The sequence below is a fragment of the Pelophylax lessonae genome (genome assembly GCF_965119305.1).
Source record: "Pelophylax lessonae genome assembly, chromosome: 4".
NCBI lineage: Eukaryota > Metazoa > Chordata > Amphibia > Anura > Ranidae > Pelophylax > Pelophylax lessonae.
The window spans coordinates 169,532,958-169,605,046 of record NC_138771.1 but is presented as its reverse complement, the minus strand read 5'-3'; positions in this window follow the sequence as shown (position 1 = coordinate 169,605,046).

Sequence of the window (72,089 nt, the reverse complement as noted above, 5' to 3'; positions counted from 1 at the left end):
GCAGATCTCTTTGATGGTGGCACAAACACTCTGTCTGGGTAACTCCACTCAGCATACGACATCTCTACCAAGAAGGATGAAAGAAAAAAGCCTGAGAATTCTGTGGAAGATGCAACAATCCTAGAAAAAAATACTTAGCAGACGAAGGAAGGTGGCAATTTGAAATCAGACCAAACTATCTCAGTCAGGGAATTTACAAACATCCTCTGTGTTTGAGAGACAGACCCCTGAAATCCTTCTCAGGCTCAGATTCTTCAGATGTGAAATCCACTACCTGACAATCTAGTCTATGTCCACCCATTTCTACTCTTTACCATGAGAGAGAGGACAAGTGAGGGGTATTTCTCCCATTTCTTGCTGTCCTGCCCTATGGAGGCTAACATACCAGCAATCATTCCCTCCAAATCAGCCAAAACCTCTATTGTGACAGAAGCTGAATTTGATGCCCCTGCAGTAGCCACAATACTGTAGTAGACAGACGTAATGGCTCAGATGTACCTGGTCCCTCAGGAGACACAAAATCAGTGGGATTACATTCAGTTTCTTTTGGTGGATCTGACAGTGGTGCCACTGCACCCTTCCCAGTTGTGGTCCCTCCTCCCTACTTTCTGGAAGACATCCCAAGCTTGCTAAAAGCTAACAGGGTCTGAGCCAGCCAGGCAACTTCCCTCAGCTGAGAGGACACACAGCACAAAATTGTAGTGTACAGAGAAAACCCTTTAGTGGACCACCCTGCTGCCAGTACCCACCTCCAGTGGTGTACTCGAGTGCCCAGACAAAAAAGTGAGCTTGCCCTGTGCAGCAGCCAGACCGAATGAGAAGTCTATGGGAGAATGTCAGCTTCATTCCTTTACTAAGATGGCCGCTGGATCCACCATGTGACATGTTTCCACTTCCGCCCATGCACACTTCCCTTGTTCATGCACCCACACATGTGCACCATGTGCATACGTGCACCCACCAATAGCATGTCAGTGAGGAAAAATGTTACTCTCATTAAAAAATCAACCATGGAAATTAGGGGAAACACAGAGGAACAACAAAGCCACTGAATCTCTCCAACTCCCTTACAGGAACACAGGGACCAGAAAACTGCACACCATTGCTCCTAGTGGAAAACCCCACCTTAAAGGTCATCAGCCAGCAATGTCAAGCTGCAGCTGCCAAAGCCGGCAAAATATTGGCATACATAAGGAAGGGGATGTTTTCCAGAGACAAAGCTATAATTCTGCCACTTTATAAAACTCTGGTCCGACCGCATCTGGAGTATTCTGTCCAGTTCTGTTCGCCAGTCCTCATAAGGGATGTGTTGGAGCTGGAATAGAGTCCAGAGAAGGGCAACTAAAATGATTAGGGGATTGGAGGACCTAAATTATGAAGAGCGCTTACAAGAACTTGATTTATTCTCTGGAGAAGAGACGCCTGAGAGGGGACATGATAGCAATTTATAAATACCTCAATGGTGATATCAACATAGAAAAAAAACGATTCAGTCGCAAAGAATGTATGATGACACGAGGACATACAATGCGATTAGAGGAGAAGCGATTTAACCTCAGACTATGCAGGGGGTTCTTTAAAGTAAGGGCTACAATACTGTGGAATTCCCTACCACAAATGGTAGTTACTGCAGTGAGTATGGCTACTTTTAAAAGACTCTTGGACGTACACCTCAAGGATAAAAACATTTGGGGGTATGAAATGAATATGTCCACACACGCCGACACAGGTTGAACTGGATGGACTATTGTCTTTATTCAACCTTAACTACTATGTAACTATGTACTGCAATGACACTCACCATTACTCACTACAGGATCCTGTCCACAGAACAAGGACCCAATCTTCATCTATCATGGTGGGCTATGTAACACCAGGCCCTCAGCCACTCATCCCCCCCTTTTTTGGGGATTCACTGCCCTCGACCTTTACAGGATCCTACGGGAGATTTAACCTCAGACTATGCAGGGGGTTCTTCAAAGTAAGGGCTACAAGACTGTGGAATTCCCTACCACAAATGGTAGTTACTGCAGGGAGTATGGCTACTTTTAAAAGACTCTTGGACGTACATCTCAAGGATAAAAACATTTGGGGGTATGAAATAAATACGTCCACGCACGCCGACACAGGTTGAACTGGATGGACTATTGTCTTTATTCAACCTTAACTACTATGTAACTATGTACTGCAATGACACTCACCATTACTCACTGCAGGATCCTGTCCACAGAACAAGGACCCAATCTTCATCTATCATGGTGGGCTATGTAACACCAGGCCCTCAGCCACTCATCCCCCCTTTTTTGGGGATTCACTGCCCTCGACCTTTACAGGACCCTACGGGAGACATCTTGGTCAGTAAAAAACTGTGCAGGGTCCAGCACCAACTAGCTGCATTGCAGGCAATCACTGCCTAAACATCCAATTGTAGAGGGGTCCGGGTGCCATCCATCTTAGTGACACAGCTATAGGAATGTATCCAGATTACTAAACTGCTAAAGTGTCTACACTGGAAATATTGCCAAATAGTCAGTGTTTTCCTCTAGCTATTAAAAGAAAGCTCTAGGTGTAATCCAGGGGAAATTCAAGGTTGAATAAAACAAAATCAGAGAACTTCCCTGCTCAACTTACCAACCAGTCTGCGACCAACCAAATTATCCTGTGTAACAGTATGCATTAAAAACAGGTTTAGGGGGGCGTGGCCGGCAGCCGTGGTAGATGGCCACGTGAGAGTTGAGCTCCGTCTCCTTCGATCCTTCTCCTGCTTGCAAAAGCGACGAGGGTAAGCGACACCAGCTCCTTTACCTACCCACACCCTCTCTCCATGACCTGTGACCATGGGAAAGCGGAAAAACCACGGGGGACTTCGCAAATTGATGGACTTTTTTGCAGCAACCAGCATGCCGTGCTCTCAAAATGGTGCGGCAGCCTGCAGGCAGCGGAGCAAGGCCTCCGCGCCTCAAGGAGGAAGCTTGGATCGATCACCATCCCAGGCTCCCCTCTCCCCAGGATCCGGTAATTGCTCATCCCTGGGTCCTTCCCCGCGGAAGGCGGCTCCACGGCGCTCTTCTGAGCACCACTGTGTGGGTGATACCCTGGCGGGAGACATCTCCCAGGACAGTACTTTGGAGTTCTACGATTATATAAGAGACTTCCCTACTACAGGGCAGCCCCTCAACGATACTAGAATGAAGGAAATGCTGCTCACACTAACGGGTTCATTGTACAGGTATCTTATGGCCTGTGTTACTCATCTCAGGACTGATGTGAATGTTTTAGGTGATCGGGTGGACCATGTTGAGGCGAAAATGGCCAACTTCTCTGTAGCTCATAATGAGTTAGTGGACGCTCATAATGACAACTCTGATGAGATGGAAGCCCTTAAAGCTAAACTGGCCGACTTGGAAGATAGGAATCGGCGGAACAACATTAAATTGAGGGGGGTGGCGGAGACAGTCCCTCCTGCTGAGCTGCGCTCCTATGTCCAAGCTTTTATTATGGCACTGCTACCTGATACCCTGGCTGGAGAAGTTATAGTGGATAGGGCTCATCGCCTGCCCAAGCCCCAACATCTACCGAAAAGGTGCCCAGGGATGTAATAGCACAAATCCATTTCTTTCACGTGAAAGATGAACTCATGAGATTTGCTAGGAAGACTTCTCCCCTCCCAGAACCCTATCATGGGATCACTGTGTATGCGGACCTCTCTCAATACACTATGGCCGCCCGCAAGAAGTTGGTGCCTCTAATGAAATTGATCAGGAACAACAAGGTGGTCTACTCTTAGGGATACCCCACTAAATTGCTCATCGTCAGAGAAGGGCGCACACTTGTTATCCGCACAGAGGAGGAGGGATTTCGTCTGGCCAAGACCTGGGGCCTGCTGCCCGATTCGGATGCATCTCCGCCTGTGTCTAAATCTCCCCCATACCTGGATCCGGAATGGACACTGGTGAAGAAGTCCTAACTCGACCCCTTTGCCTGTTTACATCGGGAATAATGAGGGTGATACTTCTCGGCTCTCACATGGGCTGGTGACCTGGAGGGGATCGGAGGGAGGGAGTTGTTCCCCCCCTACCCTCTACTTGCGATTGATTTCGCATGATGGGGTTTACCCCATGCTCTACCTTTGTTAAGTCTTGTGTTTTCTTTGGACTTTTGTTTCTGTTTTACTTTGTTTTTTCAGCCTCCTCACAAGCTACGATCTGATTGGAGAATATAGACTCATTCCACCTGCTCAACTTCCTTCCCTTTTTGGGATCTTCCATGGACCCACTCCTGTGGACATACTCTCTGGGTGCGGTGAGGGTATACTTCATAAACCTCTCTCTTTCATTTGTTTGTTTTATTTTTAACGAATCCTGCCTCATCTTCGTGATGAGCTTTGATCATTTGTTTTTTGATAAATTATGACTATATGGTTTGTGACCTTAAATGCCCATGGCTTGAACAGCCCTTTAAAGCGACTATCTCTCTGGAGAGAGGCCCGTAGTCTTAAAGGGGATGTTATTTGTGTACAGGAGACCCACTTTGGGAGATCTAGACAACCTAAATGTTCGGATAGGCGCTACCCCCATGTATTTACTTCCTCTGGTACATGCAAAAAAAAAGGGTTCTTATAGCTATTGCCCAGTCTGTGGCATTTCAGTTGCACGATACGTTAGTTGACAAAGCGGGACGTTATTTAGTGCTGATCTGTGACATTAATAATGTCACATATACCATCGTCAACGTCTATGCCCCTAACCAGCGCCAACTTCGATTTTTAAGATCACTGACCAAAAAAGTGGATTGAGTCAAAAAGGGTCTCCTCCTGTATTGTGGGGATTTCAACTGTATTACTGATGCATCTATGGACTGTTCTCCCCCTCAGAAGCATGCACGCACCACACTGCAGAGGTTCTTGCATTCTTCTAATCTTTATGATTTGTGGAGGTGTGTAAATTCCACGGAGAGGGACTACACTTATTATTCGGCTCCCCACCAGTCGTACTCTAGGTTGGATCTTTTTATAGCAGACCTATCTGTGCTGCGCTTGGTGGAGTCAGCCACTATACACACTATTTCTTGTTCTGATCATGCCCCGGTCTCGATGGTGGTCACGGAGAATCATAATGTTGCACCTGTGAATCTGTGGCGCAATAACATCTCTCTTCTCCGGGACCAAGGCCATGGGGAGCGGTTGCGGGGTCAGATTCAGGACTTCTTCCAATGTAACGATAGGACTGACACTGACATTTTTACCTTGTGGTGTGCTCATAAGGCTTATGCTAGGGGCCTACTTCTTCAGTTGGAGTTAAAAGAGAATGAACAAGGGCTATGTCATTTCTTATGTCTAAACTTAGGGGTCTAGAGGCTCAGCATAAATCCAACCCTACTACTGCACTGCTGCAGGAACTGAATGAGTGCAGAACATTAGTTAGGACTAAATTGTTGGAGGAACATCAATCTTTGCTTTTTTGCTCTAAATCGCAGTTTTATGCCCAGGGAAATCGAGCAGGTAAAATGTTGGCCAATTATCTTAGGAAGAGACAACAGCAATCTAAATTGTCATCTATACGGGACCCTCATACCTCTTGCACTGTCCATCATCCATCTGAAATAGCCAATGCCTTTGCTAAGTATTATGCTGATCTTTATAACTTAAAGGACGATAACGCTACACAACAGCCGTCAGTGGAGGGTATCCAACAGTTCCTCGGTGGGTTCTGATTACCAACGGTCTCGGAGGAAATGTTGGCTCACTTAAATGCCCCCATAACGGAGCAGGAAATAGAGCTGGCTATTGGATCTCTCCCTTCTAATAAGTTGCCAGGGGTGGATGGCTTTTATGCTGAATACTTTAAAACCTTTAGTTCTGTTGTGACACCATACCTAGGTCGAGTATTTAATGCTGCTATGACTAGATCCTTTTTCCCCGCAGAGATGCTTCAGGCTATTATAGTAGCGCTGCCCAAACCGGGGAAAGCCCCTGATGTTCCGCAGAATTTCCGCCCCATATCCTTGCTGAATTCAGATTTGAAGTTATACGCAAAGATATGGGCGCAGAGACTAGCAAAGGTCACCCCTTCTCTGGTGTGCAATGACCAGGTTGGATTTGTTACGGGCAGGCAGGCCCCCGACGGCACCAGACGGATGTTCAACCTCCTGTCAGTGGTAGAGGGCTGCAGGGTGCCCTCTGTGTTCCTGACGCTTGATGCGGAAAAGCGTTTGACAGGGTTCACTGGGGGTACCTAAGTGTGATGCTCTCAAAATTTGGGCTTCGGGATCCTGTCTGCTCGGCCATATCGGCCTTGTATACCATCCCCTCTGCAAAAGTTTACACCAGCGCTGCCATGTCCGACTCATTTACTATCACGAATGGCACCCGCCAGGGATGCCCCTTGTCTCCTCTGATCTTTTCCCTTGTTATGGAGCCGCTGGCGGAGGCCATTCAAAGTGATCCTTCTTTCTCAGGCATTAAAGTGGGAGACAGGGAGCATAAAATAGGATTATTTTCAGATGATGTAATCCTTACACTTACTTCCCCAATCACATCCTTGCGGAACCTTACTAAGGTCCTGGATGCGTTTAGTGCTGTTTATTATTACAAGTTGAACACTACCAAATCCCGATGTTTGCCAATTTATGTGTCCTCTGGAGCCCTGGGTGCGTTGAGGAAGGATCATCCCTTTCAATGGGCCTCTAAGTCCCTTCTATATTTGGGCATACATTTGTCTTTTCCAACCGCTTCAACTTACTCGATTAACTACTCCGAACTTACTAAGATGGTGCACCAAGACTTGTCTCACATTGCCCAGCATGAACTCTCGTGGGTGGGCAAAGTTGCGGCGCTTAAAATGATTGTCCTACCTAAAATTTTATACTACTTTAGAACAATACACTAGGCCCTTCCACATTCCTTTTTTACCGATATGGACAAACACTTTAGGAGATTTCTGTGGAATGGGAAAGTGCCCAAAATTTCCTACTCTACCCTTCTTAGGCCCAAATGCTGGGGCGGAGTGGGATTACCGGACCTTCATAATTATCATGCAGCGGCTCTTTTAGATCAGGCGAGAGAGTGGTTTAATCCCACCTCTGATAAGTTGTGGGTTCTCATGGAAAGGGCCTTGGTAGCAAATAGAGACCTTCCCTCCTTGCTGTTGGCGGCTCAGACTGGTCAGGATCTCCAGCTCCCTGGAATCCCATCCATACAGGCTACTGTGACTGGGTGGGGGTCCTTGCGATTGGTATCTGGGATCCCAACCTTACCTAAGGAACTTACGTTTGCATCATATGAATTCCTCCTCCCCTCGTTACATTGTCCCCGTCGCAATATCCCGCGCTCCTTTACATACTCCCAAATTCTATCTTCCACACAAATTCTTTTTTTTGGCACAACTGCATCATTACCACATTAAATTTCCTGACACGCGAATATCTGTGTCTCAGGAGGTTTGGGAATATCTTACTTCAGGGGCCTCGAAGTCTAGGGGATTGTCATGGCTCTATAGACTTCTGACGCACCCTAGAGACCAGCCCAAATCGAAATGTATGCTAAAATGGGAAAGAGATCTCAATTCGGAATATTCTAATATTGATTGGCAGGCTGCTATCAAATCCTATTTTCAATATACGCATTGCACTAATCATTGGGAGGGGGCGCTTAAACTTCTTAATAGGAGCTACCTCACCCCATCAAGTTTAGTGAACATGTTTAAGGATTCTTCAGATTCCTGTTGGCAGGAATGTGGGGCCAGAGGTACTATAATTCACATATTTTGGGAGTGTAGACGATTGAGGAGCTACTGGGTGGCAATCTACGCTTCAGTGGCCTCAGTTACGGGACTGACACTTCCGCTGTCACCTTCATTGGCATTGCTAAATTTGGGTATTCGTGCTATTCCGAAAGAGCATAGATGTATTATTTCACATATCTTAATGGCGGCCAGGGTGAATGTGGCGGCAGCGTGGAGATCTACCAAAATCCCTACTGTTTATGATGTCAACCGAGTGAGGGTAATCCACTCATAGGAAAAACTTTGCTAGTTATGGAGATACTCTCCAAGCCTTCCAGCAGCAGTGGAGGGGGTGGCAGACGAAATACCCTGTATTTGCTGATTGTTGACTAAACACCGGATGCATTGTTTGTTTGGACTGTCCAGTTGATAGTCTATTAGTTTTAAATTTGATTGTTATCATTTTTCTTATTATTATAATGTACCTCAAGTGCCTGATCTGTCTTATATTCTTTGGACTGTGAGGATTGGGAGAGAAACATGTTGATCTATGGTTTGAGGGGGGACTGCTGAAGATCTGACAGGGGATCGGTTAGGGGGGGTGGACCGGGGGGCAACGGCACAGTATGCTCCCAGTGGGGTGCCGGGCCTCTTGATTGGCGCCCTAGCCATGGAATCTTGGTGTAATCTTGGAGCCCCCCACTGCGCTCCACTAGTGTCTTGAGGTACTCTGTACAATTTACGGTATATGCTATCACTTACCATGTTTCACTGTTTTGATCTTTGTACATACTGATGGAATATATTTGTTGTATGTTGAAAAACTTTAATAAAAAACTATTGAAATGATAAAAACAGGTTTAGTCTGAAGATATGCAAATACATGCGTAAGCTACAGAGCCCCATAAAGGCACCCCATTTTCTGTAGCTCTAAATTTTGAGAGCCTCCACAGTGGTAATGTATATTTTGACTGGTCCTTTGTTAAAAAAAAAAGGCCCATGATTATAAACTCTAAGTTTTGAAAGCCTCCACCATGGAAGCATATGCATTATAATTGATAGACAGAGCGCAGGTGAGCCCTCCTTAAAGGAACAGGTGTTTACTGGACACCCACTACATAGCACTACGGCAGCAAAGGTGTCCAGTGCGTTCCCTCACAAATATTTTAACAGTACAAACAAATGGCCCCTTCCCCTACCTATACCTGGCTTTTGCAGCAAGGAGCACAGGGAAGGGCAACGCATGCAAAACAAAACCAGAGAAATCCCCTGCTCAACTTACTGACCAGCCTGCGACCAATCAAATTATCCTGTCTAACAGTATGCGTTAAAAAGTCTGCACACATTTGAAAATACATGTGTAAGCTACATAACCCTGTCAAGGCACCCGTTTTCTGTAGTCCTAACTCTAAATTTGCTGCCATAGTGCTATGTCCTGGGTGCCCAGTGCGCCCCTGTGCCTTTAGGGGAGGTGGGCTTCCTCCAGGCTCACCAGCCCTCTGCTTATCCATTATAATGCATGTGCTTCCACTGTGGAGGCTCTCAAAACTTCTTACAGTTTATAATCATGGGACTTTTTTTTTTTAACAAAGCACCTGTCAAAATATACATGCCTTTATTAACACTTTTAACTTGGGAATTATATAGTTCCTATTCCTTCACTTGGTGGGGGGGTTGAATGATTTCTATTATATACACTTATATTATCAAAAGTATTGGGTCACCTGCCTTTACACACACATGAACTTTAATGGCATCCCAGTTTTAGTCCGTAGTGTTCAGTATTGAGTTGGCCTACCTTTTGCAGTAACAGCTTCAATTCTTCTGGGAAGGCTGTCCACAAGGTTTAGGAGTGCGTCTATGGGAATGTTTGGCCATTCTTCCAGAAGCGCATTTGAGAGGTCAGACACTTTTATGTTAGAGAGGCCTGGCTTGCAGTCTCTGCACTAATTTATCACAAAGGTGTCCTTTTGGGTTAAGTTTAGGACTCTGTGCAGACTAGTCAAGATCCCCTACCCCAAACTCGCTAATCCATGTCTTTATGCAACTTGCTTTGTGCACTGGTCCAAATCAATTAGTGCAGGAGGGATTATGGTGTGAGTTTTTTTTCAGGAGTTGAGCTTGGCTCCTTAGTACCAGTGAAGTGAACTCTTAAGGCATCAGCATACCAAGACATATTGGAGAATTTAATGCTCCCAACTTTGTGGGAACAGTTTGGGGATATCCCATTCCTGTTCCAACATGACTGAGCACCAATACACAAAGCAAGGTCCATAAAGACATGGATGAGGAAGTTTGGGGTGGAGGAACTTCATTGGCCTGCACAGAGTCCTGACCTCAACCTGATAGAACACCTGCAAGTCAGACCTTCTCGTTCACATCAGTGTCTGACCTCACAAATGCGCTTCTGGACGAATGGTCAAACATTCCCATAGACTCATTCCTAAACTATGTGGACAGCCTATCCAGAAGAGTTGAAGTTGTTATGACAGGGCTACTATGTACCCCCTAAATAATTAATGTTCCAGAAACGGATAAGACCCTAGTCCCCAGACCCCCACATCAATGGGTTAGAGTTGTTGGCAAGAAATTTTTGTCCTCATAAACATAGGGACAAAGTGTTTTACCAAAGTGCACTCCCTATGTTGAGGGCATGTGACTTGATATGTTTTGGGAAGGTGGGGTACATGCAATTCCTCCCATTAACTAGTCAGCAATGCTGCATCCTCCAATGAGGGTTTACTATAGATTTTAAGGGGTTCCCATGAAAGTGGGTTTAGAAAGAAAAAGAAAAAACTTTGCTGGTAAAAAATGTCACTAAGACCCCCAAACATTCCCCAAAAATAACATATTAGACCCTTAAGGATCTGGTATGTATGTTGAGGGTCCCCATGCGTTTTTTTTTATAAAGAAAACCAAACTGGGAAAGAAAAAATTTCATTTAATAGCAAGTTAAATAGCATTTTATTTTGTAAATGTGATTCTTGCTTTATTACATTGTATATATTGTACAGGGTCACCATTTCATAGGCAGGTTTCAGGTTTAACACATCCCCATAGATTGTTTTTAAAGCATTTGAACATTTAAAGGCTGAGTTCACACTATTGCAAATTGAATGCAGAGAAATCCGCATCCAATTTGCATGACAGGAGAGTGTGCCCGGCAATTGGATCCATTTCAGGTCAAAATTCAGGAAAAATCTGGGCCCAATTCGTCCCTGAAATGGAGAACAGGGATGCACCAGACATCTGCTGTGAGCCAACATCCGATTTAGGTGTGAACCCAGCCAAATATTTTATTTTAAATATTATTCTATTAGCCTCGAAAATGGTTAGAATAGATTTTAAAAATTTGGCTTTCCTTAATATCAATGGAGTTTGGATTAACATCCAAACCCTGTGAGCTATTCAACAAATCTTCCCTTAACCAAACCTGTTCTGCTCATCTCTAGTATCAGCATTTGATCTGGAATCAAATCACTAGCTGCACAGGTGCAGGTTGATTACCTAAAGCAGCATGATAAAAGGCTGGTATCCACTGCACTCTGTGTATGGAGTGGTGATGCTCTGTGTGGAGACTAGAGATGAGCTTTAAGCCTCGTACACACGCAACGATTATCGGCCGACCGATCGGCCGTCTTTTGTCCAGTGTTGTTGTGTTGGTTGAAATGTGCTCTAGACTGCATGCAAATTTTCTCGACCAAAAACAACCAACTTCAGAAGTGATGTCATGTGCTGGTTTACTTTCCGTGTGTTTTTTCTTCTCTGAGCATGCCCAGTCTTGCTCATCTGATTTTTGTCTGCCGAAATCTGCACGGAAAATCGGCCGTTGTTTTTGACGGCCAACAAAAATTTTATAGCATGCACACCAGATTTTGTTCGGCCGAAAAGTCGCAGTCGGTTGTCGGAAGCATCATACTAACAAGCCGAAAATCGGCCGATCGGACGTTGGCCGAAAATTCACGTTGCGTGTGTACGAGGCATAAGCATCCTCTGAACTCATTTCTAGCTGGACTCCCAATTTCCACTCTTTTTTTTTTTTTCTTTTGTTCCAAAACGTTTTATTGAAAAAAGTACAAGGGAACATAATATGGAAGTATTACATTAACAAGATCAATGTGATACTTAAACCTATCAACTGAACAGGCAGTAGTAGGTAATAAACAATGGTATATAATGTCAAAAACAATTGATCTATGGATTCAGATGTTACTAGGATTACATTGCTGTTTCTGTTAGAAGTAGTATAATAAACCATGAGTAAAAGAATAAAGCTGCCATAGGCAATGAGCTAGATGGTCTAAATTGGTTATGCTTTATCTTAGATTTGTTACATAGTAGAAATTATGTCAGATACATATTTTAGTGTGTAAGATATACCTTGAAGGAATGATCCTGTTATGTAACATTCAACATCTGAGTGTGTGTGTCCAGCGCAGGCACTACAGTGCGATCTGATCTTGAATTTGAGGATAATGGGGGAGGAGAAGAAAGGGAGGGGAGGGTAAAAATCAAGCAGTAGAAGGGGGGGGGGGGATTGTGTTGATTATAAATGAGGCAAACCTATATGGAAAAGCGCTGAAGCATAATTGTGGGCACACGTGCATAAGTGTAAAGAAATGGTTCAACTAAGGTAATATAGAGTCTTTGACATAGCCATATATTAGAGTGGAAAAAATAAGGCTTAGTGACTGCCAGTCTAAGCTGTGTCTAGTGTTGAGAAGCTTGTAAAGGATACGTTTGAGTCTGTTATGAGATAAAACGAAGTTTTGATGCTTTGTAGATATTCATTGGAGGACTTGAAGTGGGTCCAACAGAGTTCATAGTTGAGCTGGAGATGAGTTCAAAGAACACCAACCAAGCTCATCTCTAGAGGAGAGCAGTGTCTCTTGGGTTAAATGGCTCTTTTATGTTTGCAGTGGGATGTATTATAAATGGAGGTGTCTTAAGAGTGAAGATAGCTTACGTGGCCAGTGATCTCTGTTAATGATTGCTGGTAATGACTCAGGACCCTGAACATAACTAAGCATTCAAGTAAGTAACAGTGATTTTATTTTTTTTATTTTTTTCATTTCAATAGTTTTTGTGGTCAATACTAAAAGACGTCACCCCCTGGTAAGGACAGTCGGTGTGGTGTGCCTGAACCGACGTAAGGGGGGTAGCCTGTAAATAAAGAGGGCACCCCCAAGGGAAAGAGGTAGAGAAAAAAGGGTGAAGGAGGGTGGGGTGACGATCCGAGGCAGCAGGCCGGTCAAGGGGAGGGGCGGCGCTATAAAGCCCGCTAGCTCCTCCCACAAATACCGGCCTGCGGCCGCATACTTGTGGTCAATACTAAAAGACGTCACCCCCTGGTAAGGACAGTCGGTGTGGTGTGCCTGAACGGACGTAAGGGGGGTAGCCTGTAAATAAAGAGGGCAAAAGAGTAAGCAAAACAACACACTTTATTCAAAATATCTAGGACACAAGCTTGCGAAAAGCCAATCTCAATTCCCTCTCTGGGTGCGGTATATACACTTGGAAGGCGTCCGACTCCCACCTACCAAGCCTTTTAATGATATGGCCTGGCGTATTATTCCCTGAAGCAGCCGTAGCCGCTCCTATCCGGAAGGAATGGCCAGAGTGCGCTGCCGGGTCCCACCCCAGTCTGATGCAAAGAGAACGTATGTAAAAAATGAATTTGGACGTAGTGAGGGGAACGTCCAGGAGCGCAAAGAGCGGTGCATGGCTGGGACTGCTCAGGGTCTGAGCCACGAAAACATCCAACACTCTGACCGGGCACCAAAGATTCCCAGATGGGTAAAACGGGATGGTAACGGGGTGGCCCACCTGCCTGGTCTTGGTGCTCTGCAGAGTCAAAACATAATGATCCCCCCATTTGACGAGATCTCGCTTGAGGAGACACAACCGCCCCTCAGCTGCGGAAGCTACCGAAAACTCCCCGGGTCTGAGAAAACCATAGAAAGCCAGATACATTGCCGCTTTGACCACAGCATTCGTGTATGGCTCAAAGGGCGACGTGTCCAGTAAGTTGGAGAGGGCCCTAAATTTCACCCCATCTATCGGCAGCCGCCTGATGGGGGAACGGTGATCCAACCTGCCAATGCCCTTCAGGAGGCTCTTCAGAGGATATGCCCGGAGGAAAGGCAAGGAGTTTGGATGGTGCGTCAGAACGTGGTGTTGAACACCCGCCAGATATAGTTTAATAGTACTGACAGATAGCTTGAGTTGGAGGTGGCAAAAAGCAGCTAAGGCGACCATGGTCTGCACTGACTGGTCAACCAACCCAAATTCCACTAAAAACCTTTGGAAGATGGTCAAGGCTCGGTCATAAGCCTTCCTGGTGTTGGATGACAGAGCCATACGGGCCAACTCCCGTCCATGCGCCAAGATGCGGGCTAGTCCAGGAGCAGATCCTTGAACTCCGGGGTCCGCGTGGGACATCTGTCGGCCGTCGGGTGGAGAGTGAAGAAAACCTGCAATTTGGAGCGGGAAAGAGCGTCAGCGGCTAAGTTGGTATGACCCGGAATGTGCTCACAGAAAAGAAAAAACTGGTAAGTGGCAGCTACCAAGGTCAGCCTGCGGACCAGCCTCATAATAGTCAGGGACGATGAACGGCCTTTGTTGATGATATCACAAGCAGCCATGTTATCACTGAAACATTTGACTGCCTTCCCTGACCAGTACCTACCCCAGGTGACAGCAGCTGCCACAATAGGTTATAATTCAAACAGCGCTGAGGTCTCCCGGAAAGCAGGTAAGGCTAGAGACTCAGCCGGCCAACTATCCCTGAACCATGAATCCCCGAAGATGGCTGCGAACCCGGTACTGGCGGCCGCATCCGTCCAAAACACAGGGGACTGGGCAGAGATGGGCGGGATGAACATCGAGATACCGTTCCAGCTTTCCAGGAACTCAACCCACATACCCAGGTCCGCCCTGGCAGGGGGATCCAAGTGGGATATGACACCCTCCGGAAGACCTGGCAACAGCCGCAGCAACCGAGAGATAAAGGACCTGCCCTGGGGGATGATGCGCATGGCAAAGTTTAATGACCCGATCAAGGACTGCAACTCCTTCCTGGAAAAAGTCCCTAGTTCCAGGAACCTGCCTACCACCCCACGAATACGTTCGAGTTTGTCCACAGGGAGGCTGGACTGCATGGAGACAGAATCCAGGGTAATCCCCAAGAAATCCAGCCTGGTGACCGGACCGACCGTTTTGCCTGGTGACAGGGGAACCCCTAAGGTGGAAAATAAGGCCAAGGTACTATTAAGACTGACCGGCGTGCAGTTGCTATCCTCGACCAACAAAAAATCATCAAGGTAGTGCAACACCGAGGGGCACCTGGAGACATTCAGAAGGAGCCAGCAGAGCGTCTCAGCAAAGGTATCAAAAATCTTGGGGCTGCTTTTAGACCCAAAAGTCAGCCTGCAAGCGAAATAATATTTCTCCCTCCACTTTACACCGTGGATGTGCCATAAGGAGGGGTGAATAGGCAGCAGTTTGAAGGCATTGGCAATATCCGTTTTACTGAGCCAGGCAGCCCTGCCAGCCCCTAAAATGGCCTGGATGGCATTGTCCACGGTAGCATAGTGGAGTGAGAACTCGGCCGAAGGAATAAGGGAATTAAGGCTGGGGTTGATGGAAGAATGAGGAGCCGACATGTCGATAATCAAGCGTTTTTTATTGGTGAATTTGCTTGTGGCAATACCGATCGGGTTGGTACGCCAAGAGGAGAAGGGGGGGGCCGGGAAGGGGCCTAACATGAACCCCTCCTGCACTTCCTTCTCAAGTAGTAGATCTACCGACTCCGGGTCCTCCGTGGCCGACAGTAAATTGGGACATTCCAGAGTCCCCGTGGGAAGAGACACCAGCCCCGTGTGGAACCCACCCAAGAACCCCTGAATCAGATACTCCACCAGGTGTGGAGACGGATGAGCCTGCAGGTAAAACTCCAGCACCTCGACCTTGACCCCGGTTAGTCATTGTTTAGGGTACATCTTGGATGGACACATGGATTTCGTGTGAGCCCTGAAACAGATGGAGCAGACATGGAGCAGCCTGCAAGCACTGAAGCTGCACGCCCCCCCATTGAAATTATTGCAAACCTGGGCTTTACCTAAGAACACTATGGGACGACCCAGCTTATCCCTAAGGCCACGCTGCTCTGACCTGCCAGCCCCCCCCCCTGGGACCCCGGCCGGGGAGGATACAGCCTCCATGGGGCAAAGGCTAGCAGAATGTGAAGTGGAGGAGCATGTGGCACAGGAGGGAGGTGCCAAGCCTGCGAAGTGCCTGCAGAAGAGCTCGGTATCCAGTAGACTCCAATCCACACGAACATTGAATTGAGCCAAGGCTGCCGCCGCCTTGGCCGAGACTGACTTATGAAAGTCGAAGAAGGTAAAACCCCCGTATTTGTGCCCTAAATCCACTATCTTATGCAAGTAGAGATCTAACTCTTCCCGCCGCTGCGGGTAAACGGAACACAAAACGTCCCTGTAGATGCCGAAGGCCAGGACAAACTCGGGGATAGTGAGCTTCTTATTAAGCCGGGGGTCCCTGGCCTTCATGACTACGGACAAATCACCGTAATTGTAGACCTTACTTTCGACCATGTCCTGGGAGGCAATGAGGAGAGCCACTAGGTTGACATCCTTCCCCTCCAAGATATCCTTGCGGAGAGCCGCGGGGACCAAGTGGGCCGGGGTGATAATAGGAGAAACCGTGGAAGAAGGCAAGATGGGAACTGGGGGCCTACCCTGATCACTAGCAGGAACTGGGGTTGGGACCGGCAAGGAAGGAGGGGGGCCCCCTTGGGCCGGACTGGCGTCCTCCAGCTTAGTCAGTCTATCGCCGATGGACTGTAGGGAAGATAGGATGGAGTCCAGGGTTCCCTGTATGGCAGATGAACAGCCCTGAGAACTGGTGCCCAGTCCCGGATCTTCTGGATGTTCCATCATCAATCTGAACAGCTCCGCTTTTCTTGCAGTGGCCGGGAACGAGATACCCTTCTGGCGTAGGACCGCCGAGATTTTCGGAATAGTCCAAGACCCGTAAGAGCCCAGCGGAGAAGGAACCCGACGACCCCTGGGGGTACCGGACCTGACAGGGGTGCTGATCCTGGCTGGCGTGGAGGGGGAGGAAAATCCATCTTCCAGGGTGGCTCCTTGAGGCCCGCTGTAGAAGGAAACAGAAAAAAGTAGAACGCCCAAGACCGATTAACGACCGTAACGTATAGGAGAACCACTGGCTGGCTAGCTAGAGCCCAGAGGCGAAAAACTTAACTACCCCGTGACAGGTGAGGCCCTGCTAGATGCCAAGCGGCCGGTGAGAGGCTCTACCTATGATTTGGGCGAGGGGCGTGAGCCACAGACGTGGTGGCGGGAAAGATGGCCTCTCGGTGACAGTAAAAGAATCAAAACGTGTGGCCGTGACAGGTGAGGCCCTAACTATAAACCCCATGAGAAGAGTGGAGCGAGGCGCTAGCTTTGGTTTGGCCCGTGGGGCGAAATAATCTCCGACGAGATTGGGAGGTTGGCCTCGCGGGACCGGCTACGAAGGGGGGGGCCTAAGGCCAGCGCCTGAACCCTAACAGCCAGTTGACTTGCCCTACAAGGGGGGGGGGCAATACATGACAGAACCGTACAGCTGAAGTGTCGCAGAAAATGACAGTGACGACAAGAAAGACGGACAACATGAAAATGTGGTATGTGCGTGGAGGTGATGAAGCCGTGACGGAGCACGGGAACCAAAGCAACCGCAGGTGAAGCACATGAGGAGTGTAAGAGCCTGAAGAACCTGGAAGGGGCTGACCACCGGGCAACCAGACAAAGATGACTAAGTGTGGTGGGGGCAAATGACAGAATGCCTACCAGTGTCTATGGGCGACGCCAGAGTAGCGTCTGTGAAGACTAAAAATGAGTGGAGCCGTGAGGTACACAAGGAACCTGAACCTGAAGTAGTACCTGATGCCGGTATTGAAGGACATGGTGAGAACCTGAAGGAAAAAGGAAAATGGTCAACAAATAGGGGGGGGTCACCCAGACCCCCCACTGGAGAACATCATAAGGAACCTAACAGAACATGCACACCCTGCGAGCCATGAGACCCCCCGCCCCCCCCCTCCCACCAACCCTCACAAACCAACCCCCCCCCCCCTCCCTCTGGTAAGACCGGGCCACCCCCCCCAAAGCAATGACAGCCGTGACAACCAGGAACAAGGCAGGGGACATGATATGGGGGAGACAAGCTGACGGAGGCTGAAATGAGAGTAGAGACACATAAATGTGAAGTAGCCGTGGCCTAGTGGAAAGGCAGGCAGTGTGTGCATGAGTCTGTGTATGGAGGTAGCCGTGGCCTTGCAGGAAGGCAGGCAGTGTGTGCAGGACCGTATGTGGAGAAAAAATAGCCGTGGCCTACAGGGAGGCAGGCAGTGTGTGCAGGAAGATGCCAACCCCCCCCCCCCTCCCCCCCATACCCTGCCGTACCTGACCTCCTGCTGAACAGCGGGGAGAAAGCAGCGGAGTGGCCGACAGAAGCAGCAGAGCAGATGGTGGCCAAACGCAGGGGAGCCGGACAGGATATCAGCGGAGGGAGAGCCAGGCAACTTGTCAGAGGCTGCGCTGTGGAAGAGGAGCTCGGCGAGCAGCGCTTCCTGCTGCACGACCCGACCGGACGTCCGGTCCACGAGGAGGAACAGCGAGATCCGACGTCAGGTGATCACTGGAAACACCTGACCAGTGACGATCCGAGGCAGCAGGCCGGTCAAGGGGAGGGGCGGCGCTATAAAGCCCGCTAGCTCCTCCCACAAATACCGGCCGCATACTTATTAAACTTTTCAATATCACAAACAGTAGTCAAATAACACTCATACATGAAACCCAGGTATGTAGTCCATGACAATAAGAACATGTACAACATATTCGAAAACAAACATATACCCTACAATATATTATCGCGACCCCCGAGGAGGCCAGGCCCACCAACTAGGCAACCCACCCAGAGCCGAGGGAACAGGGCCACACCCCCAACCACCCCAATGGGAACAACACTGCGGCCAGGGATGCACCCCCCCCGCTCCCCATGGGCACCCGGAGCCAAGCCCCCCGGCATCCACTTCCTAGCAGAATACTATGCAAGGGCAGACAAAGGTGAAACTACACCCGAACAGTAACAATTAGTAGATCATACATTCAAAAACAAATCATTTCAACGGGACAGTCAACAACAAAGCCTCATATTTGTTTACTAGTCATCATTCACAAGTTGTCAAAAGTAAGAACCCGAAAATAACTTTCTTATTCAGTTCGGATACTTTCTTAACCAAGGTTCCCAATTCTGGGAGAATTTCAGGGAATTGTCCCCTGAATTAGCAAAGAGCCGTTCATAGGAGTAATATGTGCGTACTCTGTTCATAACGTCGGAGATCGTGGGTACAATGGTAGTTCTCCATGCTGCGGTAACAGTGAGCCTGGCCGCTGTCAGAATATGAGTAACCAAGCAGTGAAATTTTAATGGGATTTTATGGATACCCAAGTTTAAGAGAGCAAGGCCCGGAGACCAGGACAGTGGCATCCCAATTATTGAGATAAGTAGGGCGTATACTGGCGCCCAATAACTATGAATTTTCTTGCATTGCCATAATAAGTGGAATATGTTACCGTTGTCCCCACAGCCCTGCCAGCACCGGGCAGAAGTGTCCTTAAACATCCTTGCGAGTTTTATTGGAGTCAAGTAACTGTGATGCAGGATTTTGAGAGCCACCTCCCAATGGTTGGTACAATGCGCGAATTGGTAGTAAGAACGCATGGCCAAAAACCATTCACGCTCTGGGTATTCCACAGAGAGGTCACTCTCCCAAGCCAACATAGGCGCAGACTTTCCTTTTCCATATTGGGGTTGCAGTTTACGATAAAACCAAGACAAACCCTTCATTTAACGATACTCTGTATCTAGGTAGTCCCAAATCTCAGTGGGCACTTCAACTATTGGGCAAGGATACTTAACATGGTAATGATGTAATTGTGCACGGAAGAAGGACCAGGGAGCAGTCACTCTGGACCGTACTTCGTGATAAGTAGAGGACTTTGGGAGCTCTTGATTTGGGATTTTCAAAGAGGCAAAATAAATTTATATGCTGCTAAGGTTAGTTCTATTTTGCTCTGTGGGGTACTTCCCAAGTTCTGCACCCCTCTCCATGCCTCAAAAGTGGCCAGCAGGGAGGGTAAATGGGGAATATGCACCTCTCTCTTGGTTAACGCCGACAAGAGGAGAGATGGGAGCTCCCTCTGTGCTACAAGTGCCCTTTTCCAGCAGCACCCATAGCTTGTCCGTATCTGGATCAAACCAAGCTTTCATTTGGTCCAGCAAGGCGGCAGAGTGATATCTCTTAAGGTGTGGAAAGCCCGTACCTCCCTCTGATCTAGGTTTAAGTAATGTTGAGTATGGAACTTTTGGTACTTTGCCTCCCCACAAAAACTGTCTAAATAGTTTGTCCGTTGTACGGAAGAAAGACTCAAGTATTGTGATGGTATAGTCCTAAAATAACACAGGATCTTTGGGAGAACCAACATCTTTAGGGCTGCAATACGACCCAAACATGAGAGTTCATAGGAGGCAATGTGCAGCAAATCTGCTTTAATGGTAGATTGTAGTTTTGAGTAGTTAGTTTGATATGTGACCGATGTTGGCGCTACCAAAGCAATCCCTAGATACGGTAGTGATTTGGTAGTCCATTGGAATGGATATGTCTGTTTCAGGGTGGACAGTGTATGAGCAGGTATATAAACCGGTAGGGATAGGGATTTAGTTACATTAAGTTTATAATATGATATCGCTCCAAAATTCTCTAGTTGGCGTTGCAAATAGTGCAGGGAAACTGTGGGGGAAGTCAGCGTGAGTATCACATCGTCGGCAAAAAGGCCAATTTTGTGATCTCGGCCTCCCACTCTAATGCCGGAGATATTAGGGTCGGACCGAATGGCCTCGGCTAGGGGTTCCATGATGAAGGAAAGATCAGGGGAGATAGTGGGCATCCCTGGTGGGTGCCATTAGTGATAGTAAAACTATCAGAGAGAGCATTACTCGTAAACATCCTAGCAGAGCGAAAAGTGTACAAGGCGGAGATAGCCGAGAATATCGATCCCTGCAGTCCAAATCTGGTTAGCGTTGCTCTAAGGTACCCCCAGTGGACCCGATCAAACGCTTTTTCAGCGTCTAGTTCCGTCCGGTGCTTGCCTCCCCTTCACAAAGCGGACTTGGTCGGCCTTGACCAGATAGGGCGTAACTTCTACTAGTTTCGAAGCCAAAATCTTGGCATACAACTTAAGGTCGGTGTTTAAAAGCGAGATTGGGCGAACATTTTGAGGTGCGTCCGGTGCCTTGCCAGGTTTGGGAAGTGCCACAATCACTTCTTGTAGCATCTCCTCCGGGAAGGAAGCACGATGGGCTGCCTCATTAAACACTTTACAGAGATAAGGAGATAGGATCTGCGGGAAGGCTTTATAATATTCAGCCGAAAAGCCATCAGGGCCAGGAGTCTTATTAAAAGGAAGGGAATTTATAGCCTGTGTTAATTCTGCCTCAGAAATGGGTGCATTAAGAAACGTTAACATATGGTCCTCAAGAGTGGGTAGATGTAGGGAGTCTAGAAACTCTTTAATGAGAAGGTCGGTCGGTTGCGGAGTGGCACCATCCTCCCTTAGGTTGTACAGCGCCTTGTAATATTTAGCAAAAGCATTAGCAATATCATTGGGATGATGCACTAGGGCACTAGTATGTGGGTCTTTAATAGAGGATAATTTGGCTTTTTGTTGTCTCTTCTGCAGGTAATCAGCCAGCATTTTCCCTGATTTATTGCCTTGGGCATAATATTTCGCCTTGGATAGGTATAGGAGATGCTGGTGCTCCTCTAGCAATTTATGTCTTACTTTCTGTCTACACTTTCCAGCAGAGATATATTGGGATCCACTTTATGGGCTGATTCCAAAGATTTAAGTTGTTGTAAAAGGGTGGTCAAGGCCAAGGTTCTTTCTCTCTTTACTCTAGATGCTAACTGGAGAAGAATTCCCCTAGAGTACGCTTTATGAGCACACCACAATTGAAAAATGTCAGTCTCAGGGATGTCGTTGTGTTCAAAGTATTCCCGGAGTTGACCACCCACCCGCTCCCGATGGCCCGGGTCCCGGAGCAGAGATACATTATTGCACCACAAGTGCACAGGTGAGATGGTATGAGGCTCCGAAACCACTGACCAGGGCATGGTCAGACCAGGAAATCGAATGTATAGCAGCCGATTCGACCAATCTTAAAAATTGCAAGTCAGCCACAAACAGATCCAGTCTAGAGTAGGATCCGTGGGGGGCCGAGTAATACGTGAAGTCCTTTTCCGTAGAGTTTAAACAACGCCACACATCATATAGTTCAGAGGTGTGCAAGAACTGTTGTAAAGTAGCTCTTGCATGTCCATGAGCTGATGAGCAATCCAAAGTTGTATCTGTGACACAATCTGTGACACAATTACAGTCACCACAGTATACCGTGAGACCTTTCTTAACGCGATCCACTTTCTTTTTCAATGCTCTCAAAAATCGGATTTGGCCCTTGTTAGGGGCATATAAATGTACTATTGTATATGTGATATTGTTGATATCGCAGATCAGTATGAAGTACCGCCCTGCTTCATCAGGTATAGAATCATGCAGCTGGAATGCCACAGAGTTTTTAATAGCAGTGAGCACTCCTCTTTTTTTAGAGGCCCCAGAGGATAAGAATATATGAGGGTAAGTTTTATCTGAGCATCGAGGTGAATTGGATCGCGCAAAGTGGGTCTCCTGGACACAAAGTATATAACCCTGAAGGGCTTGTGCCTCTCTCCAGAGGGATCTACGCTTAAACGGGCTATTAAGGCCATGAGCGTTAATAGTAACTATTTTAACAGTCATTTACATATGAAGAATGATCTCTATATCGCCGGGCAGTCCATAGAAATTTCCATAGCAGAAAGAGCTCATGGATTAGTAAAAAAAGAAACCGTACCTGCTGCCAAGACAAGGCAGGACAACCATGTACTAGTGTTCCCCACTTATGGTAAATGGCATGGAGCCAATAACAACCTTGATCGTGATCTTGATGGTTTCCAGTGTATAGGTAGCAAATAGTGAGGCTATAACAAAATAAAACAAAACAGAAGATAGCGTGGAAAAAACACAAAACAGTTAAACAGGGGTGTGGGGAAAACCCCATCATGCGATCAATATCGCAGGTAGTGGTAAAGGGGGTAATAGCACCGGTCACCCGGTCAGCTCCTCAAATCCAGCTAAGCTGAAATAACAAAAAATCAAATTGAGAACCCTCAGCTAGCCAGCTGAGAAACCAATGTGGGTATATATTCCGGAATTGAAGGGATCATCTGTTGACACGTCGCCATTCTGGTTCCAGATGGGTTGGAGGATCCGAGGGAGGTGAAGACACATGCGATTCAGGGAGAAGACCTCACTGTTTGGTCAGCGAGAATCCATCTTCCACTGAGCGGATAACATGCGTGCGGCCATCTCTCAATATAAGTAGCTTGGTAGGGAATCCCCAGGAGTAGATGACCCGATTGTTCCGGAGCAACTTAGTCAATGGTATCAATTTTTTCCTTGCATTCATGGCGTACTGAGACAGATCAGCATAAACAGAGATCCCATGATATGTTTCCTAGCATACCGCATGAGATCATCTTTAACATGAAAAAAGTGTATAAGGGCAATGACATCCCTTGGCACCTTATCTGGTAAATGTTGTGGTTTAGAAACGGTGGGCCCTGTCCACCACCACCTCAGCCGCTGGAGTTTCAGGCAGTAGGGCCAAGAGCAATGCCTGCACATATGACCTCAAGTCCGAAGGAGAGATCGACTCTGGGACTCCGCGTAGCTTAACATTGTTGCGGCGGGCCCTATCCTCTAGGTCCGCCATTTTGCTCTTTAAGGCCTCCAGGTCCTCACCCCTGTCATTATGTGCGTCCACCAGCTCATTGTGTGCTATGGAGAAGTCCTCCATCTTGGATTCTATATGATCCACCCTGCCCCCCAGTTCTGCCAGCTCAGTTTTGATGCCACTAACACAGGCCACGATTTCTCTATGAAAGGAGCCATTGGTGGATAAAAGCATCTCTTTTATGGTGACATCCGTCAGAGGTTGTCCCGTGGTAGGGAAGTCCTTGATGCTGTCATAGAACTCCAATGTGCTGTTTTGTGACATATCCCTCACATGGTCATCCCCTGCACACCGGTGATCCACTGACCTCTTCGGCGCATGTTTCTGCGGGCTCTGGGAAGGGGTAGCACCCTGAGATGAGCGACTGCTAGCAGAGGAAGAGATGGCACTTTCAGTCTGCCTGAGTCCCCCAGTGTGCGCGCCTGACGTCCTGGCGCGGTTGACCTGCGAGAAGGCCTCAGCGCCATCTTGGTAGTGCGAGGTGCTTGTGGAGGCGAAAAAGTCAGTTAGTTTACTGGGTGCCCCGTTGTTTTTCTGCTTCCCCATGGTGTCCTATAGGATCCCTGGGCTGGGTGCAGGAAGTGGGAGCTGGATTAGCTTACCCTCGTCGCTGAAGTATCGTTGGAGAGACCGGGTGAGATGGAGCTCTGCTCTCACGTGGCCATCTCTCCCGGCTGCCAGCCACGCCCCCTTTATTTTTTTCTTACTTTATCCTAGCGATTAGTTAGAGGGGCAAGGGACAGTGAGAATGCAGCTGGAGATTGGCATTGATGCATGCTGTATAATAAATGAAAATTATTGCTGACACTGATCACAGTAAGGATGTGCAATGAGCAATTAATTAGACATTGATGAATATGTTATTTTACCAATAGTGCTCCAATATCTGTAAAAAAGCTATGTTAATGATGATGGCAACCAGACAGAAGTGACCAGCACCTATGCATGACAAAAATGATCACTTCTGTGCTCTTAAAGTGCATGACATCAGAGAAGACCATACTGAAGGGCACCAGGAGCTGAAAATGACACAAAAATGTTAGTTAGCAACCCCCAAATGTTTTTGCGCATCCACATCATATAGAATCTTGGTTTGCACCATCCCATCCACACATCTATTTAAATAAAATACATTTTATTATTTGTAATGCATTGCATTTTTCACACCCATTAGCAGTGAATTGGTGAATTGAAATATGTATATATAGTGAGCCTAAAAATAATGTTAAAACTACAGATTTACGTGCAGGTGTCTATTTGAGGGATCAATATACTAGTGCAATAAATGGTTTATAAAAAAAAAAAAACTTTTGCTTTTAATAAAATGTTTAACCATAAAATGGAGGTCTGGGTTTTCTGAGAAAATGTCAATCCACAAAACACTTCTGGTTGTGAATTAGAAGTGATATTTAAATAACACCACAGACTCTTGTGAGCATTTTGTTTTTATAGACACTTAAATAGAATTATTAAAGGTTTCATTGGAGAACAGCTGCCTGGCTTTCTCAAAGATCATTATTGTAAACATGTTTCTAAAGGCTCACAAAAATATTCTTTTTATTCATGTCATTCTGATGAAATAAAGGGAACTTTTGCAATTAAAGTATATTAGCTTTGCACGATGCATTATATCAGTATATCAATATAGGGCATTCAGTATTTTAAGCAAACTAAAAATGTGTTGAACATTTTCTAAGTATATTTTTTCACTGTTCTTTTATTTTAATAATGTGTGCATGTTCTATAGAATGCTTATTTTGTGTACAGTTCTTTTGGGCTCATACTGGATGAATAGTTTTAATCTTCTGGAACACTTAGCCCTCATCAGCAGAAGGAATATTGTCAATATCTTAAATTATGTCTATTACTCGTAAAATCTGTTCCTCGTGGATTCACTGCTCTGATGTATGTACAGTATGTATTCACTGCTCTGATGTTTGTTTTGGGATTATTGCTAGTACCTATACATACTTTCTATGCATTCTACTTGCTTAACATGTAGGATGTAAAACAAACTACAGAGGAAACAATTAAACATCTAGTCACCTGATCAGGTTTGACATGCAAATTATGAATTTTGAAGTTAATATTTGTGGGCTATAATTTGTTCTTTGTGTTGAAAAATAACATAGAAAATAACCAGGCTTCCTTCAGCTAGGCGTATTATCAAATCAGCCAACATAACAAACTCAGTTCCCTCACTAAATCAAAAAAAAAAAAAAAATATTCAGCAAACTGCCTGAAAACTGGGAAAAATACTTTTCCCATTCTAGCCAAAAACAGTAGCTTTTATTTGGCTTGCTGTCACATTTCTTGTTTCAATCTTGGGGTTGGAGCATAGTGTGATGTGTGATGTTCTACCATAAAGCTGAAATCTTGGAGACCTATTAGTCTTCTTATTTGCATGTATTATTATATTATCTAGGTAAACAGCATAAGTGTCTTCTTTAAGATGTTGAAGGAGCATTCTGTAACCAAAAGGGTCTACGTTAGTGAAAGGCCACTTTGTGAGTTACACATTTCATCCTTGACCTTGACTGTTCTTTTATAGGGATCTGACGTCACAAGCCATCCCACAATGCACTGCTCAGGTGCAGCGAATAAATTACTGACGTCATGTAATTTATTCACTGTACCTGAGCAGTGCATTGTGGGGTGGCTCGTGACTTCAGGTCCCTATAAAAGAGCTGTCAAATTTAAAACAGCTTATAGCGCGGGAAGCGTCCATAGAAGCAGGAGCTTCTTTTTTTTTTCTATTTTTCGGGTGGGTGGGTGGGCGACTGATCATCGGGGGACACAGTTTTTTTATTTCTTAATAAAGGACTTTTCCAAAACTGGCTTTTGTCTTTATTTTTTTTGCACACTTTTTTAGTCAATGGGTAGGGATACGATGCACCTGATATTCATTCACTTGGGGGGGCCAGGATCTGGGGGCCCCCTTGTTAGATTCCGATAAGCCTCCCCCCCATAGACCTCCACAATCACAGCCCACAGTTGTCAGCAAGAGACCCCTGTCCCCTTTAACATGGGGGCAAGGTGCTTTGGGGTGGGGGGGCAGAGCCCCTCTGCCCCAAAGCACACCTCCATGTTGAGGCCATGTGGCCTGGTGTGGTTCAGGGGGGGGGGCGCTCACTTGCCCCCACCCCTACCCTGGCCAGCCAGGCTGTGTGCTCGGATAAGGGTCTGGTAAGGATTTTAGGGGGAACCCCATGCCATTTTTTTTTTCATTTTTTTAATCTATATTGCCGGGAGCCGACAATACATTACAGCCGCAAGCAAGTTTAAATGACATTTTTTCCTTTAGATATGTCAGTTTTGCTGCAGCAGGCTACAAACATCGCACAAATGTGCCACTTTACAGGCACATTAAGGGGGCCCCCCAGGCACAATATTTAAAGGAATTTTTCATTTTTATTGTTTCACTTTAAGCATTATTAACCACTTAAGCCCCGGAAGATTTTACCCCCATTCCGACCAGGGGGTATTTTGCGATTCGGCACTGCGTGACTTTAACGGACAATTGCGCGGTCGTGCGACGCTGTACCTAAACGAATTTGGCGTCCTTTTTTCCCCACAAACAGAGCTTTCTTTTGGTGGTATTTGATCACCTGTGCGATTTTTTGATCACGCGCTATAAACAAAAAAAGAGCGTCAATTTTGCAAAAATAGCAATATTTTTCACATTTTTTTATATGAAATTCCCCAAAAAAAAAATTTAAAAATCAAAATTTTTTTACTTTTTCGGCCAATTTGTTTTATGCTACCTATGTTTGGTAAAAAAAATCGCAAAAAGCGTATTTTGATTGGTTTGCGCAAAAGTTATCGCGTTTACTAACAAAGGGAAAGATTTCTGTCATTTTTGTTGTTTTTTTTTTTAACGTGTAATGGCGGCGATCTGCGATTTTTTTTTGCGGTACTGCGACATTGGGGCGGACAGATCGGACCCTTGACTGACATTTTTGACACTTTTGGGGTTACCAGTGACATTTCTACAGTAATCAGTGCTATATATATGCACTGTTACTGTAAAAATACACTGGTAGTGAAGGGGTTAACTTTATTTGGGAGGGAGGGGCTGTGTGTATCCCTAGGGGCGTGCTTTCTACTGTGATTGGCTGGGGCTTGAGCTGTATGGACACTGATCAACGGATCTACATACTAGATCCGAGTGATCAGTATCCTAACAGCAAGGAGAATGACAGGTGGCTTGTTTACACAAGCTGCCTGACATTCTCCCTCTCCCCCGCTGATCGCCGAGTGACCGGCGGACATCGGGTCCGCCGGTCACACGCGCGGGGGGGTCCGTGACCACGCGGGAGCGGGAGCGCGCCTCCGGGGGCGCGCGCTCGCTCCCTAGACCCTCACAAGCTAGTGACGTAGCCCTACGTCACTTTGCCTGTGAGGGGCTGACTGCCGACGTAGATCGGCGTTAGGCAGTCGGCAAGTGGTTAAAATCACTGCTCCTGTAAAAACTAGTTTTTAAATATTTTTTTTGCATTGATTCATGTCCCCCAGGACAGTACCCAGGTCCCCATACACTTTTTTGGGCCAATAACTTGCATTTAAGCCTTTAAAATTAGGACTTTTGATTTTTCATGTTCGTGTCCCATAGACTGTCAGGTTATCGATATATGAAAATTTTAAATGATGAAATATACTTGCGACACTTACACTGACCTCAGCCTGACACATCAACCTCTGTAAAAAAAAAAAAAAAAAAAAAACTGGCCGCACACACACAATAGTATTGACCAAACCTTCAACAGTGCAAATTAAGACAGGTTTGTGTAATTAGTCAGAGACAATTGGCCATACAAAAACGTCCCCAATTCTCAAGGTTTTGTACAAAGAAAGGTGATAAAAACCTGAAAATCAAAGTTTGAAGAAGAAACTTATTCAACAGAAGAAACAAAGCAATAGACGGTCCCCATTGTTCTAGGGTGAAAACTAACTCTTCTTAAGACGCAATAGTATTGACTCAGCTGAATACATAAGCCTCTTCAACAAAATGGTGACTAGGATGTGTACATCTGTGTATGTAGATATGTTTATATATATATATATATATATATATATATGTATACACATGTATGTATATATGTGCGTGTAGGTGTGTAGGTATATGCATGTATATGTGTATGGTACATATGTACATGTGCGTGTGTGGATATGTGTGTGTACATGTATGGGTATGTGTGTACACGCACGTGTATTAATATATCTGTGTGTGTATGTGCATGTGGGTGTGTGTATCCAGTTATCACCATATATTGAACTTTGTTGTTATATGTAGGGGATAGTGTTTCACAAGAATAATTCATCAATAGAGATGGCTCACCCACCAAATCACAAATAATGTTCAATGATGATATAAACTACACTAGCATGAGATATCCCTATAAATCTCTTGTACTTAAAGAATATTACACAAGGATTATGGAATTATTCCTACAGGAAATGAATACAGCTATTAATAATGACACTACCAGCAGAAAACATAATCTTGAATCAAAATATTGAAATGTTATAAAAAGCAGAAATCACCAAATCCCCAAAAATATAATTCATATATGGTTTATAGCAACTCCCACATCACATTATAGGACAATCCCATTTGCAATGATGCAACTAACTGTTAACCAATGGGCAGGTGACAATCGACCAGTCACTGCCCACTTCTGAAAACCACCACTGAAGAAACAGTCAATATTGGTTGGGGAGTGGTCACTTCAATCAATAGTTTCTGATCATATAAATAAGGACCGCGGGAAAAACAAGGGACTCTGAAAAAAAAAAAAAATCCTAAAAAACACGCCTAAGGACGGACACAGGAAAAGACTGCTGCCATTTTGACCACTGCCCATTGGCTGATCTCCTGCTGAGAGACGAACTACTTTACTTTGAACATTTTCCTTGGAAGGAGTGGTGAGAGATAGACTTAATAATTTAACCCATTTACTCCCAAGATAATAGGAATTGTATGACATTGTCTGAAATTATACATATATGGTCATTTACATCGGGTAGAGCAACTCTACATGTTAATTTTTCTTTTCACTGAATCAATTGATTTTCTGAATTTCTAGTGTTTGTCTAGAGTTAAGGCTGAATTTAAGTGTGTTGGGTATAATAGGGTGTGACTCTTTAAGATAAGTTCCTTTCTTTCCTACGGCCGCGGAAAGTCAGAAACTGCCTTAAGAGTGGTCAGGCATTTTGTTTTTAATATTTTAATTCACAGTTAATTTTACTTTTATCGGGTTATATTTAATTCTGTGTCTGGTTTAAAAAAAAAAAAATTTAATTCTAATCATATTGTATCTGTGCAACGTATTTTGATATTGTGTGTGGAATATTAATCACCAGTAAATTTAGTTTTGTATGTAAATATATAATTATACTCGTATCTTAATAAATTATATTTATTGATTTAATTGGGAGATATTTATATATTGGTAAGAATTCACCGTAAGCGCCAAGGACTCAGGAAAATTGTTGTGGTATATTATTGGAGGTCTGAACAAAATTGATTGGGTTTTTCTTAGTTATTAAATTATTTGCCGAAATCGGCTGGAGGCACTGCGTCATAATTCTATTGATAGTTCAGACATCGCCTTTTAGTAATAAATTAAAAATAGTCAAATTTTATACCACGCTGCACAACATATTAATTGGAGGCACTGCTGAGATCGCTTATAAGGAAATCTTACCATATAACAAAACATACTGGTGATTGTATCTCCACATACATTGTCAAAAATATCTATTGTCCTAGCATGGCAGGAAATCACAGTGAATCAAGTCCATCTAGGCACAGCCAGGAAGGTGAAACCATCCCAACAATGGCCACTACCCCCGCTAAAGATACTGATAAAAATCGAGAAACATTACATAAATTTGTTGATTATGGAATAGTTGAACACCTTCGTAGAAGATTAGACATAGGATGCAGTTTAGACAAGTATGTCAAGGATGAAAAAGAGCAAGCTCAGAGTTTAACTGATAATTTGTTTATTGAAGGCGGCCGGGTTTACCAACTTATAAGGGCCTATGCTAATGAGAAGGACACGAAGGTCCAAGATCGTCTCATTATGAAGACATGGCCTACTCTGTGGTTTTTGTGTAATGAATTTATCACACAAATGCCTGCCTTAAAGAAAGAATTATTGGAAACCCGCTCCCTCTTGATAAACAAAAACCAAGACATAGGATCCCTTTTAGAAAAACTCCAATGGGCTGAGACTAGAATTAACCAATCTAAGGGAATTGAGGAGGAATTACTTATCCAGGTTCAAAATAGTAAAACCCTATATGAGGAAACCCGTGTCCAATTTAGGAAGCTAAAAGAAAAATATCAAACACTTAAACAAGAAATAGAATCTTATAGACAAGAAAAAGAAACCCCTAAGAAACATAACTCTATTACTGAGGATGAAACAAACAACGCAGAAATTGAGATTCTAAGATCAGAGCAGAAAGTATTGGAGAAACGGATAGGGGATTTAACATCCATGATAAATCACGAATTAATGCATCTGGGTGATAATCGTGAACAGGAAATAAAAAGAGGGGGATCTCCATATCAGCGGGAGAGACAGGTAAGGTATAGCCAATCAGAGTCTGAATATGGGTCACCCCCTAGACTTCAAAGGTACTCCCCAGAGTATACAGATGAGGAAATGGATAGGGCTTCATATAAACAGGAAAGGAGGCCCAGGGTCCTTTTTAAAAGATATGACACCCCCAAAATCATCCGATTTTTAAAAGAAACTGTTCCTGTCTTTTCTAAGAAAGGATCCCCCGCCATCACTGACCATCTAGGAACATACGAACGTACCTTAGAAATCTTAGGCATTGAGGACGATCGTACAAAAATTGATTTGCTACCTTGGGTATTTGAAAGTAAAAACAGACAATTCTTTGATTCGTTAAAAACCCTGTATGGTCAGTCGTGGAAGGAGGTTAAACATAGGTGTCAAATGGAGTTTGGACCATATAAAACTACAACGTCTGCCAAGGCTGCGGCCTATAATCTAAAATGTGGTCATAATCAGAGCCCTACAGAGTTTCTGGCATTACTGAAAAATGCCTATTTTCTGGCTGAAAAGGATCCCAATCCTGATCAGTCTGAATTCAAGACCTTATTTTATGAAGCATTACCTGCTTATATAAAATTGGGTCTTGCACAAGACTTTAGGAAAGGACGCTCCCTGGATTGGTTAGTAAGGGAGAGTGACTACCTTTTCTCAATCCAACAGTCCAGTGAAAGTGGGGTAAAAAGAGAGGCCCAGCAGAACCCTAAAATAGTAGCGGCCACTACCATGCCCCCTCAACCTTCGGGTGCACAGACAGAGAGAAAATCTTATGCAGAGGCAGTCCGAGATGGAAGGCCCATTAGACCTCCCGGAGTCGCACCACGACCCCAGCCAGCGGTGGGGGACAGACAGAGGCCACGTGGGTACAGTAGTGAAAGTGAAAGGGGTCCACAACACAGAAAGGGCAAGAGGGAATATTCCCAGGGGTTCCAACCTGATTTCAATCGAGACTCCAATTTCAATAGGGATCCCGATTTTAATAGGTACCCCCCCTTTGACAGAAACTCCAATTTTAATAGATACTCCAACTTTCACAGAGACCCCAATTTCCATGGGTATCCCAGATTCCAAAGAAACCCCAACTTCCGTAGATACAACAGATTTGGCAGAAACCCCAACTTTAACCAGGACCCAAACTTCATGAGAAACCCTAATATTATTGAGAACCACAATGACCATAGGTCGCCTCCTGACCAGGAACGAGAGGGAGCACCCCGGATTGGTGCAATTCCCCAAGTTCCCCAAGGTCAAGGAGAAATACGGGGACCTCCGAGAGAGAGTTCCCAGCATCGGGGCCTGAGGAGTGGTTATGAGTCTGAGACATCTACCCAGTCCCATCCGGAACGTAATAGGGTCAGACAAAATAGGGCAACGTACCAAAATACCCTCAACCAACGTATAGGACAAATTGAGGAGCAGGTGAATCAAATGGTCGGACAAATGACACAATTCATGAACACCCAATCTAACAACCCATCTTTTTTAGGGGCAACTCCTGTGACCAACCAAGGGTCACAGAATGCATAGACCTCCCCCCGATAGGCCCAGAGGGGATAACACTGTATGCAGCAAAAGGGGGCGCATGCTCTACCCCTGATGTGCCCACAATTGAGAAACATAGTCATAGGGCCAGGGAGGATCAAATGTTGGTTGTTAATTCCCCTCCTGCCTTGCAGTGTTCACTTAACCCCTCTAACCTAGCCGAGCCATTGGGGATAGTCATAAATGACCAGTCTGACGGAGCGCACCCCACTCATTGCGCTTCCGTCTTGAGGAAGTCCAACAGGCAAACCAGAAGGAATAATAAGCGCACAGAATCTGTGACGTGTGGTGAGATCAATGCTGATTGTAAATTATTGACAGGTTCCCAGATCTTCAACCATGCCAATTTCATGTGTGAGTTGAACGAATCTGATGGGAGATATTTCACTACGGTGAAAATACAGGATGCCAGTGATCACCCAATTTTAGGCCTAATTGACACTGGGTCCCAAGCCACAATCCTGTCAGAGGAACATTTTAATCGAGTAACAAACTCAATGCCCAAGAAACCAAAACTTAGGAGCTTTGATTGTTCCCTGGTAGGGGTAGGTGGAGAACCACTAGAAGTTAGGGGTACTGCCTGGCTTAAACTTAAATTAGGTAATAAGGAACTTAGGCACCCTGTTATTATTGCCACTCTCCCACACCATCACATGATCATTGGAATAGACCTTCTTAAAAGGCTCAACACTATTGTTGATTGTGTGAACAAGGTATTGTGGTCCCAAGTCAATACACCAATTAAATATGAGAGACTTCAGACTCCCCATTCCCGGCAACACTGCCACCTGGTGGAAGAAAGGCCTGGTTCCCTGGAAGTTCATTTCAGAAATAGTCAATTACCTGATGTAACAGTCATCCAACCTGACCACAAAAGCCTTGAAGTGGGAGGAGATGACCATGTGTTTAAAATCCCCTGTGATAAAATAAAAGAGATCTCCCTCCTAGATAATGTACTGACCATGTCTTTCCATCAGGAGAATAAAATTAGGAAAGGGGGAAACCACGCTCAGTTCCTAACAGGAGTGGAAAGGGTTAGCAGTGATCTATTTATCCCTATCCAGATAAATGGTCTTAGTAGGTCAAAATATGCCAAACTTGATTTAAAGCAAGAGCATAGCTTTGTGAGCCATGGGCTCTTAAAACATATGACTGAGATAGAAATGATCCATTTATCCACTTCTCAACGTCATTGGATTTCAGACGCCATTGATGATTCGGAGGATTATAATTCCATTGCTAGATGCCTGTTAAACATTACCATAGGTAATAAGACAACCACTCACGTGTTCATAGTCTTGGACAATCCCCAAAACCAAATATATATCGGCAACGACTTACTGCATCGGTTTGCCACTCAAGTCGACTTAATCAATGACTGTTTATGGAGTCGACTAAAGGGGGACCCTGAGGGATACCAGGATGTAAATTTAGCCCTGAAATTCCAACAGCAGATGCCTTATGCTGTTGAGGTTCAGGTAGCCCAAGAAATTATCGTGCCCAAAGGCAGAAATAATTTTGTACTCCCCGTAAAAATAAAAAGGGGACAAAGATTAAAAGGGTCAGATGCGCTAGTATGCATATCCCAGAGAATGCAGGGGGAAGGACTAAAAATTACCCACACGCCTCTGATCAACACGCATCAATCCCCTATATACATCTACATACACAACCTCTCAAATCAGGACCTTAGCCTACCCAAGGACACCATTATCGGTCTTGCGGTAGAAACGGGGTATTACACATTTGGAGTCACTAACCAAGTGATTGGACTCATACCTGAGGAATATTTATCTGAGGAGCAATTAGTTGAACAATCGTTCAATTCTTTACCCGAAGGTATGTTCACCATTGAGTCCATTTATCCCTTTGATTCTAAGGATGGTACCTGTAGAATTGAAGAGACATCCCTTGTCTTTGATCAACCGATTAAAGAACAAGAGTGCCCCAAAGGACATGAATGGGAGGAAAGTGCCCGATATACACCTAGTGATTTAACCACCAGACTTGAAGAGGCATATGAGATAGGGCAGCCTGAAAGCTTTCCTGGATTCAAAGAGATAGTTGAAGAGATAATAGCACTAGCAGATGCATGCTCCAATGATCTCGAGCGACAATTGCTCCGCGAACTCCTCTTTGAATTCCAGGAGATCTTTGCCAAGGATTCTTACGATTGTGGGAGTACCGAACTCCACTTCGCCAGAATCCAGACTGACCCAAAGGCCCCACCAGTGTTCGTCAAACAATATAGACTTCCTTTGGCCTCCTATGAGTCTCTAGCCGAGATTATTAGGAAGTTAAATGAACGGGGTATAATTAGGCCCATCCACAGCTCCTATAATCACCCCATCCTGGGTGTTTTGAAACCCAATGGACAGTGGCGCTTGTGCGCTGACCTCCGACAACTAAACAAGCGTGTTTACATGTCAGGATGGCCTGTACCATACATAGACCAGTGTCTTGCCCAACTCCAAGGGTCCCAAGTATTCACAGCCCTTGATTGTGCCCAAGGTTACTGGACCATTAAAGTCAGTGAAGAAGACCAGTATAAACTAGCTTTCAGTTTTGGGAACCAGCAGTTCTGTTGGGTTCGTATGCCTTTTGGGTTTATCAATTCTGGCCATGAATTCGCTGTGTTTATGCATAAGGCTATGCCAGATGCCCTAGAGCGAGGAACACTGGCGTATGTTGATGACATCCTAATCAAGAGTACTGACATGACCAAACACCTTACAGAACTGCGACATGTCCTAGGCCAGTTAAGATCAGCCGGGGCGAAATTGTCTCTACAAAAAGCCCAGTGGTGTCGCACACGTGTAAATTTCTTAGGCCATGAAGTTACTTCGGAAGGTCTAAATCCCCAAAAGAAAAAGGTTGAGGCTGTGCTAAACTGTAAGGTCCCTACTAATCTGAAAGAGTTGAGATCGTTTCTAGGGATGGTAAACTATTCCCGTAAGTTCATTGACAACTACGCCGAAATAAGCAAACCGCTTCTTCATCTGCTAAAGAAAGACATTGGATGGTCGTGGGGTAAGGAACAGGAAGACGCTGTAAAGGAAATGAAGGTTCGACTGACCCAGGCTCCTTGCCTTGCATATCCAGAAGGAGGTAAACCCTTTTATCTTGAGACAGGGTACACGCAGGTAAGTATGAGTTCTGTTCTTTACCAGAAACAAGAGAATGTCAGTAAGGTTATTGCTTACGCTAGCAAAACATTGTCCCCAGTAGAGATGAAGTTTACAGACTGCGAAAAGGCTTTATTATCCACGGTGTGGGCATTACAGAATTTCCGCAGTTATATTCAAGGTGAAAGAATTATTGTTGAGACCGCACACCAACCTTTACAGTATTTACAAAGTGAACGTATCAGGGATGGAAATGTGTCTAATAGCCGCATCACTGCTTGGACTTTGTCCTTGCAAGGATGGCCTCTGGAAGTTCGTTATAAACAGAACAAGAAAAGTCCAGTAGCCCAGGGCCTTGCTGAGCTCCATGACTGTTCAGCCACCAATCCCAGTAAGGGAGACCCGGACGCTGACTTTTTGGAAGAACAACTGTTGTCTCCCTATAAAGTTTATGATGAAGAGTACTGTAAACGGTTGCCGTGTGTATATGTAGATGGTTGCGCCTATCATCATAAGGATGGAGAACAGCTCCAACTAGTGGCAGGTATCGGGATTGTATGGACCCAAGGTGTAGCCCCAACCTCTGTGGGATACAAGCTTGGATCCAAAAGCAGCCAAGTTGCTGAACTCGCTGCCATTCTAAAAGCTGTCGAGATGGCCATAGAATATAACCTAAAAGAATTTTCCATCATCACCGATTCCAATTATGTTAGGAACAGTTTTGTTGAATATCTTCCTAGGTGGAAAAGGAACCACATGCTAAAAAGCAACCAGAAACCCGTTAAACATGGTAGGTTATTTTGCCAAATAGACCAGCTGGTAAGGGAAAATGACATCACCTTGTATTTTAAGAAGACCAAGGGCCACTCTAAAGTCCTAGGTGCTGAGAAGGAAGGTAATGATCTGGCTGATTCCCTGGCCAAAGAAGGGGCCATAAAAGGTGAATCACTAGATATTGATAAATTTTTGGGGGCAGTACAGTTAGAAGCTGTAACTAGACAACAAGCCAGGGTGAGCAAAGATGCAAATGTGTTACAATGGAGTCATGATGCCCCCAGTGAAGATTTAATTACAGCTCAAAAAGAAGACCCAATAATTGGCTTATTTTATAGACACCTAGAAAATTCTGACCAAAATCCCATTAGCCAAGGGGATGGTACCGGTAAAGAGGATTTACGCATTTTAATGAAGTCCAAATCCCAGTTTGCATTGCATCAGGGATTGTTGATACGCACATCAAAAGGGGGTATCCAACAATGGGTAGTTCCACTTAAATTTAGAGGGTTAATGTTGCAACACGCCCATGACGCTCCCACTTCCGGGCATCGTGGGGAGAAGATCACCTATGAGATCCTTCGGGATTATGCCTACTGGCCTCATATGCTGCGTGATGTGAAGGCATACTGCCAAGGCTGTTTAATATGTCCCCAATTTCAACCGGCTTCACCAACCCATCGGGCCCCCCTTCAGAAAAGGGGGATATGTATGCCTTGGTCAGACCTTCAAATGGACTTCATTGGACCTGTCACTAAATCTTCACGAGGGAATCGGTATATGTTAACCATTACATGTTTATTTACCAAGTATGTTGAATGTATTCCAGCGCCAAACAATAGCTCTGATACATGCGCTACCTTATTAATTAATCACATTTTTTCACGGTTTGGTCTACCCCAGAGGATAGAATCTGATAGGGGTTCACATTTCACTAGTGAAGTGATGACCAAACTGTGGAAAATATTGGGCGTGAAAAGGAAATTGCATATCGCATATCGGCCCTCCTCTAGTGGTGGAGTAGAACGGTACAATCAGACAATTGTCAACATCCTAAAGAAATTTGTTAAGGAGACAGGCAAAGACTGGGATGTCAAACTTCCCCTTGTCTTGATGGCCTTAAGGGCAACTCCGAGTACGGTCACAAAAATGTCCCCTTTCGAACTCATGACCGGAAGGCAGATGGTATTGCCCCAGCACTTATTGTACCGCACTACAGATCACAATTTGGTCAATGCCACCACAACACACCAATACATAGAGGATTTGCGAAAACATTTACAGTATGCTTTTGCCTTTGCCCAGCGAAACATTGAAAGAGCCGCAGTTGGCGCTAAGACCTACTATGACCTTAAAACCACCAAGAAGGAGTACGAGATTGGGGACAAAGTCTACCTATACAATTTTGCGAGAGACCAGGTCAAGGAACGGAAATTCCTTCCATCTTGGAAAGGTCCGTTTAACATAGCTGATAAGATTTCCCCCGTGGCATATAAATTACACATCCCTCGGAATGGTGAAATCAGTGAGAGATGGGTGCATATAAATCAATTGCGTGCTTGCCATCCCAAATCACAATTACAGCTGTTGGGAGACTGAACCACGCACTCCTCTTGGATTATGGAAAAATCATAAGGGCAGAAAAAGAATTAGGGTGAATCCACATTTTGCTTTACAGGGCTATTTTTATATATATATATATATGTATCTGATACTAAAACTGTTTATTTACCTACTATAGTATGTATATAATGATGCCCCAGATGACAGCCAAACTGGTGATCGGAAGTGCTAGCGACCAGACCCTAGCAGGAAGCCCTGATAATGATCTGATGTATCAAACCAGAAACCTGTCTGCCAGCGATCACTCAAGGAAGGAGGACCAGATATCCCGAAGGAGAGACCTTCCCACGAGAATGTCCTGGAGTCCTGCTATGTGGAGCACCCTGGGTATCCTGCTGTGGATATGTCTACCAGGCCAGGCCGGCCTCATCGCCCGACCAGGACCTTCATCGGGAATACTTGTCCAAGAAGCACCCGGATTCATCTTGACTGACAAACGAATCATCACCCAAAAAGTTTGCATCAGCATGGATCCAAGGACCTACACCGAAAAATGTTTTAAACCTCAGCATATCCCCTGAGATCAAGGAATAGTACGCCCTACACTCGAAAGCAATACAGACTCGTCAGTGGAGTGTACCATAATGATCCATAACCTGCCTACCAGTTGATTTCCCTGTATGATGCTGACATACATGCAAATCAAAAAGGGGGATATGTCAGGTTATCGATATATGAAAATTTTAAATGATGAAATATACTTGCGACACTTACACTGACCTCAGCCTGACACATCAACCTCTGTAAAAAAAAAAAAAAAAAAAAAACTGGCCGCACACACACAATAGTATTGACCAAACCTTCAACAGTGCAAATTAAGACAGGTTTGTGTAATTAGTCAGAGACAATTGGCCATACAAAAACGTCCCCAATTCTCAAGGTTTTGTACAAAGAAAGGTGATAAAAACCTGAAAATCAAAGTTTGAAGAAGAAACTTATTCAACAGAAGAAACAAAGCAATAGACGGTCCCCATTGTTCTAGGGTGAAAACTAACTCTTCTTAAGACGCAATAGTATTGACTCAGCTGAATACATAAGCCTCTTCAACAAAATGGTGACTAGGATGTGTACATCTGTGTATGTAGATATGTTTATATATATATATATATATATATGTATACACATGTATGTATATATGTGCGTGTAGGTGTGTAGGTATATGCATGTATATGTGTATGGTACATATGTACATGTGCGTGTGTGGATATGTGTGTGTACATGTATGGGTATGTGTGTACACGCACGTGTATTAATATATCTGTGTGTGTATGTGCATGTGGGTGTGTGTATCCAGTTATCACCATATATTGAACTTTGTTGTTATATGTAGGGGATAGTGTTTCACAAGAATAATTCATCAATAGAGATGGCTCACCCACCAAATCACAAATAATGTTCAATGATGATATAAACTACACTAGCATGAGATATCCCTATAAATCTCTTGTACTTAAAGAATATTACACAAGGATTATGGAATTATTCCTACAGGAAATGAATACAGCTATTAATAATGACACTACCAGCAGAAAACATAATCTTGAATCAAAATATTGAAATGTTATAAAAAGCAGAAATCACCAAATCCCCAAAAATATAATTCATATATGGTTTATAGCAACTCCCACATCACATTATAGGACAATCCCATTTGCAATGATGCAACTAACTGTTAACCAATGGGCAGGTGACAATCGACCAGTCACTGCCCACTTCTGAAAACCACCACTGAAGAAACAGTCAATATTGGTTGGGGAGTGGTCATTTCAATCAATAGTTTCTGATCATATAAATAAGGACCGCGGGAAAAACAAGGGACTCTGAAAAAAAAAAAAAATCCTAAAAAACACGCCTAAGGACGGACACAGGAAAAGACTGCTGCCATTTTGACCACTGCCCATTGGCTGATCTCCTGCTGAGAGACGAACTACTTTACTTTGAACATTTTCCTTGGAAGGAGTGGTGAGAGATAGACTTAATAATTTAACCCATTTACTCCCAAGATAATAGGAATTGTATGACATTGTCTGAAATTATACATATATGGTCATTTACATCGGGTAGAGCAACTCTACATGTTAATTTTTCTTTTCACTGAATCAATTGATTTTCTGAATTTCTAGTGTTTGTCTAGAGTTAAGGCTGAATTTAAGTGTGTTGGGTATAATAGGGTGTGACTCTTTAAGATAAGTTCCTTTCTTTCCTACGGCCGCGGAAAGTCAGAAACTGCCTTAAGAGTGGTCAGGCATTTTGTTTTTAATATTTTAATTCACAGTTAATTTTACTTTTATCGGGTTATATTTAATTCTGTGTCTGGTTTAAAAAAAAAAAAATTTAATTCTAATCATATTGTATCTGTGCAACGTATTTTGATATTGTGTGTGGAATATTAATCACCAGTAAATTTAGTTTTGTATGTAAATATATAATTATACTCGTATCTTAATAAATTATATTTATTGATTTAATTGGGAGATATTTATATATTGGTAAGAATTCACCGTAAGCGCCAAGGACTCAGGAAAATTGTTGTGGTATATTATTGGAGGTCTGAACAAAATTGATTGGGTTTTTCTTAGTTATTAAATTATTTGCCGAAATCGGCTGGAGGCACTGCGTCATAATTCTATTGATAGTTCAGACATCGCCTTTTAGTAATAAATTAAAAATAGTCAAATTTTATACCACGCTGCACAACATATTAATTGGAGGCACTGCTGAGATCGCTTATAAGGAAATCTTACCATATAACAAAACATACTGGTGATTGTATCTCCACATACATTGTCAAAAATATCTATTGTCCTAGCATGGCAGGAAATCACAGTGAATCAAGTCCATCTAGGCACAGCCAGGAAGGTGAAACCATCCCAACAATGGCCACTACCCCCGCTAAAGATACTGATAAAAATCGAGAAACATTACATAAATTTGTTGATTATGGAATAGTTGAACACCTTCGTAGAAGATTAGACATAGGATGCAGTTTAGACAAGTATGTCAAGGATGAAAAAGAGCAAGCTCAGAGTTTAACTGATAATTTGTTTATTGAAGGCGGCCGGGTTTACCAACTTATAAGGGCCTATGCTAATGAGAAGGACACGAAGGTCCAAGATCGTCTCATTATGAAGACATGGCCTACTCTGTGGTTTTTGTGTAATGAATTTATCACACAAATGCCTGCCTTAAAGAAAGAATTATTGGAAACCCGCTCCCTCTTGATAAACAAAAACCAAGACATAGGATCCCTTTTAGAAAAACTCCAATGGGCTGAGACTAGAATTAACCAATCTAAGGGAATTGAGGAGGAATTACTTATCCAGGTTCAAAATAGTAAAACCCTATATGAGGAAACCCGTGTCCAATTTAGGAAGCTAAAAGAAAAATATCAAACACTTAAACAAGAAATAGAATCTTATAGACAAGAAAAAGAAACCCCTAAGAAACATAACTCTATTACTGAGGATGAAACAAACAACGCAGAAATTGAGATTCTAAGATCAGAGCAGAAAGTATTGGAGAAACGGATAGGGGATTTAACATCCATGATAAATCACGAATTAATGCATCTGGGTGATAATCGTGAACAGGAAATAAAAAGAGGGGGATCTCCATATCAGCGGGAGAGACAGGTAAGGTATAGCCAATCAGAGTCTGAATATGGGTCACCCCCTAGACTTCAAAGGTACTCCCCAGAGTATACAGATGAGGAAATGGATAGGGCTTCATATAAACAGGAAAGGAGGCCCAGGGTCCTTTTTAAAAGATATGACACCCCCAAAATCATCCGATTTTTAAAAGAAACTGTTCCTGTCTTTTCTAAGAAAGGATCCCCCGCCATCACTGACCATCTAGGAACATACGAACGTACCTTAGAAATCTTAGGCATTGAGGACGATCGTACAAAAATTGATTTGCTACCTTGGGTATTTGAAAGTAAAAACAGACAATTCTTTGATTCGTTAAAAACCCTGTATGGTCAGTCGTGGAAGGAGGTTAAACATAGGTGTCAAATGGAGTTTGGACCATATAAAACTACAACGTCTGCCAAGGCTGCGGCCTATAATCTAAAATGTGGTCATAATCAGAGCCCTACAGAGTTTCTGGCATTACTGAAAAATGCCTATTTTCTGGCTGAAAAGGATCCCAATCCTGATCAGTCTGAATTCAAGACCTTATTTTATGAAGCATTACCTGCTTATATAAAATTGGGTCTTGCACAAGACTTTAGGAAAGGACGCTCCCTGGATTGGTTAGTAAGGGAGAGTGACTACCTTTTCTCAATCCAACAGTCCAGTGAAAGTGGGGTAAAAAGAGAGGCCCAGCAGAACCCTAAAATAGTAGCGGCCACTACCATGCCCCCTCAACCTTCGGGTGCACAGACAGAGAGAAAATCTTATGCAGAGGCAGTCCGAGATGGAAGGCCCATTAGACCTCCCGGAGTCGCACCACGACCCCAGCCAGCGGTGGGGGACAGACAGAGGCCACGTGGGTACAGTAGTGAAAGTGAAAGGGGTCCACAACACAGAAAGGGCAAGAGGGAATATTCCCAGGGGTTCCAACCTGATTTCAATCGAGACTCCAATTTCAATAGGGATCCCGATTTTAATAGGTACCCCCCCTTTGACAGAAACTCCAATTTTAATAGATACTCCAACTTTCACAGAGACCCCAATTTCCATGGGTATCCCAGATTCCAAAGAAACCCCAACTTCCGTAGATACAACAGATTTGGCAGAAACCCCAACTTTAACCAGTAAAAAAGAGGTTTGGGGTGCACCCGCGCTATGGATAGCAACACAAGCACTGAATCAACAGTTTTAAATGCAGAGTGTGGGGATCAGATGGTTATGCTGCCTCCAACTTACCACAAGGGTAAAGAAATGTGGGGGTTTATGGGAGGTGTTGGTATGGGGCGCTACCACCTTGCACAGCGAATTACTTCGTTGTATATGATCCAAAAAGATGAAAGTGCACAGTGCTTATTGGTGAAATATTAAATGTGCAATATAGTGCAGATTTAAAATTAAATTAAATTAAAATTATAAAATTATAAACGGTAGTAATCGTGTGTCAATTGGATTGTACCGTGTATGTATCACTCATCGGATGTAAACAATCATATAGTGACCAGTGCAAAAAAAGTGCTAAGTGCAATATAGGTGATCAATAGATACTTTATTGTGGCCTCCTTTGAAAGAGGAAACTGACATCCGTGGTGAATATTATAGAACACTATGCAGTGTAAAGTGAGAGAGTAAAAACGCCTATGGCGCGTGTTAGGAGTGAGAAGTGCTAATACCGTGGGTAAAGCACTTACCAAAAGTCCTCTCCCTTCTCACTCTAATATACTGTGTCTCCCTTCTCCTGATGCCTGTGAAAGCTGGTTGTTCCGTGCATACAGTTGCGCTTGCATCTAGGGAGTCAGTATACAAAAGACCAAGAGAGCTTCCATTGCGTAGTATAGTACATTATTGAGGGAAAAAAATAGCATCGACTCACTGTTAGGAAGTTCACCGTCAGCTTGTTTGGTGTGTCTCCAGTGTTCGGCCGCGCGGTACTTCCGCGTTCCACCGGCCGGAGCCACCTAACCGGAAGTGACGTTGACGCTGCTTTGCCGCTCTACGCGTTTCGTCACTGCGACCGCCCCAGATGACGTCGCAGTGACGAAACGCGTAGAGCGGCAAAGCAGCGTCAACGTCACTTCCGGTTAGGTGGCTCCGGCCGGTGGAACGCGGAAGTACCGCGCGGCCGAACACTGGAGACACACCAAACAAGCTGACGGTGAACTTCCTAACAGTGAGTCGATGCTATTTTTTTCCCTCAATAATGTACTATACTACGCAATGGAAGCTCTCTTGGTCTTTTGTATACTGACTCCCTAGATGCAAGCGCAACTGTATGCACGGAACAACCAGCTTTCACAGGCATCAGGAGAAGGGAGACACAGTATATTAGAGTGAGAAGGGAGAGGACTTTTGGTAAGTGCTTTACCCACGGTATTAGCACTTCTCACTCCTAACACGCGCCATAGGCGTTTTTACTCTCTCACTTTACACTGCATAGTGTTCTATAATATTCACCACGGATGTCAGTTTCCTCTTTCAAAGGAGGCCACAATAAAGTATCTATTGATCACCTATATTGCACTTAGCACTTTTTTTGCACTGGTCACTATATGATTGTTTACATCCGATGAGTGATACATACACGGTACAATCCAATTGACACACGATTACTACCGTTTATAATTTTATAATTTTAATTTAATTTAATTTTAAATCTGCACTATATTGCACATTTAATATTTCACCAATAAGCACTGTGCACTTTCATCTTTTTGGATCATATACAACGAAGTAATTCGCTGTGCAAGGTGGTAGCGCCCCATACCAACACCTCCCATAAACCCCCAACTTTAACCAGGACCCAAACTTCATGAGAAACCCTAATATTATTGAGAACCACAATGACCATAGGTCGCCTCCTGACCAGGAACGAGAGGGAGCACCCCGGATTGGTGCAATTCCCCAAGTTCCCCAAGGTCAAGGAGAAATACGGGGACCTCCGAGAGAGAGTTCCCAGCATCGGGGCCTGAGGAGTGGTTATGAGTCTGAGACATCTACCCAGTCCCATCCGGAACGTAATAGGGTCAGACAAAATAGGGCAACGTACCAAAATACCCTCAACCAACGTATAGGACAAATTGAGGAGCAGGTGAATCAAATGGTCGGACAAATGACACAATTCATGAACACCCAATCTAACAACCCATCTTTTTTAGGGGCAACTCCTGTGACCAACCAAGGGTCACAGAATGCATAGACCTCCCCCCGATAGGCCCAGAGGGGATAACACTGTATGCAGCAAAAGGGGGCGCATGCTCTACCCCTGATGTGCCCACAATTGAGAAACATAGTCATAGGGCCAGGGAGGATCAAATGTTGGTTGTTAATTCCCCTCCTGCCTTGCAGTGTTCACTTAACCCCTCTAACCTAGCCGAGCCATTGGGGATAGTCATAAATGACCAGTCTGACGGAGCGCACCCCACTCATTGCGCTTCCGTCTTGAGGAAGTCCAACAGGCAAACCAGAAGGAATAATAAGCGCACAGAATCTGTGACGTGTGGTGAGATCAATGCTGATTGTAAATTATTGACAGGTTCCCAGATCTTCAACCATGCCAATTTCATGTGTGAGTTGAACGAATCTGATGGGAGATATTTCACTACGGTGAAAATACAGGATGCCAGTGATCACCCAATTTTAGGCCTAATTGACACTGGGTCCCAAGCCACAATCCTGTCAGAGGAACATTTTAATCGAGTAACAAACTCAATGCCCAAGAAACCAAAACTTAGGAGCTTTGATTGTTCCCTGGTAGGGGTAGGTGGAGAACCACTAGAAGTTAGGGGTACTGCCTGGCTTAAACTTAAATTAGGTAATAAGGAACTTAGGCACCCTGTTATTATTGCCACTCTCCCACACCATCACATGATCATTGGAATAGACCTTCTTAAAAGGCTCAACACTATTGTTGATTGTGTGAACAAGGTATTGTGGTCCCAAGTCAATACACCAATTAAATATGAGAGACTTCAGACTCCCCATTCCCGGCAACACTGCCACCTGGTGGAAGAAAGGCCTGGTTCCCTGGAAGTTCATTTCAGAAATAGTCAATTACCTGATGTAACAGTCATCCAACCTGACCACAAAAGCCTTGAAGTGGGAGGAGATGACCATGTGTTTAAAATCCCCTGTGATAAAATAAAAGAGATCTCCCTCCTAGATAATGTACTGACCATGTCTTTCCATCAGGAGAATAAAATTAGGAAAGGGGGAAACCACGCTCAGTTCCTAACAGGAGTGGAAAGGGTTAGCAGTGATCTATTTATCCCTATCCAGATAAATGGTCTTAGTAGGTCAAAATATGCCAAACTTGATTTAAAGCAAGAGCATAGCTTTGTGAGCCATGGGCTCTTAAAACATATGACTGAGATAGAAATGATCCATTTATCCACTTCTCAACGTCATTGGATTTCAGACGCCATTGATGATTCGGAGGATTATAATTCCATTGCTAGATGCCTGTTAAACATTACCATAGGTAATAAGACAACCACTCACGTGTTCATAGTCTTGGACAATCCCCAAAACCAAATATATATCGGCAACGACTTACTGCATCGGTTTGCCACTCAAGTCGACTTAATCAATGACTGTTTATGGAGTCGACTAAAGGGGGACCCTGAGGGATACCAGGATGTAAATTTAGCCCTGAAATTCCAACAGCAGATGCCTTATGCTGTTGAGGTTCAGGTAGCCCAAGAAATTATCGTGCCCAAAGGCAGAAATAATTTTGTACTCCCCGTAAAAATAAAAAGGGGACAAAGATTAAAAGGGTCAGATGCGCTAGTATGCATATCCCAGAGAATGCAGGGGGAAGGACTAAAAATTACCCACACGCCTCTGATCAACACGCATCAATCCCCTATATACATCTACATACACAACCTCTCAAATCAGGACCTTAGCCTACCCAAGGACACCATTATCGGTCTTGCGGTAGAAACGGGGTATTACACATTTGGAGTCACTAACCAAGTGATTGGACTCATACCTGAGGAATATTTATCTGAGGAGCAATTAGTTGAACAATCGTTCAATTCTTTACCCGAAGGTATGTTCACCATTGAGTCCATTTATCCCTTTGATTCTAAGGATGGTACCTGTAGAATTGAAGAGACATCCCTTGTCTTTGATCAACCGATTAAAGAACAAGAGTGCCCCAAAGGACATGAATGGGAGGAAAGTGCCCGATATACACCTAGTGATTTAACCACCAGACTTGAAGAGGCATATGAGATAGGGCAGCCTGAAAGCTTTCCTGGATTCAAAGAGATAGTTGAAGAGATAATAGCACTAGCAGATGCATGCTCCAATGATCTCGAGCGACAATTGCTCCGCGAACTCCTCTTTGAATTCCAGGAGATCTTTGCCAAGGATTCTTACGATTGTGGGAGTACCGAACTCCACTTCGCCAGAATCCAGACTGACCCAAAGGCCCCACCAGTGTTCGTCAAACAATATAGACTTCCTTTGGCCTCCTATGAGTCTCTAGCCGAGATTATTAGGAAGTTAAATGAACGGGGTATAATTAGGCCCATCCACAGCTCCTATAATCACCCCATCCTGGGTGTTTTGAAACCCAATGGACAGTGGCGCTTGTGCGCTGACCTCCGACAACTAAACAAGCGTGTTTACATGTCAGGATGGCCTGTACCATACATAGACCAGTGTCTTGCCCAACTCCAAGGGTCCCAAGTATTCACAGCCCTTGATTGTGCCCAAGGTTACTGGACCATTAAAGTCAGTGAAGAAGACCAGTATAAACTAGCTTTCAGTTTTGGGAACCAGCAGTTCTGTTGGGTTCGTATGCCTTTTGGGTTTATCAATTCTGGCCATGAATTCGCTGTGTTTATGCATAAGGCTATGCCAGATGCCCTAGAGCGAGGAACACTGGCGTATGTTGATGACATCCTAATCAAGAGTACTGACATGACCAAACACCTTACAGAACTGCGACATGTCCTAGGCCAGTTAAGATCAGCCGGGGCGAAATTGTCTCTACAAAAAGCCCAGTGGTGTCGCACACGTGTAAATTTCTTAGGCCATGAAGTTACTTCGGAAGGTCTAAATCCCCAAAAGAAAAAGGTTGAGGCTGTGCTAAACTGTAAGGTCCCTACTAATCTGAAAGAGTTGAGATCGTTTCTAGGGATGGTAAACTATTCCCGTAAGTTCATTGACAACTACGCCGAAATAAGCAAACCGCTTCTTCATCTGCTAAAGAAAGACATTGGATGGTCGTGGGGTAAGGAACAGGAAGACGCTGTAAAGGAAATGAAGGTTCGACTGACCCAGGCTCCTTGCCTTGCATATCCAGAAGGAGGTAAACCCTTTTATCTTGAGACAGGGTACACGCAGGTAAGTATGAGTTCTGTTCTTTACCAGAAACAAGAGAATGTCAGTAAGGTTATTGCTTACGCTAGCAAAACATTGTCCCCAGTAGAGATGAAGTTTACAGACTGCGAAAAGGCTTTATTATCCACGGTGTGGGCATTACAGAATTTCCGCAGTTATATTCAAGGTGAAAGAATTATTGTTGAGACCGCACACCAACCTTTACAGTATTTACAAAGTGAACGTATCAGGGATGGAAATGTGTCTAATAGCCGCATCACTGCTTGGACTTTGTCCTTGCAAGGATGGCCTCTGGAAGTTCGTTATAAACAGAACAAGAAAAGTCCAGTAGCCCAGGGCCTTGCTGAGCTCCATGACTGTTCAGCCACCAATCCCAGTAAGGGAGACCCGGACGCTGACTTTTTGGAAGAACAACTGTTGTCTCCCTATAAAGTTTATGATGAAGAGTACTGTAAACGGTTGCCGTGTGTATATGTAGATGGTTGCGCCTATCATCATAAGGATGGAGAACAGCTCCAACTAGTGGCAGGTATCGGGATTGTATGGACCCAAGGTGTAGCCCCAACCTCTGTGGGATACAAGCTTGGATCCAAAAGCAGCCAAGTTGCTGAACTCGCTGCCATTCTAAAAGCTGTCGAGATGGCCATAGAATATAACCTAAAAGAATTTTCCATCATCACCGATTCCAATTATGTTAGGAACAGTTTTGTTGAATATCTTCCTAGGTGGAAAAGGAACCACATGCTAAAAAGCAACCAGAAACCCGTTAAACATGGTAGGTTATTTTGCCAAATAGACCAGCTGGTAAGGGAAAATGACATCACCTTGTATTTTAAGAAGACCAAGGGCCACTCTAAAGTCCTAGGTGCTGAGAAGGAAGGTAATGATCTGGCTGATTCCCTGGCCAAAGAAGGGGCCATAAAAGGTGAATCACTAGATATTGATAAATTTTTGGGGGCAGTACAGTTAGAAGCTGTAACTAGACAACAAGCCAGGGTGAGCAAAGATGCAAATGTGTTACAATGGAGTCATGATGCCCCCAGTGAAGATTTAATTACAGCTCAAAAAGAAGACCCAATAATTGGCTTATTTTATAGACACCTAGAAAATTCTGACCAAAATCCCATTAGCCAAGGGGATGGTACCGGTAAAGAGGATTTACGCATTTTAATGAAGTCCAAATCCCAGTTTGCATTGCATCAGGGATTGTTGATACGCACATCAAAAGGGGGTATCCAACAATGGGTAGTTCCACTTAAATTTAGAGGGTTAATGTTGCAACACGCCCATGACGCTCCCACTTCCGGGCATCGTGGGGAGAAGATCACCTATGAGATCCTTCGGGATTATGCCTACTGGCCTCATATGCTGCGTGATGTGAAGGCATACTGCCAAGGCTGTTTAATATGTCCCCAATTTCAACCGGCTTCACCAACCCATCGGGCCCCCCTTCAGAAAAGGGGGATATGTATGCCTTGGTCAGACCTTCAAATGGACTTCATTGGACCTGTCACTAAATCTTCACGAGGGAATCGGTATATGTTAACCATTACATGTTTATTTACCAAGTATGTTGAATGTATTCCAGCGCCAAACAATAGCTCTGATACATGCGCTACCTTATTAATTAATCACATTTTTTCACGGTTTGGTCTACCCCAGAGGATAGAATCTGATAGGGGTTCACATTTCACTAGTGAAGTGATGACCAAACTGTGGAAAATATTGGGCGTGAAAAGGAAATTGCATATCGCATATCGGCCCTCCTCTAGTGGTGGAGTAGAACGGTACAATCAGACAATTGTCAACATCCTAAAGAAATTTGTTAAGGAGACAGGCAAAGACTGGGATGTCAAACTTCCCCTTGTCTTGATGGCCTTAAGGGCAACTCCGAGTACGGTCACAAAAATGTCCCCTTTCGAACTCATGACCGGAAGGCAGATGGTATTGCCCCAGCACTTATTGTACCGCACTACAGATCACAATTTGGTCAATGCCACCACAACACACCAATACATAGAGGATTTGCGAAAACATTTACAGTATGCTTTTGCCTTTGCCCAGCGAAACATTGAAAGAGCCGCAGTTGGCGCTAAGACCTACTATGACCTTAAAACCACCAAGAAGGAGTACGAGATTGGGGACAAAGTCTACCTATACAATTTTGCGAGAGACCAGGTCAAGGAACGGAAATTCCTTCCATCTTGGAAAGGTCCGTTTAACATAGCTGATAAGATTTCCCCCGTGGCATATAAATTACACATCCCTCGGAATGGTGAAATCAGTGAGAGATGGGTGCATATAAATCAATTGCGTGCTTGCCATCCCAAATCACAATTACAGCTGTTGGGAGACTGAACCACGCACTCCTCTTGGATTATGGAAAAATCATAAGGGCAGAAAAAGAATTAGGGTGAATCCACATTTTGCTTTACAGGGCTATTTTTATATATATATATATATATGTATCTGATACTAAAACTGTTTATTTACCTACTATAGTATGTATATAATGATGCCCCAGATGACAGCCAAACTGGTGATCGGAAGTGCTAGCGACCAGACCCTAGCAGGAAGCCCTGATAATGATCTGATGTATCAAACCAGAAACCTGTCTGCCAGCGATCACTCAAGGAAGGAGGACCAGATATCCCGAAGGAGAGACCTTCCCACGAGAATGTCCTGGAGTCCTGCTATGTGGAGCACCCTTGGTATCCTGCTGTGGATATGTCTACCAGGCCAGGCCGGCCTCATCGCCCGACCAGGACCTTCATCGGGAATACTTGTCCAAGAAGCACCCGGATTCATCTTGACTGACAAACGAATCATCACCCAAAAAGTTTGCATCAGCATGGATCCAAGGACCTACACCGAAAAATGTTTTAAACCTCAGCATATCCCCTGAGATCAAGGAATAGTACGCCCTACACTCGAAAGCAATACAGACTCGTCAGTGGAGTGTACCATAATGATCCATAACCTGCCTACCAGTTGATTTCCCTGTATGATGCTGACATACATGCAAATCAAAAAGGGGGATATGTCAGGTTATCGATATATGAAAATTTTAAATGATGAAATATACTTGCGACACTTACACTGACCTCAGCCTGACACATCAACCTCTGTAAAAAAAAAAAAAAAAAAAAAACTGGCCGCACACACACAATAGTATTGACCAAACCTTCAACAGTGCAAATTAAGACAGGTTTGTGTAATTAGTCAGAGACAATTGGCCATACAAAAACGTCCCCAATTCTCAAGGTTTTGTACAAAGAAAGGTGATAAAAACCTGAAAATCAAAGTTTGAAGAAGAAACTTATTCAACAGAAGAAACAAAGCAATAGACGGTCCCCATTGTTCTAGGGTGAAAACTAACTCTTCTTAAGACGCAATAGTATTGACTCAGCTGAATACATAAGCCTCTTCAACAAAATGGTGACTAGGATGTGTACATCTGTGTATGTAGATATGTTTATATATATATATATATATATATATATATGTATATATATATATATGTATACACATGTATGTATATATGTGCGTGTAGGTGTGTAGGTATATGCATGTATATGTGTATGGTACATATGTACATGTGCGTGTGTGGATATGTGTGTGTACATGTATGGGTATGTGTGTACACGCACGTGTATTAATATATCTGTGTGTGTATGTGCATGTGGGTGTGTGTATCCAGTTATCACCATATATTGAACTTTGTTGTTATATGTAGGGGATAGTGTTTCACAAGAATAATTCATCAATAGAGATGGCTCACCCACCAAATCACAAATAATGTTCAATGATGATATAAACTACACTAGCATGAGATATCCCTATAAATCTCTTGTACTTAAAGAATATTACACAAGGATTATGGAATTATTCCTACAGGAAATGAATACAGCTATTAATAATGACACTACCAGCAGAAAACATAATCTTGAATCAAAATATTGAAATGTTATAAAAAGCAGAAATCACCAAATCCCCAAAAATATAATTCATATATGGTTTATAGCAACTCTCACATCACATTATAGGACAATCCCATTTGCAATGATGCAACTAACTGTTAACCAATGGGCAGGTGACAATCGACCAGTCACTGCCCACTTCTGAAAACCACCACTGAAGAAACAGTCAATATTGGTTGGGGAGTGGTCATTTCAATCAATAGTTTCTGATCATATAAATAAGGACCGCGGGAAAAACAAGGGACTCTGAAAAAAAAAAAAAATCCTAAAAAACACGCCTAAGGACGGACACAGGAAAAGACTGCTGCCATTTTGACCACTGCCCATTGGCTGATCTCCTGCTGAGAGACGAACTACTTTACTTTGAACATTTTCCTTGGAAGGAGTGGTGAGAGATAGACTTAATAATTTAACCCATTTACTCCCAAGATAATAGGAATTGTATGACATTGTCTGAAATTATACATATATGGTCATTTACATCGGGTAGAGCAACTCTACATGTTAATTTTTCTTTTCACTGAATCAATTGATTTTCTGAATTTCTAGTGTTTGTCTAGAGTTAAGGCTGAATTTAAGTGTGTTGGGTATAATAGGGTGTGACTCTTTAAGATAAGTTCCTTTCTTTCCTACGGCCGCGGAAAGTCAGAAACTGCCTTAAGAGTGGTCAGGCATTTTGTTTTTAATATTTTAATTCACAGTTAATTTTACTTTTATCGGGTTATATTTAATTCTGTGTCTGGTTTAAAAAAAAAAAAATTTAATTCTAATCATATTGTATCTGTGCAACGTATTTTGATATTGTGTGTGGAATATTAATCACCAGTAAATTTAGTTTTGTATGTAAATATATAATTATACTCGTATCTTAATAAATTATATTTATTGATTTAATTGGGAGATATTTATATATTGGTAAGAATTCACCGTAAGCGCCAAGGACTCAGGAAAATTGTTGTGGTATATTATTGGAGGTCTGAACAAAATTGATTGGGTTTTTCTTAGTTATTAAATTATTTGCCGAAATCGGCTGGAGGCACTGCGTCATAATTCTATTGATAGTTCAGACATCGCCTTTTAGTAATAAATTAAAAATAGTCAAATTTTATACCACGCTGCACAACAAGACTTTAATGGAGTTCACATGTTCGCTAGAACATTTCCCCTTTTCGAGATGTTCTGGTGCAAACCGAACAAGGGGGTGTTGGCTCATCACGAGTCCTTAGTCTGCTTGCTTCAGAAAACTGTTTGTGGGATTTCTTGTGCATCATCTTTAGAAGAGGCTTCCTTCTGGGATGTGTAGACCAATTTTATGCAGTGTGCGGCATATGTCTGAGCACTGACAGGCTGACCCCCCACCCCTTTAACCTCTGCAGCAATGCTGGCACACTCATACGTATACTTCTCAAAGACAACCTCTAGATATGACGCTGAGCACGTGCATTCAACTTCTTTGGTTGACCATGGCGAGGCCTGTGCTGAGTGGAACCTGTCCTATTAAACCACTGTATGGTCTTGGCCACCGTGCTGCAGCTCAGTTTCAGTGTCTTGGGAATCTTCCTATAGCCTCGGCCATCTTTATGTAGAGCAAAATGTATTTTTTCCGATCCTCAGAGAGTTCTTTGCCATAAGGTGTCATGTTGAACTTCCTGTGACCAGTATGAGAGAGTGAGAGCGATAACACCAAATTTAACACACCTTCTCCCCATTCACACCTGAGACCTTGTAACACTAACAAGTCACAAGAAACCAGGGAGGGAAAATGGCTAATTGGGCCCAATTTGGAAATTTTCAATTAGGGGTGTACTCACTTATGTTTCCAGCAGTTTAGACATTAACGGCTGTGTGTTGAGTTATTTTAAGGAGACATCAAATCTACACTGTTATACAAGCTGTACACTCACTACTTTACATTGTAGTAAAGTGTCATCTCTTCAGTGTTGTCACATGAAAAGATATAATAAAATATTTACAAAAATGTGAGGGGTGTACTCACTTTTGTGAGATACTGTATATGGTCAACTTCCCACTAAAAATTAGACAAGATCTAATTAAATAGCACTTAGGCCACTTTTTGTGGTTTAAAATGGGTGACAGCCCCCCTTCCTTCCTCTTATTCAGATTTTCCTCTTCCCCTCTTTCACTGGCCCCCTATACCTCTTCTTTCTGCGTTTTCTCTGTATCTTCTCCCCATTTTATACTTGAATATTGAGGAAACTGTAGTGGCCATAACACTTTATAGATTGTCTGTCCATGGACATGTTAACTCTTGTTGACTTGTTGTGTGGGCTAAATTGCCAGTATTTTATCAGACCTTCATAGTTACTAGGATAGTTTTGATTTAACTGCATTAATGCCATATTGTGTTTGGCACTTACACATGACTCTATGCAATTCAGTGTAATTCAGTATCTGGGAAAACAAAACATTTTCCTAACCACAAATTTCTCTTAACCTTGTAAATTAATTGAGAGTGGAAGAACTCTGCCAGAAAAGGGATTTTCACCAAATAGTTTAGTAGTGAGACACGCAGTAAATCTTCATACTACCAGGAATTTTTAAACATAACATAACTAGATTGATTTGGGCTTAAATTTGAAAAGATCTCAAAAACTTTTGGCCCAATTTGGATGATTTTACCTGCATACCTAGATGTTTTGTGCAAAGTTCATGTAAGTTCATGATTATAAACAGGACCCATTTGTTAAATAAGTAGGAGTAGCAGTAAAGCAGCAAGCAAAAACCTGAATGGAGATCAAACAAAACTCAGTGGCATCACCTTTACCACCAATGAAAATTTATTGAAAACGCTAAAAGCATACTCACAAACATGAAAGGATTAAATGCATGTCATACACAACTCCAGTATCAGGGATGACACATCTCTGCGGTTGGAAAGCTGACATGTTTCAGGAGAGAAGCTCCCTTCCTCAGAGCTCTGAGGAAGGGAGCTTGTCTCCCAAAATCTTGTCTCCTAAAATGCGTCACATTTCGAACCGCAGAAATGTGTCATCCCTGATACTGGACTTGTGTATGACTTGCGTTTTATCCTTTCATGTTTGTGAGTATGCTTTTTGTGTTTTCAATACATTTTCATTGCTGTGGAAGGTAATGCACTAGACATTTGCACCGTCCTTTTATTCAGATTTTAGTGATTTGGAGTTTCCCCACTCAAGGAAAGTAGCATCTCTAGAAATACCATTGCCAATAGAGTAAGCGCTGTGGCTTGACTGTCTTTTGAAAACTCAGTAGCAGAAGGTATTGGGTTTGAAGTAGGGTGCAAAAAAGTGTGGTTGGTGAATCTGCAGGCAAGGGTTGATACATGAGTAGTGGAAGATAAAGACAAGAGTAGCAATAGCAACAAAAAGCAAGATACTGGCATAAGCACATTAATCTAGCAAATAGGCAATGGCTTCAATAGCAAGTTCATGGGAGAAGTAATGAGGCCAGGGTTCTGGAAGAAACTTGATATTAATGAAGACCAAGATATTAGATGTGATGCTATCCAGAGCTTCCAGTGGATCAGTGAAAAGAGCCACTGCCAGATGCAGAAGAGGCCTTTGATCAGATCCAGATCCTTACACTCAGTCTCCTGGCTATTTGGTTTACGTAGTCCCTCACCATTGTTCCACAAATGATTTCCCAACTCTCAGGTGATTGCCTGGTTGGCCAAAACACTGAAACCCACATTACTAGTGTGTCTATACACATGCTGAGGCCTTCTGCAGTATGACTCTCCTAGTGAAGGAGTAGCTCTCACCAGGCAGAGTGACTATTGGGATGACACCTACCTGCCAATCAGGTGTCCTTCCTTAGTCAGGGTCTCCTTCCATGCCAAACCAAGCTTAAGCCCTGTAGACACAATCAGAGTATCGTACAAAAAATGCCGCTTATCGATCCAGTCGTACGATAATCTGATCGCTAATACACAGCTTTTGTCCGAAAACTTCCGAAGGGACAAACACAATTTTTTTTTTCGCACAATGCCAGATCACATGATTTTCATTTAATCAGCACAGTTTTCTTTCAAAAATACAATACAATAATATTACATGACTTCCAAATTTTTATTCTGTCGTACGAGACTTTTTGTACTTTAGTAACCTATTCGTTTTCAGTATGCAGACTAGCATGCAAAAAAGAACGAACGATAATTTGTCTGACAATCTCATAGTGTGTACTAGGCTTCAATCTAAATCTCTATACCATGAGAGTACCATCCTGTTACATTGTCCCCTCTGTTTCGAGTGACGGGTCGGAACACACCACCCACAATCCACCACTCTCTACCTAACTGTACCTACATTAGGGCAGCCACTCTTATTTCCTTCTCAGCAATGTTCTGAAAGAACTATTTTGAGGGCAGAAATCAAAGAGATTGCAAACTGTTACAGTCCTGGTATCCAAACCAGTGTTTATCTCTGTAGCAGTGTAAGATTCATATTACAGATATTATTTTACTTTATACTTTTCTTTGCTAACTACAACAGAAAAGAAGAAGACATAGTCCCTGTTTTTTTTTTATAAAAGTAAATTATCTTAAATGTCAGCTACAAATGTCTACAACTGTAATATTAAAGCAAGCAGCACAAACAATAAGACAACTAAATAAAAATTTTAATGTGCAAAATATAAATGCATCATCTAATGTGGTTTTAATAAAATAAAATGAGGATATAGAAATAATTTCTAATATCTTGAGTGATAACAACTACTATTAATACAGAGATCAAATGATGTTTGTGCAAAGACAAACTGTGGCATATCATGGTTTACTATTGAGATGTACAGTTTTCATTTCATTTTCTTATATCTGTAATACTTCAACTAGAACAACAGTGACATCAAGTGTGCAGAGAGGGAACATCATTGACAGTATTAAAAAAAATACCATTGTATATTATTAAAAGTAAACATGCTCTACTCCTGAATCATTTCCACTGTACACATGCATTGTGTACCTTATCTTTAGTGTTGGTCAAATATGCTTTTTCTTTTATTAATGTGCAGTTTAGGTGAACTGGCTGTAAATTGGCAAAAACCATAAACCTGAATCTGAACACAAATAAAGTCAATGGTGAGTTGTTTACGCTGCACTCCCACTGCTAGGAATCCTGGGTTATATCATTGTTCAAATATAAATTACTACAACAGATAATATGAAATTTAGTGGCAGGAGTGCAGCATGTACAGATTATAAGGTGACAGGTCATTGTGAGGTGGGGTAATAGGGGACTTATGGGGAAATGTGGAAGCCCCCTTTATAGGAGGGTGACCACATATCATCCCTCTCCCAGAGGAATCATTACAGCGCTACATTAGTACATCTTACTTATTCCCATGTAGCACTGTAATGTATGTAATGACTTCTTGGGCTTCCTCTGATTACCTGCAGACAGTCACTAGGGGAAAGTTCACATATTCATCCTTACTCCAAATGGCTCGTTACTCAATAAACAGTCCAGGGGTTTTGGCTTTTGGTATTTATTGGGGATCTTGGATGGGAGAAGGGAATAGTGGGATACTCCAATTTGAACTATTTACAGTTGATAAGGACAACTCTCACTTGGCCTCACCAGGTTACTTGTGGAAAAAGTCACACCGCTTTAACCATACTGCCACTTGTATAGAAGGAGTTAAGTCTTCTTGCTCTCTCTAGCAGCAGACTTGATGCAACTACATTATCTTCAGGACACTCTCTAGCATCCCCTTGACTGACACCCATCCACTGATTCTTCTAGCTGAAGGGATGGCCCTCTCAGGACATGCCCCATGACACAGATCTGTACTCACTGTATTCAGAATCAGATCCTTTCCAGTGTCTCCCTTCCAGTTCAGCTCCTCTCTCAGGCCTGCAGGTCAACCACCTGAGGCTGCATGGCAACTTCCACAGAGGAGGGGAAGCCGCCCCTCATTCTTAGACCCTGCTCTCCAGGTGAAAGACCCCGAGCACATGTGCCCTTGGTATTTATACAGTATCCCAGCATGCACCAAGGCACTTTCCTCTGCCAATCACCAGGACTGTATTAAATGCCCGTGCACTCATTTGTCAGGTTTCCTCTCACTGTCCAATATGCCTCCCTATTGGACCAGTGTGAAGCACTTCAGACAAACTGAGCTGCACCAGAGTACCATGAGCAGACCTCACTAGCAGAACCTGCTCTCTGGTAGGCAGAAAACAATCTAGATTTATCTGGCAATCTTTCTTGTAAGCAGAAAAGATCAAAATCTATACTATCCCTCTCTAGCACCTACCTAGGGGGGTGCTACATCCATAAAGAATTAAAATAAAAAATCAACACCATGAAAAAGCCCTTTAATCAATTAAAGCACAAAAACACACTTCTCAGCTTTTAAAATAAAGTCAGCCCTGGTGTCCAGTTAGGTAATACATGTCAGTGATGGCGTCCAGTGATGTAATCCACATCATTCATGACCAATGTGCACATGCCACAGTTCTGCTGCTAAAGGACAGACTTTCATCTGCGGTAATGCCTTTTGGAATCCTGAGTGACATCATTGACCAAATTTGGGAGTAAATATACAGTAGGAGTAGACTGAGTATTTTTTCCCAGGAAATTCCAGATGACATCATTGATTAAGTTTAGCCAATGACATTAACTGGGATTCCTGGCTGTATTACTGCAGCCAGAAATCTGTCCCTTAGTGGCAGAAATGCAGCATTTACAGATTGGTGGGTGATTCGCCATCGTGATTGATATTGATTACATTGCTGGTTGCCATGATTTACACACAGATTACTTCACTGGGCACCATGACTGAATGAGAATGATTTTTTTTTTAAAGCTGGTAAGTGCATGTTTGTATTTTATTTTATTAAAATACTTTTTCATGGTGTTTAGTGTTTTTCTTTTCTTTTAAATCTTTTTGACTGATGATAGAATATCACGTTTATTACGATTGACGGTGTCAGTGTGAGGAGAGGAAAGCCGACAACCAGCATTTCCTTGTTTACATGTGATCAGCTGTGATTGGACACAGCTGATCACATGGGTTAAGAGCCTTTTTTTCCGAGATCGGGGGTTGCGGCGTGTCCCAGGGACACAGCGCAGCGCCGATTGTCATGCAAGCGCCCCCGCAGACGTGCAAGCACAGCGAAAGTGGGATGATGACATATGGTGTCAGGCCAGAACGAGAGAGCCACCTGCCCACCATCATTTGTCTATATGGTGGGTGGGAGTTGGTTACATTGCAGATCACCAATTCTTAGATTTGGTGGTTGCATTCGTTTTTTTTTTTTTTTTTTTTTTATATTTTCACATGGTGATTTAGCTAGTAAGTCTGCTATTTTCCATCTTCTTTTAACAGACCAAGCTGTCCAAGCAAAGTAGCAGTTAGAGGGTCAAGACAAACATTTACCACTGACAGGGGTGCTCACAATGGTCATCTTTCATTAATTTATGTAAAACCTTTTTTCCCCAAAAGGAAGAAAAAAACAGTTTGCTGTAACTTCTTATAAAGTGTTATCTGAAGTACATCTTTAATTTGATAGCAAAATTAATCTAAATCTGCTAGTCTAACACTATCCTCCCCAGGCTGACACTGTTACTGTCCAAATGTGTATGCTATGCTACTTTATCCAGAATGCACACGCCCTAAGACAAGAAGTGTGTTACTGGCTAGATCACCAGGTGAAATAAAGTTGAAAAAAAGCCTAAAAAATAAAACTAATGCAGTCACAGTTAACCACTTCTGGACTGGAAGATTTTCCCCCTTAATGACCAGGTCTTTTTTTGCGTTTCGGGCACTGTGTTATTTGAACAGACAATTGCGCAGTCGTGCAATGCTGTACCCAAATAAAATGAATGTCCTTTTTTTCCCAACAAATAGAGCTTCTTTTTGGTGGTATTTGATCACCTCTGCGATTTTTATTTTTTGCGCTTTAAACAAAAAAAGAGTGACAATTCTGAAAATATATATATTTTTTTTATTGCTTTCTGCTATATACTGTAACATTCCCAATAAAAAAAAAATAAATAAATAAAAATAAAATGTTTTCATCATTTTAGACCAATTTGTATTCTGCTACATATTTTTGGTAAAAAAAAATCTCAATAAGCATATTTTGATTGGTTTGCGCAAATGTTATCGCGTCTACAAACTAGGAGGAAGATTTATGTCATTTTTATTTATTTATCTTTTTTACTAGTAATGGCGGAGATCAGCGATTTTTTTTTTTTTTTGTGGGACTGTGACATTGTGGAGGATAGATCGGACCCCTAACTGACATTTTTGACACTTTTGGGGGGACCATTGACATTACTACAGTAATCAGTGCTAAAAAAATTGGATTTTTGACTTACCGTAAAATCCCTTTCTCTTAAGTTCATTGACGGATGCAGTTCTCTCTGATTCACATTAGTAGGGTAACACTGCCCCCTACAGGAGTAGGACACTAGGCAGAAAAAAGTTCTGGCTATGCCTATGGCTAGTCCCGGAGGGTACACCCTCTCTCTTCATGAATAGGATGTCAGTTTCTTATCAAAGCAGTGTCAGAAAGTAATACCAACCCAACTCAAAATAGAGGGGTGGGTACTGCGTCCGTCAATGAACTTAAGAGAAAAGGTTTTTACAGTAAGTCAAAAATACAGTTTTCTCTATCATTCATTGACGGACGCAGTTCTCTCTGATTCATATCAGTAGGGACGTCCCCAAAGCAGTGCCATAAAATGAGGGGTGGGAACAGCAGAAAAGAAGTCCCCAAGGCCAAACATAGCCGACCAGGCAACATAGGACTCATCAGAACAAAAGATGAGGCCCACCTGAAAACAAACAGTAAACACCCTCAAGGAAGGCCAAAAGCCCTCCAAACAGCAGCCAGCAAAAAACAAAGAGGCACCTGCAGATGCCAGCATATCTACCTTATAAAACGTGGCAAAGGTGTGAACAAATGACCAGGTAGTCATCTTGCAACCTGAAGCACAGATGCCTGTATTGCAAAAAGCCCAGGAAGCACTAGGCGCCCAAGTAGAAAGCGCCGAAACAGGGAAAGGTAGGACCTGACCCATAAATGAAGAAGCCTGCACCACGACTGTCCGATTCACCTGGAAATAGTCCCAGCAGACACAGGCAGCCCTGTCCTTTGGCCATCTGAGAGCAAACCTGACTACGGGAAGACTCAGTAGTTGCCAAGTACCCCTCGAGTGCCCGAACTCCATCCAGAGTATGCAGCACACATTTCGTAGGATGAGGGGGCTTAGGACACAAGATGGCAACACAATGGCCTCATGCAAGTGAACACTAGAAACCAGCTTCGGAGGAAAGGACATATTCGGATGAAGTACCACCTGGCCCCATGGACCAACATATAGGGAGAACGACAGGACAATGTCGCCAGTGCCGACACCCTCCGTGCAGAGTGAGAGCAACCAAGAAGGCCACCTTCTGCAATAAGGTAAGCAGGGGATACCCTTGATACTTGCAAAAGGAGGGTCTGGAAGAACCAACTGCACCAACCAAGGTCCCCAGTTGGCGACGGAGGTCGCACTGGAAGAACCAAGTGTCGCACCCCGTAGAAAAAGTTACGCACCAGGGAACGGGCGGCCAATGGCCTGTGGAATAAAAATGACCAAAGCCGAAACTTGACCCTTGACAGTACTCAAGGCCAACTTTTGATCAACCCCCCAGTTGAAGGAAGCCAAGATCCAGCCACTGAGTAAGAGCGAGGGGGAGCCCAAGAAGACTAACACCACGCAATATGCGACTTTCTCATATGATGAAAAAAATCATCATAGAAGACGCTTCCCACGCTTTACGAAGGGTGGGAATCACCGAAGCAGACAACCCGGGCCAGTAAGCCAGCGACCATAAAGCCAGACGGGAGATCAGCCCCGGAGATAAGAGACTCTCCATGAGAGGAAGCCTCCAAGGAGCGTCAGCGTCAAGCCTGAACAGGTCGGCGTACCAAGCTTGGTGAGGCAATCCTGGAGCCATGAGAATGACCGAAATCCCTTCTGCCTCGATCCTGCGAAGGATTCTTGGCAGCAACTGGAGAGGAGGAAAGGCAGACAGCAGCTGACACTGACCTCGGCCCATCCGCGAGCACTCTCACACGACCATGCCGGCATCAGCCTTGCGCAGGTGACCACGCCAAACTTCTCAGCATTGTACATGTTGAACCCAGCGAATGTTCTTGCCCATGACAGAACCCATGGTGCCACCATTGCACCCGCAAGAGGGTCCCGGGAGCGGGCCATGAGCTCTGCACTATCCTGTAAATGCGATGCCAACAGGATCATGTCCGGAGTGCCCCCAAACAAAGGCACAACTACTGGAATGACTCCGGATGAATAGACCGTTGCACTGCATCCAGGGCCTGTCGACTGAGGCAAACTGCCTACCAATTGTGTATTTTCCCCACCTTGAAAGGGAACAGCGGATAGAGCCGGAACAAGGCACTCTGCCCTATGACAAGCATCACTTCCAAGGCCGCAAGGACACCTTTGGTGCCCCCTTGGTGAATGACACAAGCCACGGTCGCTGCGTAGTCAATTGAGAGTGCACCGGACAGCTGCAGGTGCCCGATCCAGTGAACTAAGCAAAGCTGGAGCGCTCTCAGCCCCAGGAAAATAAAAAGAATACTTTATATGCCAGGATCAGAGATCCTAGCAAGGAACTAGGTCCTTACTCCTTACTAGGCAGAAAAAAACTGACATCCTATGCAGGCAGAGAGATGGTGTACCCTCCGGGACTGCCCATAGGCGTAGCCAGAACATTTTTCTGCCTAGTGTCCTACTCCTGTAGGGGGCAGTATTACCCTACTGATATGAATCAGAGAGAACTGTGTCTGTCAATGAACGATAGAGAAATATGCACTGCTACTGTAATAATGGCATTGGCAGGAAAGGGGCTAACCCATGGGCGATCAAAGCATTAAATGTGAGCCTATGTTTTTTTTTTTCTAACTGGGGGGGGGGGGGGTTGAGCTTGTGAAATCAACACAGGGATCTGTGTTCCTAAATAGGAGGAACACAGGAGCCCTGTATTGATAGCTGTGAGAACAACGGTCTGCTGTGTTTACAACAGCAGACCGCCGTTCTCTCTTCATGGGGAGCAATGATGAGCGCTGGTGAGTGGGCACGTGCATGCCCCCCAGAATGCTCCCGCGAACCAAGGTACAAGTACGCGATTTGCGGGAACCTGTCACCATATAACTGCTGCGGCTGGTCGGCAAGTGGTTAAGAATTGGTAAGCTGCACTATAATACATTTTATTTTTAGGTTTAATACCACATCAAGGTAATTGTAGCAAAAGTATTTCTCCATACACACACGTTTTGTACATTTCCAATACAACATCTTTGGGTATGCTGATTTATCCCTTGTGAAAAATGTGACTAGTCCATTTAGTGTGAAGGGCCCATCTCTATACATTATATTTCATTAAACAATGGACAGTGTGGGATATTGGTACAAATACTGCGAGAAGTCATCATCTGAGTACTGAGTTAATGACTAATACAAAGTAGAGTAAGAAAAACAAGCATTTTCTGAGTGTCAGTTGGTGAGTTTACAGTATCACAATTTATATTTATGAAAAGTACATACTGGAATGAAGTTCCTCCTATACAGTATTCTAGATATGTACAGTATTTTAAGTGTGCATTGATATGCTATTCAAATTAAAATAATTTAATTTCTTAAAATGTAAGTAAAGATTTTTTTTTTTTTTATGTTGGGAAGCTAAAAAAAAGTGTTCTTGTTTAATGCATAAAGTTGATAAATTATATTGAACTGAATTAGCTTTTTCTTAATTTTATCTTCTCTAGTTGCAGGTTCAAAGTAAGCTTCATTTTTTTAGTTTTGAGACATATTTAATCATTTAAATTTTTGAGATGAGTTGACCTGTAAAGAAAGTTTAGGGAGAAAACATATTAAAGTTGGATTTGGACGTATTCAACTGGCTGGATCAGTCTGAGTGAGAGATGATTAACTTTCACTACGGTTAGTGTGTTAGTGTTCATCTATTGTGAGATTGCTGACAAGTAGAGATGAGCCAATTGTACCTGGGATCACTTTCAGGCAGGTTCTTAAAGTCAAAATGGGAGCCAAATGTTAAAGTCAGTAATGGTCTTTTTCTAGGCTAATGGGAAAGGATTGTCAAACAAATGGCATGGGGACTGAAAACGGCTCTAAGGATCATGAACCAAAGCAAAAAAAATAAAAAATCAGTTTTATGAGGGGGAGCAATGTGTTTAATGGATAAAAATCCTTTTAAGGACAGAATGGAAACATAACCACTTAAGGACCAGGCCTTTTTCTGACATTTAGTTGTTTACAAGTTAAAATCATTAATTTTTGCTAGAAAATTACTTAGAACCTTCAAACATTATATATTTTTTAGCAGAGACCCTAGAGAATAAAATGGAGGTCGATGCAATAATTTATGTCACACTGTATTTGCTCAGCGGTCTTACAAACTCAGAAAACAGTAAAGTTAGCCCAACAAAATAAGCATGACAGGTTCTCTTTTATGTGAGATCTAGGGTCAAAAAGACCTCAGATCTCACAATTGCACTTAAAAGCACTTATAAAAAAAAAAAATTGCCTCTTTTAAGGCCGTTGGGTGGAAGTGATGTTTGACGTCGCTCCTGTTCTCTAAGGGCAAAGAGTCAATTGGGGGCCATCTTGCCCTCACTTGACTTCCTGCCCAGCAACACAGGGGATCATATGATTTTCCCCGCTACTGATGGCTCCAGTAAGCAGGGAAAATGACCGGGAAGCAGTGGTAGGGGGTTGGGCATTTCTCCCACTGCCCATAAAAGTGATCCCGTGGCAAATTCGCTGCTGGGACCACTTTTATGTGAAAGAAGACCGCCGGCCATGTAAGGAATTACCGGGGTATGGCAGCTATCTGCTGCCATAAATTCAGTATTTAACATCAAATTAGTGATGTAAATACACGGTGGGCGGTCTGGAAGTAGTGGTTGTAAACCCTTACATATACCAGAGAAGGGATTATCCACAGGCGATACACAGAGATAAAAACCAATCCTCCTACATACCTTGTATCTGTCTATCTGAAATCTTCTCTATATCTCTTCATAGTGCTGAATTTATAAGCTTGTCTGATAGTTCAGAAAAAAGGGGAAGAAAGCTGAAGTTATACTCTGCAGAGCTCAGTAAGGAGAGCTCTGAGAGCTGATTGGAGAGAAGACACAATATAATAGTATAATCAATGTATCCATCACATGATTGCATTCAAAACTTTTTGTATATTTTTCATGTGTATTACATAATTGATAAGTTGAAATATGTTTAAAACAGCATAGCAATATGACAATAGTATAGCACAGCTACTCTCCAGGCAGACACAGGGACAAGAGGGAACCACCAGCAAGGTATAGAGAAGTAAAAAGCCTCATCTGCAGCAATATTTCCTGGCAACAATTACGATGAATATACATAAATAAAACAAGTAAGTAATAAAGGCAAGTAAGTATGATAAATATAATAGTAATACCCACAGGGTTGGCCCAAGACATTGTGCTGCCTGGGTCTGAGAATGAAATGCTGCCCCCCCCACCCCCCAAAAAAAAAAAAAAAAAATCACGCCCTCCAAGAGGCCCCCACATTCTATAGTACTATGAAAGCAGTCAGAGGAGTGTGAGTGTGTACAGAGTGACAGCAGGAGCAGGACAGAGCAGTAGACACTGGGAAGATGAGCACACCAGGCTTTGTACTGTCTATAGTGCCACAGTGCCCTGCAGGGCTGCGGGCATGGTACAGGAGAATGCAGTGCTGCGGGCATGGTACAGGAGAATGCAGGGCTGCGGGCATGGTACAGAAGAATGCAGGGCTGTAGGCATGGTACAGGAGAATGCAGGGCTGCGGGCATGGTACAGGAGAATGCAGGGCTGTGGGCATGGTACATAAGAATGCGGGGCTGTGGGCCTGGTACAGGGAAATGCAGGGCTGCGGGCATGGTGCATGAGAATGCAGGGCTGTGGGCATGGTGCAGGAGAATGCAGGGTTGCGGGCATGGTACAGGAGAATGCAGGGCTGCGGGCATGGTACAGAAGCATGCAGGGCTGTAGGCATGGTACAGGAGAATGCAGGGCTGTGGGCATGGTACAGGAGAATGCAGGGCTGCGGGCCTGGTACAGGAAAATGCAGGGCTGCGGGCATGGTGCATGAGAATGTAGGGCTGTGGGCATGGTGCAGGAGAATGCAGGGTTGCGGGCATGGTACAGGAGAATGCAGGGCTGCGGGCACGGTGCATGAGAATGCAGGGCTGTGGGCATGGTGCAGGAGAATGTGGGGCTGCGGGCATGGTGCAAGAGAATGTAGTGCTGCGGGCATGGTAGAGGAGAATGCGGGTCTGGGGGCATGGTACAAGAGAATGCGGGGCTGCGGGCATGGTAGAGGAGAATGTGGGTCTGCGGGCATGGTGCAAGAGAATGCGGGGCTGTGGGCATGGTAGAGGAGAATGTGGGTCTGCGGGCATGGTACAAGAGAATGCAGTGCTGCGGGCATGGTAGAGGAGAATGCGGGTCTGCGGGCATGGTACAAGAGAATGCGGGGCTGCGGGCATACTAGAGATGCAGTGCTGTGGGCATGTACCATGCCCACAGCACTGCATCTTCTGTAGTATGCCTGCAGCCCCGCATAATGGCAGGTAGTGTGGCTGTGGAGCAGTCTCACTTACCTCTTTCTAAAGGCGCCTTAGGATTTAAAAATGGCGCCGCCTGGCACCAACACGTCAACATTTCCGCAGCCGGTCTGACACGCACACTGCGCATGTGCCGCCACTGCCGCCGCTGCCGCCTCTGCCGCCGCTCGGTAAAGCCTGTACATGTTCGGCTATTCCTGGAAATAGCCGAACGTTTACGTGCTTTCCCGAGCGGCGGCACATGCGTTTCAGGCCGGCCGCTGACCTTTTTTTTTATTTTTAGCAAAAGTCGAAGAAGAGTGCCGCCTAGGTCCCATGGTCCCACCAGGACCCATGGTAGGGCTGGCCCTGAATACCCATTAAAGGCCTCATGATAACTTACATAGGTCTGGGAAATCGATGAATAACATTCACGTACAGTGTGCAACACTCAGCCAGCCACAAGTTTAAACCCATTTAAGTGTAAATCTCAACAGCCAACAAGAACATAATATACACTATATTACCAAACGTATTGAGATGCCTGCCTTTACACGCACATGAACTTTAATGGCATCCCAGTCTTAGTGCGTCCGTAGGGTTCAATATTGAGTTGGCCCACCCTTTGCAGCTATAACAGCTTCAACTCTTCTGGGAAGGCTGTCCACAAGGTTTAGGAGTGTGTCTATGGGAATGTTTGTGTGAGGACAGGACCCTGTGCAGGCCAGTCATGTTCCTCCACCCTAAACGCACTCACCCATGTCTTTATGGACCTTGCAATACTTTTGGTAATATAGTGTATAAATATGGAAAATAACTCACTAGAGGGTAACCTGTACTTTAACCACTTGGCAACTGCCCGTCCGCAATGTACTTCACTGCCTACCTCTGAGTTTAGTGCATGCACACGTGCACCCCCTGCCCGCCACCTGTGATTGTACGTGTCTGGATCCCATCAGCTAGTCCTGGCCAATGATCCACACCCGGGACCTGCTGATTGGTTGTGTACAATCACAGCCCAGAGCTCTGTGTTGGTAAACAATACAGAGTTCTGTACAGAGGGAGCGATCTGTCAGTTTCTCATCAGGGATGAGAAACAGAGATCTAGTAGTAAAAGCAGCACACTTTACACACATTACACATAGTTAGGCACACATTTAACCCCTTGATCTCCCTAGATTTTTACCTCTTCCCAGCCAGTGTCATTAGTACAGAGACAGTGTGTAGTATTACCCTTAAACACTGTATTCATGTCAATGGTGATATCAGTGGCAGTTAGTTCCCCCCAGCATCAGTTAGTGTCATATTCCCCCCTCCACTTTATTGCTGTCCCATTATAAGAAGATGATCGCTGCCATTAGTAGTATCAAAAAAACATAGAAATTCCAGTATATAAGCCATAGTTTGTAGGCACTATCATGCAAACCAATCAATACACACTTATTGGGATTTTTTAAAATCAAAAACATAAAGCAGAATACATTTTGACCAAAACTATTAAGAAATAAGTTTTTGTATTTTTGTTTTTTTTTTTTTTTAATTTTTTTATTGGATAGGTTTTATAGCAGAAAGTAAAAAATATTGTTTTTTCTCAAAATGTTACTTCTTTTTTCATTTATATCACAAAATCTATATAAAAACATAAATGCCACCAAAAGAAATCTCTATTTGTGTGAAATGAATTATATAAATGTTGTTTGGGTAAAGCATTGCATGACCGCACAATTACCAGTTAAAGTAGTACAGTTCCAAATAGTAAAAAATGGTCTGGTCATGAAGTAGGTAAAATCTTCCAGAGGTCAAGTTGTTAATCCTATTACATATAGGATAGAAAATTCTTACCTGGATACTCCCATCTTAACTGTTTCAACATATTCAACACTATAAGGCTGTGCAGAAATGGTAGGGCCATGGAAATAAGATAATATCCTTTTTTATATTCGTAAATAAAACTGTAAGAGATTGATGTGTGGAAAAGGAATCTATTTTTCCACCCTACGTGTTTCTATAAGTTTTTTTTTTTTATTTATTATTAAAGAGATATACAACGTTTAAAAAAATGTAAAAATGATCATAAAGTAATTCAGAAGCTGACTCAATCAATGACTGTGGAAACGTTACACTGGACTTCATGCAACTTGGATTCTGTGCCTCTCCATTCTTCCTCCAGACTCTGGGAACTTGATTTCCAAATGAAATGCAACATTTTCCACAGTCCGAGATGACTTGGGAAGCCATGTCACCCCACGCCAAAATTAAAAAAAATGGCGTGGGGTTCCCCCCAAAATCCATACCAGACCCTTACCCAGGCATGCAGCCTGACAGGTCAGGAAGGGGGGGGATGAGTTCCCACCCTCCTGAACTATACCAGGCCACATGCCCTCAACATGGGAGGTTGGGTGCTTTGGGGCACCCCACAGCACCTTGTTCCCATGTTGATGAGGACAAGGCCCTCATTCCCACAACCATGGCTGGTGGATGTGTGGGGGATTTATCGGAATCTGAAAGCCCCCCCATGTGAATGAGTATCAGGTGCATAGTACCCCTACTCATTCACCAAAACAATTTACAAAATGTAATAAAATAAAGACAATTTTTTGAGAAATATTATATAGGTAAGGGGCAGGGCCACCTGGCTACGTCATTCGGTGGCACCACCCCCTTCTGATGTCACAGACTGCTGTATGCTGGGCCTGTGACATCACAAGGGAGCGGGACCACCGGGTAAGGTAGCCAGGTGCTCCCACCCCTTACCTTTTTACGAAATGTCAAAGCATTTAGGAGCTATTCATCGAAAGGCCATCCCAGAAGGCAAAGCGTTTTTTTTTTTTGGGGGGTCTGATGGGTGCCATGATTGATGATGAATTTTCATTAGGGAAACACTATATATATATATATGTATATGTATATATATATATATATTTTTTTTTTTTTTTGGTAATAAAGCATTTGTCAAAAACTTGTCTCTTGTTTTTATTACTTTTGTACACTTTTTTGGTGAATGGATAGGGGTACTATGTACCTGATACTCATTCACATGGAGGGTCTGGCATCTGGGGTCCCCCTTGTTAAAGGGGGCTTCCAGATTCCGATGAGCCCTGCTCCCGCAGACCCCCACAACCACCGGCCACGGTTGTGTGGATAAGGCTCTTGTCTCCATCAACATGGTTACAAGGTGCTTTGGGGTGAGGGAGGCAGAGCCCCCCTGCTCCAAAGCACCCACCCCCCCCCCAACTTGGGGGCATGTGGCCTTGTATGGTTCAGGAGGGGGAGCGATCACTTGTCCCCTCCTTTCCTGACCTGCCAGGCTGCATGCCCAGATAAGGGTCTGGTATGGATTTTGGGAGAACCCAATGCAATTTTCTTTTTAAATTTTGGGGTGGGGTTCCCCTCCAAATCCATACCAAACCCGAAGGGCCTGGTATGGACTAAGGGGAGAGGGGCCCATGCCGTTGTTTTCTTTATTTTTTACCTGGCACCTTTTTTTTTATTCAGTTGTCAGCGGGGAAACCCATTGACAGCTGATAACTCATCGGTTATTAAGGACGCCGGGGCCAGATTCCCGGCCCCACTCCTTAACATGCAGCTTACACTGCACCCTAATTGGGCAAAGCTTTGTCCAATCAGGGCGTAGAATGCACTATGCAGCGCTCAGTGCATTGAAGGTTGTTTGTTGGGGCGAACACCCTGCAAATTCAGGTGTTCGGTGAATGGTAGTTCATATATAGCATCAGTGTTAGATTGTAAGGGTTGTACACCCAGTGATGAGAACCTATGGCTTACAAAGCCGACCTCAGTTAGTGCATCAAACACATTTTTTCTTCATTTAGGTTGAGGATGTTTTCTATCCGTCTGTGAAAAACTTTAGTAGGGATTTCATTGTATTCCACCAGAGAAGGTGCATGGATAAGGATGTTATCCAAGTAAATTATTACACCAGGTATTTCTACAAAAAGAGTGATCATTATTTTTTGGAAACAGATTGGAGCCAAACACAGTCCAAAAGGCATGTGTTTAAAGAAGAAAATTCAAGAAGTGCAATGAAAGGTCTTAAAGAATATGTAAACCCAACATTTTATATTCCTCCTGACATGTGTGCCTGCTGTACCATGTACTTGTATGAAAAAGTATTCTGCTCTCTTTGTATTGCTTTCTTTGTTTGAAATTCCTGGTGCTTCTCTCAGTGCTTTCTTGTTTAAAACTAACTACACTAGGCAGGAGAACACACCATGGTCGGCTCTCTAGCTATGCTGGGAACTCAGCCATCTGTACGGCCTTTCACTGGGAAAATCAGTGTGCTGCTATTTTTCCTTCCCCAGCTCTTATGCAGCTAAAAACAGAAGGTATGTTATCACTTATAAAAATGGGGGAAAAAAGTACTTTTTTGCTATTAAGCACTGTGATACTTTACCAGCAATTGTGTGGTTATGCAATATTGTATGCAAATTAATTTTTTTTCCCACACAAATAGAATTTTTTTTTTTTGGTGGTATTTGATCACCACTTGGCTTTTTTAGTTTTTGCGATATAAACTAAAAAAGACTGAAAATTTTGAAAAAAGAAAAAAAATAAACAATATTTTTTCTATATTTTGTTATAAAACATATCTAATAAAATCAGCATTTATCATGTATTCTGCTACATGTCTTTGGTACAAACATCCCAATAAGTGTATTTTACATGATGTATTTTACTTGATGTGTGTGAAAGTTATAGTGTAAGTTATAGTGTCGCAAAACTGTGGTAAATATATTAAAAATTCAGATCACACTTGTACAACTTTAAAGTTGCGCCAACTTTGGTGCAACTTTGACACAACTTCGGATGGGTACAACTTGAAAACGACTTTGACTTTGACCAGTGATAATTATTGCAAACAAGTTGCAAGTCTATGACCCTCAAGTTGCGTGAAAGTCAGACCAAAGTAGTGCATGAACAACTTTGAAGTAGCTGCAACTAACTAAGGCCCCTTTCACACTTGTGCGACCTAAAAGGCGTGCAATTTTGCAGTGATTGTTTGCCAGGATTGTACCGCAATTTTGACTGGACTTGAAGCAATGCCTGTGTAATCCTGAGGTCTTTGACTTCAAGTCACATCAAAGTCAGACCAAAGTACTGCAGGGACTACTTTGATGTCGCAAAGATAAGAACGACACTCATTGAA